A 72,089-nucleotide genomic window follows, 5' to 3' on the forward strand; every position below is an offset into this window, starting at 1 on the left:
GTCTTCTAGAATGTTTACTGTTTCAGGTCTTAAATTTAAGTCATTGATCAACCTTGTGTTGATTTTTATATAAAGTGAGAGATTTGGGCATCCAGTTTTATTCTTCTACATGTGGTTTGCCAGTTTTCCCAGTACTATTTGTTGAATAGATTATCCTTTTCCTTATTTATGTTTTTGTATGCTTTGTCAAGAATCAGTTGACTATAAATATCTGGCTTCATTTCTGTGTTGTCTATTCTGTTTCATTGGTGTAGATGCCTATCTTTATACAAGTTTCATTCTACATTCGCTACAATACCGTTGTATAAAGCCAGGTAATGTGATGCTGCTAGATTTGTTTTTTGTATTTGTTGTTGTTGCTGTTTTGTTATTAATTTGCTTAGTATTGTTTTGGCTATTGGGCTCTCTTTTGGTTACGTATGAATTTTACGATTGTTTCTACCAGTTCTGTGAAGTATGATGTACCTTGAAGTATGATGGTATTTTGATGATCCTTGACAGTCGACTAAAGCAAGCAATAAATGGTGCTGGAATAACTGGCTGGCCATGCACAGAAGATTGAAACTGAACTCTTTCTTTATATAACATATGAAAATAAACACAAGATGGATTAAAGACTTAAGTATAATACCTAAAACTATAAAATTCCTGGAAGATAATCTAGGAAATACCATTCTGGACATAGGCTGCCCTGACAAAGATTTCATGAAAAAATGCCAGAAGCAATTGCAACAAAATAGTACCTAATTAAACTGAAGAGCTTGAACACAGCAAAAGGAACTATTGGCAGAATGAACAGACAATGTAGAGAATGAAAGAAAATATTTGTGAATTATCGATCTGACAACATTTAATATCTGTCATCTATAAGAAACTTAAATTTACAAGAAAAAACAAACAGCCCCATTAAAAAATGGGCAAAAAAATGAGATACTTTTCAAAAGAAGACATACACAAGTCCAGTTAGCATATAAAAAGGCCCAACATCACTAACCCTATTTCTAATGATGTACATTAGAAAAATGTACATCAAAACCAGTTGAGATACCATCTCACACCAGTCAGAATGACTTCCATGAAAAAGTAAAAAAATAGATGTCTGGTTATGTTGTGGATAAAGGGAACACTTGTAGACTGCTGGGAATAATGTAAATTAGTTCAGGCATTGTGGAAAGAGTGTAGCAATTTTTCAAAGAACTCAAAATATAACCACCATTCAACCCAGCAATCTTACTGTATATATATTCAAGGGAATATAAATCATTCTGCTATAAAGACATATATATACCCTTATATTCACTGCAGCACTGTTCACAATGGCAAAGAGATGCAGTCAATCTAAATGCCCATCAATGGTAGACTAGATGAAAAAACTGTAGTACGTATACATCATGAAATAGCACACTGCCATAAGAAGGGATGATGTCATGTCCTTTGCAGCATCCCTTTGCAGGGATAGAGCTGGAGGCCATTATCCTAAGCAAACTAACATAGTAACAGAAACCAAATACCACTTTTCTTATTTATAAGAAGAAACTAAACATTGAGTACATATAGACACAAAGAAGAGAACAACAGACACTGAAGCCTCCTGGAGGGTGAAAAGTGAGAGGAGAGAGAAGATTTAAAAAACAGCATATTGGTAGATGATAAAATATTCTGTACACTAAACTCCCATGACAATTTACCTATATCTATATAACAAACATGCACATGTACCCTTGAACCTAAAATAAAGTTTTAAAAAATATAATTTTCTTAGAATGAATTATACTGAGATTTCACATTGTAATTGCCCAGGGTCATTGGGATTTTTACTGTATTTCAGCTAATATTTTTGTAGTATTTCTTAGCATACAAATAATTTTACAAACTATTGGTCTAATAAAAAGTAGCTAAGGTAATTTCATAATATATGGAAATATAAATATATGAAGTTTTCAATTATTAGCAAAACAGTATTTTTTTCTTTGACCAGATTTTTTAACCTAATGATATTATTCTTACTATAGTGTACAAAATAAAACATTTGTGTTGACCAAATTTTAAAAGTTGATATATAACATGAAGGTACTTAGGTACTTTTTAATGTTGTGTGGATATTTTCAGACTCAAAATTATTTAACCATTTTCAGTAATAAATCCATTTTCTCTACATTGCAAGTAACAAATAGAAGGGATCTAAGGAACTAAAATATTTTCATTAGCTTCTACTTGGTATTTCTCATTTAGGCCTTTGATACTAATAACTTTGTTTACCCAAATTCTAATTTGTCTACACTATTTCCATCACCTAAATCATATCCAGCATGATCTTTCTGTGACATATTACAATGTCATAATTGCCCAATTTGAAATTATGTACATAAACTCCATGCATTCATGCATCAGTTATGTAAGCATGTGCTCTGTGAAATGAATTCCAAAGCACATTAATAGGAACCAATGAAAATCAGTTCTCTGGTTGAAGTCATGTGTAGTAATGGCTTCCCAATTCTTCTGTCTTGGTCTGATAGACATTCCCCACCCCACCACCATTAATATGCACACATTGTTGAACACATAATTCAGATTAACCATTTATATCTCTCCTTAAGATTTCATGATTTGAAACTTGAAACATGTACCTGCTAGGAAAAAGTGATAAAGTGTTATTGGGGATAGCTACAAGCCAAAGGCCAATGTAAAGAGAAGATCTATCCATCTATTCCATATATCCATAGGAGAACAGGGAGAGAGGAGAGATGAAGAGCAATTTTCATAGTGCTAATCCCAGTTATTTCTAGGGACAGACATTCTGATTTCTACAACTCTTTAATTTTGTGGCTATGTTTTTTTTCTTTCAAAATATATGAAGCAAAAAAAATTAACTTTAGTTTGACCCATAATTTGTTAACTTACAACCTCCCCACAATTCATACAAATTCTATAATCAAATATGTTTGGAAAATAAAATTAAAGGACTTTATAATCATCAGTATTCACAAAAAGAATCTGGAGTGGTTCACAACTGTATTTAATCACAAATTATTCTGTATGCCTATTACCAGCAAAAACCACTTTGATAACAAATTTAACCATAGAGGTATTTTAGAATCACAAAAAATCTTTTTTGTATCTGATTTCATGCTAATTTTTGTGTTATATTTTCATTGCATGAGCTTCTCTTCAGATGTGAGCATTTTAGGCAACAATTAACAAATCTGCCTTCACAAACCTATTTGATTTCATATGCTTTCCCTCTATTTAATAAATAATTCATTCAATTTATATATTTTAATAGTCTTTGATAGGCAAATTTCCACTTACATTTTGATACGTAATTCAGCTTTTACAAAGTTTATGCAGATTAAATGATGCCTACCATTTTTACTTTACATTTCTACAATCTGTGTCAGACATTGATTTATAATTATGTCTTGGCTTATCTTTTTCTTGTGCTAAGACATGAGCTCAATTTCAGGGGCAGCATTTTATTCTGTGTTCTTGCTACTATATATAATTATATGACAGTAATAACATGTTGACTTGAATTAGAATTAATATCTTTCAATAATAATAGATTGGTAGAAGTATGTTATAGTCTAAATCTCTCAGTGGAGCTCTCAGCCACTTCCTAAGTGTTTTTCTTTCTCTATTTCTGAGATGTTGATCACTACTTGCAGAGGTCTGTCCTGCAGACCTTGACTCAGTGATGGATGAATGAAATATATTCTCACACACTAGAGCACACTGAATTCAAGTGGGCTACGGAGATTGATTAGCTGCAGCTGATGACCTCTCTAGCCCACTTGAATTCACTGTACTCTAGCATGTAAGAGTGTATTTCGTTCATCTGTAGCTGAGTCAAGGTCTGCAGGACAGTTCTGTGCAAGTTGTGATCAGCATCTCAGGTGGTGACCCTGAGATAATCCTCACCACAGCTGTTGCCCAGACAGAGAAAATGACATGATCAAAGTCTCAGGTGGTGACCCTGATGCCAGCTGTGGCAAGTATCACCTCGGGGTTACTACTTGAGACTTGAAATGTTGATCACCACCTGCTGAGGTCTGTCCTGCCAACCTTGACTCAGTGACGGATGAATGAATACACCTGACACTTAGTACAATGATTTGAGTAGGCTAGGGATGGTCATCAACTGCTTTCAGAGGGAGAGTGCAGCTAACTGCCTACCACTTGGTGTTCTTCCTTACATTTATTCAGTATAGATTTAATAACAGGTTCTAAGTCAACACACTTGTAGATAATTAACATGGTCAAAAGGGTGGTTTTATGAATAGAAGCTTTTGGTTCTAGGGCCTAGAATTAACACTATTAATGGGTAATTCTTTTTACTTCATCCTTGAGAGGGCTATCAAGCACAATCTTTACCTGAGTAAACTGTTGGAGAAGAGACAAAGGAATGTGGGGTAAACAAATTTAACTGGGGAGGCTTTTATTATTTCTCAACTTTACCTTATGACTTAAAGCTGTAATGTAAGAACTGGCTGCCTTAAGCCTGTCTCATTAAAACCCTTCAGCCTTTCAAAAATTTGAGACTGTTACAACTTTCCCTAATGTTTCCATAATATTTTGCCAGCCACCCTGAGTGAATCCCAACATACTTCCTTTGTGAACGTAACTTTACACAGACTAGAAAGGCAGAAATTGAAATAACAATTAGAACAGCAGAATGTGAACGGTGATGAGTAATTCTCATTTCCACTGCGCCAAAGTCTTAGGCCCCCACCTGCACTTCATTGGCTCTTTCAGATCTGTAGTCTGCCATTATTCAGGATTTTCCCATTTGATTCTTATGCCATCCATTGTATCACCTTTTATTATAGTCCTATAAGACCCAAGTCACTCCAGATAGTAATAATAATTTTAACAATTGACTGTATTTTCTTTAATATCTGTACTACTCTTATGATAATTCTGGGTGATTTCAATGTCCACATAGATGATTCTTTTTATAATCTAGCCTCTCAGCTTTAATTTTTATTTTTCCACTTACCTACTTCTCTACCACTTCCTTGGCTATTACACTTGTGGATATATATTTATTTGTCTATAATTCCAACAATCCAATCTCAGACAAACCTAACATGTTCATTGTGCTACCCTAATGTCAAAACTATCCTTTTTATCAAAATAAATTTTCATGTTCATTACAGTTGGTCTCCAAATTATGATAACTCCATTTACGATTATTTTTACTTTATGATAGTATAAAAATGATACAAATTCAGTAGAAATGGCACTTCAAATTTTGATTTTTTTTCCGGGGGCAAAGATAAGTGGTACAATACTCACTTCTGATGCTGGGCAGTGGCACTGAGCCACAGCTCCCACTCAGCCACATGGTTCTTGATGGTAAATGACTGATAGTCTATGGTGTATCATACATGTTTTTATTTTATCACTTACCACTAAAATTTAGCAGTTAATCTGTTACCCCTCTTTCTCATTATTTTTTTCTAATTAATTAAAGTCAGGTAAAAATTGGCATTCATGTGACTTTCAAGAATGAGTAATTCTGAATATTTGATTTTTCAGATACTACACTAAACATTTTCTCTGATTCACAAATGCCTCCATCTTATTCTATTCATTTACATCTTATATCGCTGTTGTGCAAACTTAGAAGTTCACATTTCACTTTTTGTTTTCTATTTACACACCCTTCCTTTGTGATTTCTTTTATTCTATGGCATAGATACACTCATGATGTTCAAAATAGTATCTCTATACTAGAACTCTCCACTGAACTATAGATTTACAAATTCAACTTGCTATACAAGTTTTGCTCAAGTTTAACAAGCTCAAGTGTAATACAGTCAAAACTAAATTCTTAACCTTCCGCCTCACACTAAAAATCTTGACATCATCTTTTCTATTTCCTTGCAACTCATACCCAGTCTGTCAGCAAATCTATTGGCTCCAATTCTGTAATATATGCAAACTCCAGGCATCTCTTTTTACCTCAACCACTGCTAACTTTGTACAAACCATTATCATCAATTTTTCTTTGTTAATTTCATGGCCTCTAGTTCTTCCCCTTCCTTTGTTCTGACCTGTTAAAAATTCTGAAGTCATATGAACCATACAAATGCACTTATTAAAACCTTCCAATGGCTGTACATCTCTCAGAGTGAAAAATCAGAGTCCCGGTAGGATGTAGACTCCTATTACATTAGGATTTCCCTTCATATTCTTGCAATCACTCATGTATCACTTACTCAGACCCAGGCGGCATGGCCTTTTAATGTTTCCTACAAGGAAGGCAGCTTTATTCCTTCATCAAAGCCTTTAAAGTTTCATACACTTAGCCCAGAATGCCTTTTATTTGAAATATACAAGCTTGCTCTATAATTTCATTTTAGTCTTTGTTTAAATATCTTCTCACTGAAGACTCCTCTAACTAAACTTACTCAGTAACTTACTTACATATTGTAATATATGTTAGGCACCTCTGGCTTTTTTTTTTTTTTCTCCCAAGCACTTATAGCCATTTAATATATGTTTAAGTTTAATGAAAAGGGGTTGTGGTGAGCCTAGCCTGTGAGCATCACAACCCTGCATGCTCCCTCCTATTTTTATAAAATAATAAATATTATAGAGTAATAATATGTGATGAATTTTTCTTATTATGAAATAGAAAAAAATGCCTGTCAATAAATGTACAAAGAAAAATATGAATGCAAGAGAACACTCTAATGCAAAGTGTCCTCTTCATGGCTGTCTCATTTGATTCTCGAAAGAAAAGCTAGTGATTATTTACTAGTACCATTTTAAAATGGGAAAACACAGTAAATGAGAATGCTCCTAAATAATTACATCTAATAAGTTGAAATCAGAATGAAAACCAAGGTTTTCAGATTCCACATGTCCTTTCCATCATATCATATTATTTCTGAGAAATAGACAGAGATCAAATGTGTGAGAGCAACAGGTTAGGGAGAAATTGTAATGTACATAGCTGAAAAGTATTTAGCTGCAAAAACAATGCTTTTAATAGGACTCCTTATTTTTCTGAAATACTTTCATCATAGCAAATGGTGATCTGATAATGTTTATGAAATAATTCAAATTACTGATACATATTTTTACTATTAAAACTATCATCACTCTGAAATATGAAATCAAAAATGTAAAATACTTCTTATACAATCTCTGAGTTTATAATCTCTATAGCATCTATCATGAAACTACATTAATTACCACACATTTGTTCAATACATTGGGAAAAAATAGATTTTAAAATTACTAAAAATAAGGCACTATGAAAATAAACATCTAACTGGATCATTATAAACTAGAATCTTTATGAAAATGTTTTTATCTCCACTAATTTACTGATGCACAGGATACTGAATTTAAGAATTCAATTTAAGTATATCAAAACCATAATATTGGCTTACAAAGAAAAATAATCTCCGCATTTGGGAATTTTGCAATGTTAGTGATTTAGACATTAAAGTAAAAAAAAATGTACTCATGTTGTTGAAATACTTTGATATATCAACACTAAAGTGTGGATGTGTATGTGAAAGAACATAGTTTTATATTTTATGTAACATTACATATATTGTGTATATATATTTTTTATATATGCACTTTTATATAGAAATGTAAGAATGCTTTATACTTCATAAATTATGTTTAAAATATAATTATAATTCATCAGAACTCAATTACAATAAGGTTTTCAAATTATTCTTTTGATTGCACAACAGTGTATATTTTTTTGCTTAAATCTTTATATTTACTTGCATATCCAAGATTTTATGTTTTTATATATTAATGTTATAAAATATTCTAAACGTGATATTACCTGAAATCAAATAATTTTGTCCCAAATTAAGTAACTATATACTGTTGATGTTCACCAGTCAAACCACTAAGAACATATCTGTAGTAAAATTAATTTATTAAACTGCATGAAGCAAGGAAGACAATAAAACAGGAGCCCTGGGAGTATGACTAAGAAAATCGTACTAGGGGATTCTTTTAAGATTCAGACTTATTTTAGTTGATTTAGGGAAGGTTCAACAAAGTCAGGGTTTGCTTTGAAGTGTGTGCTTTTGTGAAATGGAAGTGAATCCATGATCTAAATTGGAGCTGAGAATAGTGGAGTGACTAATGCTGTCCTTGGCAGACTAGTGTCAATGGCAGGTGGGATATTTATTTATTTTTATGGTCTGGTAAATTTCTTGTTTTTATCTGTGCTCATGTGACTAGAGAAGTGTGATATTTTGGTATCATTCTATCACAGTCACAGTAACTTTATCGGATATTAGAGTTCTATGAAATTGTTAGGTACGGCACAATAACAGCAGGCCTGTCTGGTAGCAACAAGCCAGCTACCAGCTGGTAGAAATTTTTTTTAAATCAATACCTATAAAAACTTTTAACTACATATCATTTTCAAATATTAACTTTTCTGTAATGAACACATGTATAAGCTTCTGTAATGTTTTTCTAAGCCCTTTATAATTATGACAATTCTATTAAAAATTACCATTTATCTAGTCTTTTTATTTTAATTTTAAAAATCCATGTAATTAAACTTTCAGTGTTTGGGGCAAGTTTATAATTTTATACCATTTTTGCCCTATCCTTTAATCATTTCCTGTGCATTTTATCTTTCAATCGTCTCTTAATTTCCATACCTTCAAACACACACAGGGTAATTTTTCCAAAGACTAATTAGAATACAAAATCCACTTGAAACTACACCTTTGTTCAAAGAATTTCATTTACAATACTAGTTGTCTTGAACTCGTAGGCACATTAGCTGGAACAGATAATAAATAATAAGTTTAATTGGGAGATCTGGCAGAATTTTATCATCTACCAAAAGGTTCTGGTATGATTTGGCTCACGTTCCCACCCAAATCTCACCTCAAATTTTAATCCCCATAATTCCCATGTGTCCCCCACTTGGACAGAATGAAATGGAGGTGATTAGAGCATGGGGGAAGTTTTCCCCAGGCTGCTCTCATGATAATGAGTGAGTCTCACAAGATCTAATGGTTTTATAAGTGTTCACCATTTCCACTGCTTGCACTAACGCCATCCTGCAACCTGTAAAGAAGCTGCCTGCTGCTTCTTTGCCTTCTGCCGTCGTTGTAAGTTTCCTGAGGGCTCCCAAGCCATGTGGCGCTGTGAGTCAGTAAACTTCTCTGTTGCTGCTGCTGTTTTTTTTTTTAAATAAATTACCCACTCTTGAGTATTTCTTCATAGCAGCATGAGAATTGACTAATAGAGCAAGTTGGTACCAGGAGTGGGAGTCTGCTGTAAAGATAATTGCAAATGTGAAAGCAACTTTGAAACTGCAAAACAGGCAGAGGTTAAAACAGTTTGGATGGCTCAGAAGCCGATAGAAAGATGTGGGAAAGTTTGGAACTTCCTAGATACTTGCTGAATGGTTCTGAGGAAAATGCTTAGAGAGATACCAACAATGAGGTCCTGGATAAGGTAGTCTCAGGTAGATACGAGGAACTTGTTGGGAACTGTAGTAAAGGTGACTCTTGCTATACTTCAACAAAGAGACTGGCAGCATTTTGCCCCTGTCTTGGAGATCTGTGGAACTTTGAACCTGAGAGAGATGATTTAGGATTATATGAAAGAAGAAATTTCTAAGGAGCAAAGCATTGAAGAGGAAGTAGAGAATTAAGGTTTGGAAAATTTGCAGGCTGTTAATGTGACAGAAAAGAAAAACCCATTTTGGGGTGAGAAATTTGAGCCCACTGCAGAAATTTGTGTAAGTAATGAGGAGCTGAATGTTAATCTCCAAGATAATAAGGAAAATGTCTCCAGAGCATCTCAGAGACCTTTACCACAGCCCCTCCCATCAGAAGCCCAGTGGCCTAAGAGAGAAAAATGGTTTTGTGCACTGTGCCAATTTAGGAATTGGTCCAAACTGTGTTTCATTTCCTTTTTCCTTTGAAGAGCTAAAGGATCTGGTTATAAATATTAGCTTTAGTTTCTATTAACAATATAAACTTAAACAAGTGGATCAATTCTATGTGGATATTTGTCAAAGTAGAATGCTTTTGGTTCAACTTAGTGTTTATTTTCTTCCATCGCCTTATTTCTGATCCTTAGCTTGCTTTAATATTCACTGTCAGTCCGCTTCCACTATGACTTCCCATTTCTTGGGCTTTGTTCTTGATTGAATCATCTGACAAAAAACTTTAGAAGGAAAAAGTGCTGTGTTGTTTCATTTTCTAAAACTTTGTAAATCTGAGGATGTCATTATAATGCAATTAAATCATTGAGACATAATTCTCTCCCTTTTCAAATCTTTGAGGTCATTTTTCATTGCATTATAAAATCTTTATTGTTATGAAAAATATGAGACTGATATTTTATTTCTTTGAAAGTAACCTTTTATTGTCTTTCTGGAAGCTAGAATTCTTTAATTCTGGCCAGGCATGGTTGCTCACACCTGTAATCCGAGCAATTTTGGAGCCCGAGGCGGTAGGATCACTTGAGCTCAGGAGTCTTAGACCAGTCTGGACAACATGACAAAACTCTGCCTTTACCAAAATACAAAACAAATTTAGCCAGGCATGGCACAGCATGCCTGTAATCCCAGCTGTCTTAGAGGCTAAAGTGGGAGGATCACCTGAGTCAGGGAAGTGGAGGTTACAGTGAGCCGTGGTTGTGCCACTTCTCTCCAGCCTGGGTGACACAGTGAAACCCCATCTAAAAAAAATTCTTTAATCTTGAAAGTTGAAATTTAGCAATTTTCTGGGAAATCTGTGTGTGTGTGTGTGTGTGTGTGTGTGTGTGTGTGTGTGTGTGTGTATGTGTTCTTAATATACTGGTTTTGCTTGAACATTTTTCCAGTCTGTAGGACTCCTGAATCAGTTCTTTTTGGGATCAAGAATTGTCTTTTTACCAGTACAGTGGATTGTTGTTTCTAAGATATTTGTTGTTTCTAATCTGACAAATTTATTGATGAGAAACTGATTGTTCAAAAGGGCAGCAGTGGATAATTCATAAGAGATTTCTTGAGTAAGTAAGATAGTATTTAATATGTAAGCAGGCTTCACCTTAAGAACACATAGAACTTCTCTCTATATATACTGCAAATAAAGTTAACTATACAAACTCATATAGGTAGTTAATACATGTAATGGTGGATCCTTATAAGAACATTCACCTGATTATCAATTGAAAGAGAAGCCAAGTCAATGATAAACTGAGATTGAATTTGGAAGAGGAGATATTGAGGATTTGAGGTGAAGGAGTGAATCATAAAATATGGTATAAATTTTAAAAGCATTAGAGGCACTTTTGAGATTTGTGGTTTTGGATTTAAAGTTTAGGCCATATTTCTCCATATTTAGTCATTATGGGTACAGGAAAAGAGTTGGTAGATGATTAGATTCAGACAGAAAAGTACGCAATGGCATAATAATAATGATTCATTGGTAAATTAAGTTGTGTTTGGAGTGCCATGAGGATTTAATGATGGCTCTCAGTGATCCTTGCCTAGTGGTATTCATACACTTGTATAATCTCCTGTCCTAGACTGTGAAATATGAACCTAGTGTCTTATTCCAATGAGTAGAATATAAGCAAAGTGATGAGAAGACCCTTCTGTAATTAGTTAATAAAAGTTGTGACTTCAATTTGCTGGCATTCTCTATATACAGTCTTCTTGGATAGCATGTTTTCTTGAAGCAAACTGCCATGTTGAAGTGCTCTGTGTCGCAAAGAGCTGATGGAAATCACTAGTAAACATTTAGTGAGAAATTGAAGGCCTCATTCCAGCAGTATGCATGAAACTTAAATCTGTCAATACTTCTTTGAGTGAGTTTGAAGGTGAATCCTTTTTCAGTCAAGCCTTTGGATTATATCACAGCCTTGACTGTCATCTTGATTGCAGGCTTGTGAGAAACCTTAAGCAGAGGACCTACGTAGATTATGCCTGGTTTCATGCTGTAATTAAAAGTGTAGGTAATAAATGTGGGATGCTTTAAGTCTCTAATTTGGGGAGTAGTTTGTTACGCAGCAATAGATAGCTGATGCAAAGACAAATGAGCAGAATATGACACCATTAAGAGTAGGTTCACTGGATCAATGGTCCCAAAATGATTGAAAGATTTTTTGAATTGGAGTAACAAATGAATACCACAGGAAAAATCAAGAAGCAGTAGAATTAGGGTACCACTTGAAACTGGCTTTATGGAGGAAATGCAGTTATTGAAAATGACAATGCCTAAGTGTGATCCTGGCAGGTAAAATTGAAGACTCTTTTTCAAATTATTACCATCCTCTTAAGACTTGTCATTCAGGGAATTCCTTCACAATTGCAGAGCTGATAAGTTATTTTCCAAAAACTAAAATAATTTCTATGGCATAGATGTTTGTAATGCTTTTAGTAGGACAAAAAATTGTTATGTGTAGGTTTCCAGCATCTACTCCTGAATGGATGTAAGGTTTTTTGAAGAATTATTATACCTTTATTCTTGTCAGCTATCTTTAAACCTCAACAGAAGATATTTATATAATTTCCATAAATTATTTTAAACTGTTATTTTGAAATTTATTTGTAAATTGATTATTTTGACATCTGTTTGAAGCAATGAAATATCAGTCTGTTTTTGATTTTAAGAATAATTTAATACAAAGTATCTTGCCCCGTGTCCTGAAGTGTATACTGATGTGATTGATATAAGTGGAGCTAACTCTGTTTTTGGCACTTACAAAAAAAATTATGGCTAAATATAGAGAAAACTTCATAAAAATAAGGAAAATGATAAAACAATATAGAATTAGAAATAATACATTTATTTAATAAAACAAATTTTGTTAGATTTTCTTTGCGATTTGATCAGATCAAATGCCTTTTGTTCTTCTATTGGCAATTTTCCATATTACTCTGCTGCTGGGTTAAAAAAAAAAAAAGGCTAAAAATATTGTTGTAGCATTGTGCCCCTCAAAATAATGTTATTTTTAACTAAGAATAAACTTAAATATTTATAATAAAATACTGGATAATAAATCTCAAACAATGAATAATCTCAGTATTATCCGTAACTGTAGTTCTTTTCTTATTCAAGTGGACTTCCCCCATTTCCTTCCACTTACTGACTTTCCTTCTATCCTCCTTTTCTATTTTATTCATGAGATACACACAGATGTAAATAATTTTCTGTGATTTGCTAAGAATACTTTTCCTGCCTAGTGTAATGGATATTGATTTTTAAGCCCAGAAGTCATTTGCAATTCCTCTAGCACAATGCCATTATCTTGGTTTTGTCAAATTGTCCCTTACTAGGGTGGCCCTGTAATTTATTCTTTAAATTGAATCACTTTAGAGAATGAAAGGGTTACTATGATTATGCTAAGACATCAGGTGAATACTATAATTGCCCTGGGAAATTGGGCATAATTCTTCACTTTATACTTAATCAACCTTATGCTTCAGATTCTATGGACCAACTGTTTTAAACCAACCAGTTAGTGCATTACATGCTGTTGTTCATATGGTTAAGCACATAAACCCATGCAGACCAGTAAGGGCCAACTTTGGAGATTTGTTTGATTTTGTAGGTAAACAGAATCTTTCTTTTCAATCAGTGAAGAAGACAGGTGGTTTGAATCTGAGGCTACAGGATCACAATGTATTTCCAGAAAATATCTGGTCACAGAGCCCTCACAAGTGAGGGTGAGTTAATATATTTATCACTTAGTCGTTATTAGAATTTTCTTTCATGTTGTTCTTTGAATAAGCATTAATTTATAATTTATATTTAAATGTAATTAGATTTAAGAATTCTGCAAATTTCAACTGCTGGATTGCACCTGATTCATATCCTATGGAAGTTATTCAGCATTTTGAGTAAATTTAATGGCTTGTCAAAAGTAATAATTATCTAATGTAGTATAAAATCTGTGATTTTTATATATATATATGCTAAATTACCTCTTGTAGTATGACATATATAGACTATCTTTGTATTGCAGCAAGTGAAGTGTATATAAATTATTATGCACCTTAACCTATACTTTTGAATGAATAGATATGCCTACTGAAATGACTTTGAAAAGAATAAAAAGTCAAACTACAGAAACTGGCAGCATATAGTATTTAGATTTATTTTTTACTTTACACAAAATATCTTTTTACGTTAACAAGTTGTGTGATCATGTATTATGCATTATGTGAACACCTCTTTATCAAACTTATATAGTCATTGACCTATATTTGATAAAAGTGAGGAGTTTGAATAATAGTGCAATTTTCAGATGTAATAGACTTAGATTTATATATGCACTTAATTCTATGTACCTTTAAACTATTTATTTGTCTTTGTTCTGTATTTAATGGGCTAAAAGTTTTGGTGTAGCATGTCTATTATGTCATACAGTTCTTAGCATTATCTAAAAACAAAGCTGAGGTGGCAGGATCCCTTGACCTGGTGTGGGGGTGTAACGTGGGTGGGGCTGCATACTCGGCTCCCTCCCTGTTCTGATTCCAAGGTCCTTGGCCTCTCTTACCCCAAGAATGGGGAAAGGGGCCCCAGAGGTGTGGTGAGCCTATCGTTGGAATAAATATTGTGGACCCAAAGAGTTGAGCTTTTTGCTTTTGGCAGACTTTTTGAACAAAGAAGCTCACCAGATTTTCCACCTAGGCCATTCACAGGAAAGTTAGACAAAGAACTTTACATTTCCGGATGGGGGTGTGGTTGGAGGTGTGGTGCTAGGAAGCTCCTGCCTTTGCAACCATGCCCCTTGTGGATCTGGGAAGAGAAGTTTTTTCCTTAACATAGTCGTTCAGTCCCCTGTCTGAACAGGAAAGTCCAACTGCTGTTGGGACACAGGCATCGATTGCTCTTTAACTACTTCCTGCTGTATTGGGGTGTAGAAGCGGCCCTGCAGTTGAGGTTTACTCCGGGGGGAGTCTTTCAGGGATGTAGGTTGATCCAGAGATTCACAATAGAGCTTATAAGCCAAAGACAACCGGGGTTCCATTTACAGGATCATTTGTGGCTCCATGGCTTTGATTCTAGATGAAATGAGTTTGACAAGAAGGTTAAAGATGAGAGGCTCAAAGGCCAGTAATAATAGAATGGCTATAAACGGGCCTAGAAGAGGGTAGAGCCAGGACAGCCAGTTGCTACACAAGCTCCATGATTCTGTTCTGGCCTTAGGGCCAGCTTCTTCTTTAAAGGTCATAGGTCAAATTGGTCCCAGTTATCCAGGGTACACTTTAAGGGTGATTTTGCCTTGAAAGAGTAGCACCTATCTGAAACCAAACACAGATGCCCACATCCCCAGTTATTACTTGCAACTGCTACCCCTGTGCTATCCCCCAGTTATATCACCTTGTAGTTTCTGTGTGTCCTAGATGCGTGATCATCTTTCAGGCTCCCCACATGCTGGGTTTAATCGTGCTTACTGGCATCATGGGCATACCCTCACTGTCTAAATGTCCTTGTCGGCCACCATAAGGACATGGGGACTGCTGAGATTAGTGGCCCTGTACTAGCACACTCTTGAACAAGGCCAGTGAGGCTTGGGTGCCAATATTCCCTAGCAAGAGTTTAATTAACACAGGCCTGACCGTAAAACTGCTCTAGGAGAATAAACTCATTGAGAAGGACCTCTCAGCACAACAGTCTTAAAGAAGGTAATGGATGGCCACATGGCTGAGGCTGGAACAATGCTCTCAGGGCCCAGGCTTCTTCTCCCACTCCACCTTCCATCATAGGAATATGCTGTATGGTTGTGGGGCCTGTAATTAACTGAGCCTCAGATCAGGTCTGACTATGGTATTCTAGTGGAGATGTCCTGCCATCCAGAGAGCCAATCCTAGGCAAGAAAAATTGTACGTCATTAAATTCTGGCACCATTCAGTTGGATTGGGAAATTGCGGGTGACAAAAAACACAATGTCCTATAGCGTCCAGTACCCACTGAGAGATTCTGGCTCCCTTAGGACATAACTTAGCACAACAGACTAAAGAAACTGGCCCTGTGCATGTATACTGTAGGAGGTCCTCATAGGCATAAGCCTGAGGGCACCACGGGCAAAGGTCTCTGGACTGCCACCCCAAGAGCCTCATGTGTAGGAAATATCTTAGAGGAAAGAGCCGAGAAGAAGTTTCCTTACAGAAATCTGGACCCAGGAGGTTGGGGGCTGGAAGGCTGGGTGTGGCTCACACAACCCGCAGCCCTTCCCATTGCCCAGCCACTCCAGTGGCCCCAGTGCAGCTGCTGCCACCACTGTGGGTCTGAAAGGCTGGGCGTGGCTTGCCCAGGTGGCAGCCATTCCTGCTGCCTGGCCCAGCCACCACTGCCTCACACAGCCCCACGTAAGCCCAGCTGCCCACTTTCTGTAAGCAGCATCTGCACGGCCTTGCCTCCACCACTGTGCTGGGTCTTTACCTCCTTAACTAATTTTAAAGAAGCAAAAGGACAGATTAGCAAGCCAAAGGGGTCCAATACCACTTACTGCTCTGAAATCCAACATTCCTCCTGGCTGGCTTGCCAAAGATGTAACTGGGATGGGGCTGCATGCTCAGCTCTCTCCACTTTCTCATTCTGATATCCCTGGCCTCTCTTACCCTAAGAACCCAGTACCCACTGATAGACTCTGGGTACTATCAGAGGGTACTGGGTGAGTGTACCATTGGAATAAATATCGAAGACCCAAAGAGTTGAGCAGAGAGTGATTTATTTGAGAGAGAGAGAGAGAGCTCCCACGCTGCTGTGGGAGGAGAATCCAAGGAAGGAATCTATAGGTAAGAGGCATTGGGGTTTTAACTCTTGAGTTATTCCCTCCTCATTCATGTTCTTGTCCAATGAGAGGAGTTCTTTCAAACTACCTCTGGAGTGATTGATCTTTGACTCTGTTGCTGCTTGGTCTGCAACAGAGCCCCTTCCACCCAGAGCTTTTGGTGGACTTTTTGAACAAAGAAGCTCACCTGGATTTTCCACCTAGCTCAGGCATGGGAAAGTTAGACAAAGAAATATACATTCCGGATGGGGGTATGTATGGAGGTGTGGTGCTGGGAAACTCCTGCCTTTGAAACCACACCCCTCGTGACCTGGGAAGAAGTTTTTTTCCCTAACACAGTCCCTCGGGGTGGGGTAGTAGGGAGGACAGAGGTTGCAGTGTGCTGAGATCATGCCACTGCACTCCAACCTGGGTGATAACAGCCGAATCCTATCTAAAAATGAAGATCATAAGTTTATAAAATAATAAACATTTCTGTAAATATACAATTTGAAACAATACTCTGCTGTCTATTAAACAAGGCACTCATATAGGTTCTAAGTTGTTCCAACATAAAAATTTTGTTTTATTCTTGATATATATTCTGCTGCTACTACAACTTACTAATCATAATTAAAAATACTTTTTAAAACATTTATGTTAAAGATTTTAGGAATATCATGCTACACTAATAGAAAACTGTACATTAATGAACAGTCATTTGGAGTACTTTTTTTTTTTAGGATGAAAATTTGTGAGACAACTTCTGCACTATCTTACATGTTTTGTGAATCAGAGTATATGTCTAAGATGGGGTTATTTGGGAGTCACGGTATACTGTGTGACTTTATAATAAGAAGGCAGACTTACTAGCTATGTGAAATTTAATAAGAAGGCAGACTTACTAGCTATGTGAACCCAAGTTTGGCCACAAAAATTCTAGTGAATAATTTGCAAACTATAATACACCCTCACTGTAGAAATGACTGCACAGGTTGAAACCACGCAAGTCAATTGTAATGATCAATGGGAACAATTACAGTTACTTCATGGCCTTTAAAAACTTTTCTCACAATATTAAAGATATTTATTTCTGTTGGCAATAAATGTATAAGGTAAAATGGTAAAAGGTAAAATAGTAAAAATAACATGTTTGATACATTGTAAATTAAGATATAAATTTTGAGTTTTCTATTAATAAAAATATCAAATGTGGTTTAAACAGTGAATATTCTTCAGTATATAAGAATATTCTAGTCCACAAAACAGTAAGCCAGTATAAATTTAAAAGGTTGAAATGTTACTAAATATGTGGTGTTGTTACAATAATTACATCAAAATTTGTTAATAAAAAACATATCTAGGTAACCTGACATTAATTGAGAATTAGCCAATATACTTCTAAACCCAGTGGCCAATGGAAATAAGATAATATTTCCTTCACCTACACACCAATGAAAACACAACGTATCAAATTTGATGAGATGAAGCTAAAACAGTGCTATGAAAATTCATAACTATATTAAAAATGATATCTAATGTAAATGTTCAAAGATATCTTTATATTCTGGAAAAGAAAAACCCACATCAATAGAGAAATGGAAAAAAAGAGCATATCCTGTGTCATTCTATTTATATGAAGTTCTGTAACTTGCAAACTGATCTACTGAAATCAGAAAAGTGGTTGCCCCTGTGTAAGGGGAAGAGAGACTTGAAAGGGGCGTGAGAGAAGCATTAAGGTTGATGACGATGCTCTAAAATCTGACTGAGGTATTGATTATATGGGTGAATATATTGGTGAAAACTCAATGACCCACACAATTCAGATTCATACATTTTCTGTAAGTAGCTGTATCTTAGTTTAAAAAAGGAGACCAATTAAAAGAAAGGTACTGTTTATAAATATGTATTAATATATCCAAAGGTTAATATCAGGGACAATTCTCATTCTTATCATTTGAAATCCAGTCTGATCATTTGTATTTTATTGTCAACTGTCTATTGTGCTATGTTACATTAAGTAAAGTCACATACAAATTTTGTAATGATTTCATTAAGATCACGGCTAGCTAAAATAATGCCTTAGAATCCATAATGTAATTTTCATCACTCTTTAATATTATAGTAAGACTCAGTATGACCATTGGGTGCACAGAAAGATTTGAAACATTAAATTTTTTTATATTGAAATGAAAGTGAAATGCAAAAAATGCTTTCATTACTGATTGATTCAGTATTTTATGACCTTCTCTCTTGGAAGAAAACTAAAGAAATCTAAAATTCTTTACTCAGCAGCTGTAATATGATTGGGACCAAGGCTGTTTATCTGAAATACAATCCTCACAGTTGGCTAGGATGAGAATGCTATCTCTTGGAACTGCTAAAAAATTTGTAGTGACTTTGTATTTATTGTAGTGACTTTATATTTATATATACAATAAAGAAGACAGAATGACACTAGATTATCATAAGCTTAACCAAATGGTAACCCCAATTGCAGCTTCTGTACCAGATGTGGTTTCACTGCTTGAACACATTAACATGTCTCCTAACACCTAGTATGCAGCCATTAATTTGGCAAATGCCTTTTTATCCATTCCTGTTCCAGAGGTCCACCAGAAGCAGCTTGCTTTCAACTGGAAAGGCCGGCAATATACTTTCAATGTCCTATCTCAGGGATATATCATCTGACTTTGTGTCACAATGTTGTTTATGGAGATCTTGATTTCTTTTTACTTACACAAGATATCACATTGATCTATTACATTGAGAACATTATGCTGATGCAATTCAGTGAGCAAGAAGTAGCAAACAAATTGGATAAAAGCTGACCTGGCTAAGGCCACTGCTGAGTGTCGAATTTGGCAGCAGCAGAGACAAACACTGAGCCCTTGATGTGGCATCATTTTTGGGGGTGATCAGCCAGTACTTGGTGGCAGATTGATTATATTGAACCTCTTCAATCATGAAAAGGGGAGCAGTTTGTCCTAACTAAAATAGGCACTTCATCTTGATATGGGTTTACCTATCCTGGATACTATTCTTCTGCCAAGACTATCATCCGTGGACTCATGAAATGCCTTATCCACCATCATGGTATTCCACATAGCATTACCTTTGACCAAGGCACTCACTTTATGGTTAAATATGTGCAACAGTGGGCTCATGCTAACAGAATTTACTGGTCTTAGCATACCATTTCTCTCATCATCCTGAAGCAGCTGGATTGGTAGAACAGTGGAATGGCCTTTTGAAGTCACAATTACAGTGCCAACTAGTATTGTACCAACTAGGTGACAATTATTTTTAGGGCTGAGGCAAAGTTCTCCAGAAGACTCTCCAAAGTTCTCCTGAATGCTCTGAATCAGCATTCAGTATATGGTACTGTTTCTTCCATAGCTAGTTTTTAGGGATTTAGGAATCAAGGAGTGGAAGTGGCAACACTCACCATCACCACTAGTGACCTAACAAAATTTTTGCTTCCTGTTTCCGTTACATTATTTTCTGCTGGCCTAGAGATCTTAGTTCTAGAAGGAGGAATGCTGCCACCAGGAGACACAACATAGTTTCCATTAAACTGAAGAGTAAGTCAACAGGCAAAAAGGGAGCAAGCAGTGTTGGCTGTGGAAATTGACCCAGACTATCAAGATGACATCCTTACTACCATGGATGTAAGGAAGAGTATGTGTGAAATACAGAAGATCCCTTAGAGCATCTCTTAGTATTACCATGCCCTGTGATTAAGGTCAATGAGAAACTGCAATGACCCAATCCAGGGATTGTAGTCACAGATGGCCCAAACCCTTCAGGAATGAAGGTTTAGGTCACTCCACCAGGTGAAAAAACCAAGATCAGAAGAGGTTCTTGCGGAAGGCAAAGGAAATACAGAATGGGTAGCAGAAGAAGTTAGCCACCAATATCAGCTATGACCATGTGACCAGTTGCAGAAACAAGCACTGTAATCGTCATGTATACACTTGTATGTTTGTGCATGTATACAGTTGTACTAGGAAAATATCTTTCCTTTTTTTTATCATATGACAAGATTTATTGACTTTATCAATTTGCGTGTTAATTTTATGAATAGCATTTGGGTTAAGGAAAGTGCGCTTCCAGTTGTACAAATCATAGCATGTTACATTAAGCTTAATAATTAACCTATTGTCTTTATTTGAAGATCATGTGTGACTTCAGGAGACATGTATGGGTGGGTTCAAGTTTACAAGGGATGGACTTTTGAGGGTTACTGTGGTGTGTCAACTTGATTGGATCGAAGGATGCAAAGTATTGTTCCTGGCTTTCTCTGTGAGGGTGTTGCCAAAAGATAAACGTATGAGTCAGTAGACTGGGAGAGGCAGACTTACCCTCAAACTAGGTGTGTACTATCTAATAGGCAGCCAGTGCAGCTAGAAACATGCCAGGAGAATAAATTAGAAAGAGCAGACTTGTTGAGTCTTCAAGCTTTCATTATTCTCCCATGCCTGATGCTTCCTGCTCTTGAACTTCAGAATCAAAGTTTTCAGCTTTTGGACTCTTAGACTCACACCAGTGGTTTACCAGGGGCTCTCAGGTCTTTGGACACAGACTTAAGACTACATTGTTGGCCTCCCTACTTTTGACCTTTTGGGACTTGACACGCTTTGGTTGTGTCTCCACCCAAATCTCATATTGAATTGTATTTTTTATGATTCCCACATGTCACAGGTGGGACCCAGTGGGAGGTAACTGAATTATGACATTCTCATGATAGTATGTTTTCACAAGATCTAATGGTTTTATAAGGGGTTTCCCCCTTAGTTTTTTTATTTCGTGCTTCCACAAGGTGAAGAAAAACATGTTTGCCTTCCCTTGTATCATAATTGTAAATTTCCTGAGGTGTCCCCAGCCCTCTGGCACTATGACTCAATAAATTATCTTTCCTTTATAAATTACCCAGTCTCAGGCATTTCTTCATAGGAGCATGAGAACTAACTAATGCAGTAAATTGGTACCAGGTAGTGGGGCATTGGTATAAAGATACCTAAAAATGTGGAAGAAACTTTGGAACTGGGTAACAGGCAGAAGTTGGAGCAGTTTAAAGGGCTCAGAAGATGATGAGAAGATGTGAGAAAGTTTGGAACCTTCTAGAGACTGTTGAATGTCTTTCACCAAATACTGATAGTGATGTGGACAATGAAGTTCAGGCTGATGTGGCCCCAGAAAGAGATGAGAAACTTGTTGGGAATTGGGACAAAGGCAACTCTTGCTATGCTCTGGCAAAGAACTGGTGGCCTTTTGCCCCTGCCCTAGAGATACATTGAACTTTGAATTTGAGATAGATGGTTTAGGGTATCTGGTGAAAGAAATTTCTAAGCATCAAAGCATTCAAGAAGTGACTTGGATGCTGTTAAAAGCATTCAGTTCTACATATTCACAGAGATATGGTTTGGAACTGGAACTTATGTTTAAAATGGAAGTGAAGCACAAAAGTTTAGACAATTTGCAACCTGATGATGTGATAGGAGAAATCCATTTTCTGAGGAGAAATGTATAACAGCTGCATAAATGTGTATAAGTAATGAGAAGCCAAATGTTAATGACCCAGAAAATGGGGGAAATATCTCCAGGACATGTTTAGAAACCTTGATGTCAGCCCCTCCCATCACAGACCTGGAGGCCTAGGAGGCAAAAGTATTTGTCTGGGTCACATTCAGGGACTCCCTTTTGTGTGCAGCCTCAGAATTTGGTACCCTGCATCCCAGCCACTCCTTCCATGGCTAAGAGGAGCCAAGGTACATTTCAGACCATTACTTCAGAGGGTGCAGGCCCCAATCCTTGGTGGCTTCCATGTGGTGTTGGTTCTGTGGGTGTGCACAAGACAAATAAGGGTTGGAAACCTCTGCCTGTATTTCAGAGGATGTCTGGATATCGAGGCAAAAGTCTGCTGCAGAGGGCTGAGCTCACATGGAGAGCCTCTTCTAGGGCAGGTCAGAAGGAAAAGGTGGGGTTGGAGTACCCACAGAGTCCCCAGTGGGGCACTTCCTAGTGCCTGCAGCTTTTCCAGGTGCACAGTGCAAGCTGTCAGTGGATGTTCCATTCTGTGGTTTGGAGGATAGTGGACCCCTTATCAGAGCTCCACTATGTAGTACTCCAGTGGGGAATCTGTGTGGTGGCTCCAACCCCACATTTCTCATCTGCACTGCTCTAGCAGAGGTTCATTGACCTTGAGGGCTCTGCCTTGCAGCAAATTTCTCCCTGGATATCCAGGTATTATACATTTTCTGAAATCTAGGCAGAGGCTCCCAAACCTCAATTGGAGACTTCTGTGCACCCACAGGCACCATATCACATGGAAGCTGCCAAGTCTTGGAGCTTGTACCCTCTGTATTTATGGCTCAAGCTGTATCATGTCCCCTTCTAGCCAAGGATGGAGCTGAAGCCTCTAGGACACAGGGTACCATGTCCCGAGGCTGCACAGAGCAGGGGGGCCTGCGACTAGGCCCAGGAAACCAAGTTTTGCTCCCAGGCCTTTGGACATGTGATAGGAGGAGCTTCCATGAAGGTCTCCGACATGCCTTGGAGATAATTTTCCTATTGTCTTGATGACTAACATTTGGCTCCCCATTACTGATGCAAATTTCTGCAGTGGACTTAAATTTCTCTCCCCAAAATATGTGTTTTTTTAAATAGTATCACCAGGCTGAAAATTTTCCAAACTTTTATGCTGTGTTTCCTCTTGAACACTTCGTCACTTAGAAATGCCTTCTGCCAGATACCCTAAATAATCTCTCTTAAGTTCAAAGTTCCACAGATCTCTAAGACAGAGGCAAAATGCTGCCAGTCTCTTTGCTAAAGCATAGCAAAAGTCACCTTTGCTTCAGTTCCCAACAAGTTCCTTATCTCTGTCTGAGACCACCTCAGCCCAGACTTTATTGTCCATATCACTATCAGCATTTCGGTCAAAGCCATTCAACAGGTTTCTAGAAAGTTTCAAACTTTCCTACATCTTCCTGTCTTCTGAGCCCTCCAAGTCTCTTGGAAGTTCCAAACTTTCCCACATTTTCCTGTCTCCTTCTGAGCCCTCCAGGCTGTTTAAACCTCTGTTACTGAGTTCCAAAATCACTTCCAAATTTTCAGGTATCCTTATGAAAGTGCCCCACTGCCTCGGTACCAATTTAGTGTATTAGTTCATTCTCATGTTGCTGTGAAGAAATATCTGAGACTGGATAATTTATAGAGAAAAGAGGTTTAATTGACTTAATAGTTTCACATGGCTGGGGAGGCCTCAAGCAGCTTATAATGGTGTAATGCACCTGTTCACAGTGTAACAGGAGACAGAATGAGTGCCCAGCAAAGGGGAAGCCCCTTATGAAGCCATTGGATATCATGAGAATTCACTATCATGAGAACAGCATGGGGAAAACACTTCCCATGGTTTATCTCCATGTGGTCCTGCCCTTGACATGTGGGAATTACAACAATTCAAGGTGGGATTTGGGTGAAGACAAAAAGCGAAACCATATCATGTTGTTACTGGACCAAAAGGTTTATATCAGTGTAAAGATTGAAGGAGATAATTGAATGGAACTCAAACTCATTTGTCTATTTTACATTAAGAAATTTAGAGCATTGTATCTGGTAGAAGGAAAGACTATACACAGAAAGTAGAATTGAAAGTGCCAGTTAAAAGTGAGATATTTGGGCTGAATTCAGGTAAGCTTCCAGGGAAGATTTGAGCAAAGGATTTGGGGATATGTGCAATATTTATGCTTCAGGCTTTGGAGAGATAATTGGGTGGCAAGTACGTACAGAAATTTCTCCAAGGTGTTATGAACTGCAGCACCTCTAGCACTTTTTGAAAGACTGTTGTAAAGAATTAAATTGCTTTGTCATTGCTTTTGGATGTTTATCTCTATTTAGCAACAAGTTGAAACCACCATAAAGAGACCCACTTTTATTGTTATATTAATAAGCTCAGAGGGTATATTTTTGAAAGCATATACCTCAATTGTTTTCAAACTTAGAGTAGCTGTTTGTTAAAGGTGTAAATGTCACATTTTTCCCTTTTTGATTTTAATGTTGCTTATACTCCACCGTAAAATTGTGATGATTTGCCTTTCTGACTGAATGATTTGTTTTAATGTCTTAACATTTTTTAATACATCTTATTTTCTGAGTTTCTTCAACTTACTACTATATTCACTGCTTTTGCCATGTATGCATGTATAATAAATTAAGTATTCCTTTTCTCTAAATAACTGAATATCTATCATTGGTTAAATCTGGTCCTGTAACTGTTATGTCTTCAGTGTTTCTAGACTTTTGGGGTATTATTAGGTAACCCTATTTTGTTTTATTTTTTTCTTTTCTTTATCTCTGTGGCAGTATCTTTGCAAAGTACCAGCTGTTGGTCCAGTTTAGTTTGTCTTATCAATCAGTTCTACCAGGAACTGTGTATATATCAACAGACTCTTTTAGCCTTACATAGAGAAGTACAGACGGCTAAGGTTACTCATAATAGATCAGGAAACCAGAAGCCAGTCCTTGGCATATGCTTTGCTTTTAATGAGAACAATGATTTGATTAATCAGATGGATGAACAAAAACTTATGCCCAGTTGTAGTACTTCATACTTTGCCCTTCCCAAGACTGAATCCATTTATAGCATTGGATTTCTGCCTTGGCATGTTCTTCTAATTTTCAAAATTGAACTGCTGCCTAGGATGACTTGATTTTATCTTCTACTTATTAGTCTGGAACTCAGGAGGGCAATAATTACCTGAATAGTATCCAAACTACTAATTATTAAGACCATATTCATTTGACTAGTTTTCTGTCTATAATGAGACCAGCCTTTGCCATCATTATTCCTTTATTTCTGTTAGATTGCTGTTAACTCTGGCTTTCTGAAGCTATAGTAGCATATAAGCTGAAGAGTGTCTTGTATATTAACTTATCAATAAAAGCTTCTTCACATAGTGTACAGTTATTCTCTGAGATTGTATAAACATCTTTATATATTTGATACTGATTAGATTATATAAAATTCCAGAATACTGATCTCTGAGTAATCAAGACTTCACCTGTTACAACATATTATTTTAAAAATGAAACTAAATAAAAAGTTTGCATTGAATCTAAATATAGTCATTAATTACTATGAAACTATAAAAATACTAAACCTAGATGTTTATTGCTAAATAATTGACTTAACATTTTATTTTCAACTTAACTATGTAGAAATGAAATAGTGGCATTTCGACTTGAAATGCTATAGTTTTCTATTCTAAATTGAACTTCTATTTAAAGCACACTTAAAAATACTCTGTACAAAGTTGGCTATTGAATATTAAGAACATAAACTTTTTTTTTTGCATTTGAAATACAACAATTTCAAAGTGAAATCTAACACTTATTAAAACTGTTACCTAAATAGGATGAAGACAAATTTTGATGTCCCAGGAAGCTTTTCAGACTACCCTGTCTGTTCAGCACACTGGCACTGTTACAGCCCTCAAAATTTCACTCCTAAGTTACTGCAACAAACTTATAATTACTTCATTTTCCATTAATTCTATCTTATTTCTTATTTATTTTTCACATTAATGTTAAGTGATTTTACTTTTAAAAAAGTAAACATTTAATTGATAGATAAACATGTATGTATTTACCAGGTACACAATGTCTTGAGCACAATAGACTATTGAACATGAGGGTTAGAAGCAGTAAACCCTACACAAAGACTCATGTATAAATTTGTATCCCCCAAAACTTAATAGCTGTTAACTGGAAGCCTTTCTCATAACAAACAGTTGATTAACACATATTTTGTACATTTGTTATTTAAAGTACTCTTACAATGAAATAATCTAGAGAAAAGAAAATGTTACTAAGAAAATCAAAAGGAAGAGAAATTTTATTTATTGTTAAGTACAAATGGATTATTATAAGGGCCTTTATTCTCATTATCTTCACATTGAATAGGCTGAGGAGAACCAGAGGCATTGGTCTTGCTTTCTCAGGGATAAGAGAATTGGAAGAAAATCTGAATATAATTGGACCCACACAGTTTAAATACATGCTGTTCAAAAGTACACACAAACACACACATACTATAAAATGACTATAGTTAATTAACATTAACTCACACTGTTATATTTTCATAGTGAGAACACTTAACATCCATTCTCTTAGCATTTTTCAAGAATATATTATTAACTATATAGTTGCCATGCTGTACAATAGAACCCTTAATCTTATTTTACAAATAAGGTAGAAATTTCTGACCCACCTTTTTCCAGCCTCATACTCCAACCATCCTATCTACTCCTAATCATCAGCCTATGGTTTACTTCTATGAGATCAATACCTATAGATTCCACTTATGAGTGAGATTGTGCAGTATTTGTCTTTCTGTTCCTGGCTTAGTTACTTAATGTGCTACGTGTCCTTCTATGTTGTTGCAAACCACAGAATTTCCTTCTCTCTTGTGGCTGAATAGTATTATGTTACATACATATACATAACATTTTATTTATTCTTTCATCCACTGATGGAAACTTAGGTTGATTTCATTTCTTGGCTATAGTGAATAACACCAGAATAAACGAGAGTGTGAACATATCGTTGGCATATCCTTTGCAATGTGAGGTTGTTTGCAATCTCCTTGTTTGATGTAGGTTTTTATGCTGTAAGCTTCTCTCATAGAACTGCTTTTGCTCTATGGATAGGTTTTGGTATATTGTGTTTTCCTTTTTTTTTTTCCCAGGAGATATTTTAAGTTTTCTTTTAATTTTGTCTTTGAGCCATTGGTTATTTGGGAGCATGCTGTTTTCTTTCCATGTATTTGTGCATTTTTGAAGTTTCACCTATTACTAATTTCTAGTTCTATAACTTCGTGGTAAGGAAAGTTACTTGATGTGACTTCAGTTTTCTTAAATTTGTTGAGACTTATTTTGCGGTCTAACATATGATATATCCTGGATGTTTCATGTGTACTTAAGAAGGATGTATATTTTGCAGCTATTGGATGGAATGTTCTGTATCTGTCTATTAGGTCCCTTTAATTTAGAGTGTAGATTAAAGCTGATGTTTGCCTATTGATTTCTTGTCAGGATAGTCTATTGCTGTAAAAAGGGTGTTAAAGATTCTATTATTATATTGCAGTCTATCTCTCCCTTTAGATCTATTAATATTTGCTTCATATATTTAGGGCCTCCAATATTGAGTACATATATGTTTAAAATTATTGAACTCTCATGGTGAGGTGACCTCTTTTATTATTATATTATGGCCTTGTATGTCTCTTTTTTGTAGTTTGAAATAAAGCCTATTTTACCTGAGGTAAGTATAGGTACTGCCACTATCTTTTTTTCAGCTATTGATGCCTTCTTTTGCTTTATTACTTTCATAAGATGCGTTTTTTTAATACCTTCAAGTGTATGTATGTACTTACAGGCGAAGTTGGCCTCTTGTAGTAAGCAGATAGTTGGTTTGTGCTTTTTGTTTTCCTTCAATCCATGTAGCCATTCTTTACATTTTGATTAGATAATCTATTGGTTTGCATTTAAGCCAATAATTAATTACTATTAATTACTACTATAATTTGGTTGTGTTCTAGTCATTTTATAAGTTCCTTTTTTTCTTTCTAGATGTCCTCCTTGGTGGCTAAGTTATCTCTAGTGACGTGATTTCATTTTGTGCTTTTTATGCTTAGTGTATTTGCTGTAGGTATTTGCTTGATGGTTACCACGAGGCTTACAAAAACATAACAGGTTTTTCTAAGCTGATAACAACTTAACTTTGAGTGTACACATCCACACACCCCCACACACACCCCCACACACTCTTTATAATTTTACTTAATTCCCCCAACACACATTTTAAATGTTTGACTACAATTTACATATTTTAACAAATTACTATAGCCATTATTTTTGATAGTTTTGTCTTTTGACCTGCATACTCAAGATATAGGTTTTCATCCACAACCATTATGGTATTAGAGTATTCTAAGTTTGAGTGCCTACTTTTATCAGTAAGTTTTATACTTTTATACTTTCAGATGTTTTTGAATTAATCATATTTATATTTAGTTTAGTTTGAAAAATTCTCGAGTATTTCTGGTAAGACAGGTAAGATAGGTCTGGTGGTAATGAACTCTTCAGCTTTTTATCTGGGAAAGGCTTTTTCTCACTCTTTCTGAAGGATACCTTTGCTAGGTATAGTATTCTTCATTGGCAATTCCTTGTCCTTCAGCACTTTAAACATATCATCCTAATCTCTCTTTCCCTGTAAGGTATCTGCTGAGAAATCTACAGCTGGCTCTATTAGAAATTCCTTATATGTTATTTGCTTCTTTTCTCTTACTGCTTACAAACTCCCCTCTTTATCTTTTGATTATAATATTGTATTAGTCCATTTTCTTTTTTTTTTTTTTTTTTTTAAAAGGAAAAAAAAAAATTAAAAAAAAAAAAAAAAGAAAAAGAATACAGGAAAGGAAGAAAGAGGAAGAGGAAGAGGGAGAGAGAACAGGGGTGTTGCTTTATTGCCCGGGCTAGAATGCAGTCTAAAAATGGGTATGCCTGTAATTGTGTTTAATAATAGAGACATAAAAAAAAATGAGGGAATAAAATAATTAACAAGCAGCCAACCAATATTTCATTTAAACCTGTAAATACATGTGATGTAGTACTGATAAGAGTGTATATTTTGTGTATTTAAAGTGGAGAGTTCTATGAATGTTAATTAAGTCTACTTGTTCCAGATCTGAGTTCAAGTCCTGGATATCGATGTTAACATTCTGTCTCATTGATCTATCTAATATTGATGTTGAAGTCTCCCGCTATTATTGTGTGGGGGTCCAAGTCTCTTTGTAAGTCTTATATATCTGGGTATTTCTGTATTGGGTGCATATATGTTTAGGATCTTTAGCTCTTCTTGTTACATTGATCCTTTTATCTTTATGTAATATCCTTCTTTGCTTCTTTTGATCTTTATTGCTTTGAAATCTATTTTATCAGCAAAAATTGCAACTCCTGCTTTCTATTTATTTATTTTAGCTCTCCATTTGGTTGGTAAATTTTTCACCATCCCTTCGTTTTGAGTCTTTATGTATCCTTGCATGTGAGATGGATCTGGATGTAGCATACCAATGGGTCTTGGCTTTTTTTGCCTGTCTGTGTCTTTGGATTGGGGGATTTAGTCGATTTAAATTTAAAATTAATAACAATATATGTGTGTTTGATACTGTCATTTAATGTTAGCTGGCTGTTTTGCCCGTTAGTTGATGCAATTTCTTAAATATGTTGATGTTCTTTATTTTTTGGTATTTTTTAGAAAGGCTGATACTAGTTGTTCCTTTCTATTTGTAGTGGTTCTTTCAAAAGCTCTTGTAAAGCAGGCCTGGTGGTGATGAAATCTCTGAGTGCTTGCTTGTTCACAAAAGATTTTATTTTTCCTTCGCTTATGAAGCTTAGTTTGGCTGGATGTAAAATTCTGGGTTGAAAGTTTTTTTCTTTAAGGATGTTGAATATTGGCCCCCACTCTCTTCTGGCTTGTAGGGTTTCTACTGAGAGATCTGCTGTGAGTCTGATGGGCTTCCCTTTATGGGTAACCTGACCTTTCTCTCTGGCTGCCCTCAGTATTTTCTCTTTCATTTCAACCCTGGTGAATCTGGCAATTATGTGCCTTGAGGTTGGCCTTCTTGAGGAATATTTTTGTGGTGTTCTCTGTATTTCCTGGAGTTGAATATTGTCCTGCCTTGCTAGGTTGGGAAAGTTTTCCTGAATAATATCCTGAAGCGTATTTTCCAGCTTGGATTGATTCTCTTCGTCACATTCAGGTACACCTATCAAACGTAGATTAGGTCTTTTCACATAGTCCCATATTTCTTGGAGACTTTGCTCGTTCTTTTTTATCCTTTTTTCTCTAATCTTTTTGTTTTATTTCATGAAGTTGGTCTTCGACCTCTGATATCTTTTCTTCTACTTGATCAATTCGGCTGTTAAAACTTGTGCATAGTTCGCAAAATTCTCGTGTTGTATTTTTCAGCTCCATTAATTCACTTATATTCCTCTCTAAATTGTGTATTCTTGTTAACATTTCGTCAAACCTTTTTTCAAAGTTCTTAGTTTCTTTGCATTGGGTTAGAACAAGTTCTTTTAATTCCCAGAAGTTTCTTATCATCCACTTTTTAAAGCCAGCTTCTGCTGATGGAACACAGTCTTTCTCCATCAGGCCTTGTTCTGTTTCTGATGAGGAACTGTGATCCCCTGTAGAGGGAGAAGCGTTCTGATTTTGGGTATTCTCAGCCTTTTTAGGCTGTTTTCTTCCCTTCGTTATAGATTTATCCATCTGTGGTCTTTATAATTACCGTCTTTATAGTTGGGTTTCTGAATGGACGTCCAACTTGTTGATTCCCGGCGCTAGAATCTGAGCAACCCACTGCTCCGGCCAAAACAGCGGCTTTAAGATTGATGGTGCTTTTCTGTCTCTGCACCAAGAACCGCCACACCAAGGCAGCGGCAAAACCGCCTCACCGGCCTCAAGAGTCACGCTGGCGACAGGTGGGGCTCCTCCGCTGGGAATCTCCTGGTGTGTGAGCAACAAAAATTGATCTGAAAGTGTGGCGTCCTCTCGTTCTCTGCTCTTTCAGTGGGAGCTGCAATCCCGAGCTGCTAGTGATCAGCCATCTTGGATCTCTCTCGTATTAGTCCATTTTCATGCTGCTGATAAAGACATACTCAAGACTGGGAAGACAAAGAGATTTTATTGGACTTAACAGTTCCTCATGACTGGGGAGGCCTCAGAATCATGGCAGGAAGTGAAAGGTACTTCTTACATGGTGGCAGCAAGAGAAAAAGAGAAAGAAGCCAAAGCAGAAACCCCTGATAAACCCAACAAATCTTGTGAGACTTATTCACTATCACAAAAATAACATGAGAAAAACTAGTCCCCATGGCTCAATTACCTCACCCTCTGTCCCTCCCACAATATGGGAATTCTGGGAGATACGATTTAAGTTGAAATTTCAGTGGGGACACAGACCATATCATTCTGCCCTGACCTCTCCAAATCTCATGTCATCACATCTCAATATCAATCATGTCTTCCTGACAGTCTCTTAAAGTCTTAAATTATTTCAGCATTAACTCAAAAGTCCATAGCCCAAAAACTTATTTGAGTCAAGGCAAGTCCCTTTTGCCTATAAGCCTGTAGAATCAAAAGCAAGCTAGTTGCTTCCTAGATACAACAGGGTACAGGTATTGGGTAAATACAGTCATTTCAGGTAGGAGAAATTGGCCAAAACAAAGAGGTTACAGGGGCCCATGCAAGTTCCACATCCAGTGAGGAAGTCAAATTTTAAAGCTCCAAAATGACCTCCTTTGAATCCAGGTCTCACATCCAGGTCAGACTGATGTAAGAGGTGGATTCCCATGGTCTTGGACAGCTTGGTCCCTGTGGCTTTGCAGGGTACAGCCTCCCTCCCAGCTGCTTTCATGGGTTGGTGTTGAGTGTGTGTGGCTTTTCCAGGCACACAGTGCAAGCTGTCAGTGGATCCGATGAAAGACATACCTGGGACTGGAAAGAAAAAGAGGTTTAAATGGACTTACAGTTCCACATGGCTGAGAGGCCTCAGAATCATGGCAGGGTGGTGAAAGGCACTTCTTACATGGTGGCGGCAAGAGAAAATGAGGAAGAAGCAAAAGTGGAAACCCCTGATAAACCCATCACATCTGGCGAGACTCATTAAGTATCACAAGAACAGCATGGAAAAGACTGACCCCCATGATTCAATTACCTTTCCCTGTGTCCCTCCCACAACATGTGGGAATTCTGGGAGGCATAATTCAAGTTGAGATTTCACCACCTGTGATGATTTCATCAAAATGACTTTCATTCTTCTGAGTTTGCTGAAGCCACATTTAGGTACTGAGAAGGAGTCTTGTAAATTTTCTCTTTTAAAAAAAAAATATATATATATATGTAATATATATATATATTAATATATATATCTCATATATATGTAATATATATTAATATATATCATATATATATTATATGATATATATATATAATATGATTATATGATATATATATCATATATATAATATATGATATAATATATGATATATAATATATCATATATATTATATATATATGAGATTTCAGTGGGGTCATAGCCAAACCATGTCAAATATGTTTGATTCTAATATATCATGGAGTGGTCTCATTTGGAAGGACTCTAATTTTAGATTTTGATGTTCCCATACTTGGATATTTGTATCTTTTTGCAGGTTTGGAAAGTTTTCTGTTACTATTTTTTATTCTTTAAAAATAAGTATTCTACTTTTTCATCTTTTTTTCTTTGTCTAACTTGTATAACTCAATCATTTGATCTTTTTACCTGTCTCACAAATTCTGTAAGCTTTCTCAATTCCTTTTCATTGCCTTGTTTGGGGGGAGTTTATAGAAATGCAAAATGCACTGGGACGTCTCAGCAATAGAATCAATCAAGCAGAAGAAAAATCGTCAGAGCTCAAAGATAAGGTTTTCAAAATAACCCAATCCAACAAGACAAAAAAGAATTAAAAAAAAAATGAACAAAGACTTTGAGAAGTTTGGGATTATGTTAAATGACCAAGCCTAAAAATAGTTGGCATTCCTGAAAGAGAAATCTAAAGGTCTGGAAAACGTATTTGGGGTCCTGGCGTTGCTAGAAATGTACACATCCAAATACTAGAAGCTCAAAGATTACCTGGGAAATTCATCACAAATACATTATCAACTAGGCACATGGTCATGAGGTTATCTAAAGTCAAGACAAGGGGAAGAAGAAGAATGTTAATAGCTGTGAGACAAAACCAAGTGGTAATCTATAAAGAAAACCTATCAAATTAACAGCAGATTTCTTAGCAGAAACCCTACAATCTAGAAGGGATTGGGGCCCCATTTTCGGCCTACTTAACAATTATTGGCCAAGAATTTTGTATCTAGTGAAACTAAGCTTCACAAAGGAAGGTAAAATACTGAGTGAATATGCCACTACCAAGCCAACACTGCAAGAATCACTAAAAGCAGCTCTAAATCTTGAAACAAATCCTCAAAATACATCAAAACAGAGCCTCCTTAAAGCATAAATTCCACAGGACCTTTTTTCTTTTTTTCACTTCTCTGACTATATATTTTCAAATAACTTCAAGTTCACACATTTTTCTTCTGCTTGATCAAATCTGCTGTTGATAATCTTATTTTTCATTTCATTCAGTTTTTTCTAGCTCCAGGACACTGATATTTTCAAAGTTTCAATTTGTCTATTAAACTTCTAATTTTAGTCACTTACTGTTTTTCTTGTTTTCTTGAATTGTTTTTTTCTTGAAGTTTGCTAAACTTCCTTGAGAAAGTTATTTTAAATTCTTTCTCAAGCAGATTATGCAGCCTTCTTTCTCCAGGGCCAGTTATTATTACCTCATTTTTGTCCATTTATTGATAACATGTTTTCCTCATTGTTCTTCATCCTTGAGGGCACATGTCTATGTTTGCCCATTTGGAAAGGTAGGTACTTACTCCATACTTCACAGACTAGATTGTGGGAAAGTCCTGTGCCAGGCATAGTGCTAGGGCATGACAGAAGCTTGGGGCAGCTGCAGTTAGTACAGAACTGAAAGCAGCCTAGGGCTTGCCATGGCAGGCACAGTGCCACAGCGTTCCTTAAGACAAATATTGGTGAGGCCTATATGTTGTTGAGTGTTATCTGAAGCCTGGAGCCACAGAAGTTGAACCTGCAGTGGTGGAAGCCAGATATTAAATTTGCCATGCATGCCTGAACCCTGCAGCTGTGTGGTTCTTCCTGGCACTGAAGTGAGTCTAGAGGCTCAGTGTTTGGCTACCAACATGGAATGTAACTCTTTGGAAGTTTTGCTAGTGCTGGTTTTTACTTTGGAGGGTCCAGTATTGGGGAACATGCAAAGTCCTATGCTCACATTTTTCTCTTTGCCCCAAATGATTTTTTTCTGTGTTTGTACTGTGCTACCTAGGGCGAGGGTAATGCAGATAATGTAAAACTCTTCTTCCGACCCTCTTTAACACTTTATTTCTTATTATTGTGCTGCAGGAAGGTACTAGGATATCTTACTTGGGTTTTTTTTTTTAGCTTTTGTGAAGGTATTTTTGCATGTGGATAGTTGTCCAGTGATGTTTCTATGTGGGGGTGATTGCTGGAGGGTTCTGTTCCAACATCTTTCACTCTCTCTGAAGTCAAACAGACTATTATTACCAGGTCTGAGCTGTCAGAGGATGGTGAAGCATGTAGACTTGGAAAGTTCTCCATCATGGGACAAATCTCCTGGACTTTGAATACATGTGTGGAGCCATACTTTCAACATTTCTCACTCTGTACTTTTTATTTCCTTAAGATTCAAGGTGGGTGTTCTGGAGACCTATCTGCAGAGTGAAGAGTAGACATACCTAGCCTTCAAGTAGAGAATTATTTCTAAAATATTATTTGGTTTGTTTATTCCCTGCCTATTAAGAATTTCACACTCTTTCAATTGCCTCGGTATAAAATTCCAAACTCTCCTTACAAGATGCAAATGCTCCAAGTCGTGGTTACTTGCCTATTATATCCTAACGCCATAGCTTGCTTTTTTACTCAGATTTGTGTTTCTAGGCTTTTATCCTATAAATTATATTTCCCAGTTTCTTTGACTAGGTAGCTTTCTAATAGGTTCTATTAACAGGAGATTCTAGAGTAAGATCAGAAAATGTGAAGAAAGAAAAAGACTATTTGTTTTTCTGAATTCAAGCCTTTGTCATTCAATACTCTTTGAATGTTAGTGATCAGTTACCATGAATGCCTCGTGGTATTCCCAGCACCAGCATGTCTGGGCTTACTCAGAGGTACCAAAAGCAAAGAAACCATGCCTATTGTCAAGCAGAGCACCAGCCACACTGATCTCACATATCCACTGGGAAACAAACTCCCCCTTTTCTGTTGCCATAGCAGGGTGCTTTCCTTATAGCAGCTTGTGGGGACCAGGCCACTTTTTCTGTGGTTTAAACAACCTCTTTTTCTGTTATTTAAACAACCACTTTGTTTATACAAGCACTAGCAGTGCAGAGTTCCCTCTGAACACACAGCTCATTGCACTATTCCTTTGCACCATTAGGTTCTCATAATGACACCTCTTTCCTTTAGTTCCTGACACCTCAGTTTGAAAATTATTCTTGCAATTACTGGTTTCTGAATATTTACAGGTATACTTTTTTGCTTTTAGCTAACCAATATATAATCAACTCTATTAAACACTGTCTACTTAAAACATATAAGTGTTGTGAGGTGATGGTGAATGATTAGCAACTGGCTGTCTGATATGGATAGAGTAAAGGAGAAACATTGATTTATAGAACTTGCTATTTTTAAGATGTAAATACTCTCATTGTGTCTGATTCAAACTACAAATGTGTACTTGTCTTCCTAATCTGTATTTTGACATCACAATACACTTAACATTATAAGCCCATTTCAGCACACACTTTGTTTTCGGTGTTCTGACAGGACCATTAATGAAGTAGTGATGGATACAATAAGGTCAGAAAATAGACCCTTGAGGATGGGAATCTGAGACTGCTATGTTTTAGAAAGTGGCCTTTGCATCATATTGAATTTCTTTACAAGAGAAAAAGGTCCACGGGGAATGTGACATGTGCTGGTATGTTGATGAATTGAACCATCACTGCTTACATAGAATGAAATGCCTGAGGAAGAGCATGCTTTGTCTAAACAAGTGGTTGCTGTACATGACCATTAGAGTGATGACAGCTAGTAGTGGACTAGGATGGCTATGTTATGATTGAGCTGCAGAGTTTATAGAAAGAAAATTGCAGGTTCAGGAAGAAAAGCTTCAGCTCAAATTACACTAATAGAACCGGAGTTATTTTTGGTAGACTTCTTAAAGTTACAAAGTAAATGTGACTAAAAATAACTGATGTTCATGTGATTGAACATGTTTAAGAATTATAGTGTAATCCAAAGACTGGTCAAGCATCTATTACTAACAACCAGAGCCTCTTTGGGGAAGTGGATTCATGACTTGGATGTTCAAATATAATTGAGACTTATGATTCCCCAAGATATCCTGGGCCTCCAGTTTCAATGAAAATGATAAGGATTGAATATTTTACTTCTCCAAATCTCAGATTGAAATATGACTACCACTGTTGGAAGTGGGGCCTCATAGGAGGTGTTTGGATCATGGGGGTGGGGTGGATATCTCATGAATGGCTTGGTCCTCTCCCCGCGATAATGAGTTCACAAGAAATCTGGATGTGTAAAAGGGTCTGAAACCTTTCCCTTCTCTCTGTTGCCCTCAGTCTCGCCATGGCTCCCCTTTTGCCTTCCGCCATGATTGTAAGCTTCCTCAGGCCTTGCCAGAAACAGATGCTGGCACTATGTCTTGGGTATAGCCTATAGAACTGTGAGCCGAATAAACCTCTCCTGTTTATAAATTACCCAGTCTTGGGTATTCCTTTATGCAAAACAGATGGGTACAGGAAAGAACTTACTTTTCATCTTTACATAATAACATTGTAACCTGTCATTAGGAAATTCTTCAAAAGAGAATGTTCATTCTTCTGAAGATACAGTTCTTCTACTCCTTACTACTTCTATAACTAGAATCATATATTAATATGCTGTAAGGGTTAAGTAAAAAAGGTGACACAAGAAGAGAGTTTATTCTCAGTAATAGTTGAAAAGCTGTACTTTGTTTATGAAGGCTTATGGAAAAATGTGTAGAATCGGATTATAAAGATGTTGGAATAAGAAGAAAAATATAAAATTTCGAGTAAATTGTCTTTCTAGGTAACTTATCAGATTCTAGATGTTACATGTTAGTTCAAACATTGGAGAGTGGCTGAAAAAATTTGTATGGTGAATAGATTGAAATCTGTGCACAATAGTGAATGTTATTCTATGCAGTTAAGTATCAAAACTTCTCTGATACAACAGAAAAAACTCAAATGCTTAGGATGATAAAAAAGTTGTAACTCATTCTTTATGAAAAACCTGGATAGATATACTCAGTAGGAATCAGAAGAAAATTGCTTTACTACAGAATTGAGAAATGCATTCATGGAGAAATAACAGCCAGCTTCTTTATAAAGTTCTGTGATTGCTGCGACCTTTAGTTTGGGATGATGTTAGGAAATGAAGGATGATGTTAGGAAATTTTCGCCCCCCCCCATATGTCAGTGACCCCCGGGGAAGGAAATGCTCTCTAGTTTTTGGAATAGAGACTGTCTAAAGAGACTAACCTAGGGCTTTCTACATGGTCTGCAGAACTTTGTGTTGGATTATGAAGATCCAGTCTCTGTGCTTTTGATACTGTTGTGAATTTACATAAAATGTGTATCCAGCAGGGAGCTGTCTTTCTTCTTATACATTTTGAAAAGCAGCTATTTAGAAGACCTCTCTAATTTCAATGTTCATTTGAAAGTAACAGAAGCGTTATTGTTATATTCAACTTCCTTCAATAAAGTGGATGGCATTACCACATTTAGAAGCAGGGATGAATAAAAGAGTAACAAAATGTCTTCAACCACAGAGATTTTGGTGGTGACAGAATAAACACATTTGTCAATAAAATATTCAGAAAACATATTAAAGTGATACTTTATTAAATAAAAAATTACATAATTTCTAGATCTGAAGGCATAAATCTGATGAAATTGATATAATGAAATATTTTAGCCTTCAATCAAAGTCCAACAACTAGACTAGTTTACTGTCACTAGAACTCCCCAAGTGACAATAAGTCAGTGTTCCCTTGTGATAAGATCATTAGAAGTTAATGAAAGATATATTGTAAATAATTTTCTATGTTGTATTAGGAGCTATGGCCACTTACTAAGATAACTTTATCATGGCAAAATAGAAATACCATGTTCCAGTAGAAACAAGTTTTGAGTTGATATTTTCTGAGACACCTACTCTATGACTGTGGTCCACTCATCAAATTGGACTTCTGCAAATATCAGGTAATAAATTAAACCTGGGTATATGTCTTGTGCATGAGTAGGTCACTGGGTCTACAGAATCTATCTGTCATTAATTCTCTTGTTCCTGAATTGGAGTTAACTTATTGGATACAAGCAGATTATTCATATTGGCTATCTAAACCATTGACTCGGGGCTATGATTTTAAAAAGTACTAAATGGAAGCCCCATTAGTCTTTTTTTTTTCTTAACCAGGATAATTTTTTTTAAAAAAGCACCACATAGCTGGGATAATTCAATAAATTAATGTCATTAGAATACACAAACATACACTTTGAAGAAGGAGGGTGATAGTATCTATCACATTATCAATTCAATTACATGTTTGGTCTGTGCAGAGGTTTATTAGCTTCTAAGAATGGCCACGGGTTGTAGTAAAATTTTACTTGGGAATGATTTCAATTGTGGCTGCAGTTTCAGGTGTGGTATTTTTACATGCAAGGTCTCTATGACTAAATATAAAACCATTGATCTGTTAATTGCTCTTTTCACATCATTAAGAAAATCTCCCAGAAACAGTTTTTTTTAACTTAGAAAACAAAACAATACATTGTCATGGACTGCTGCAGATCTATATCAACCCTCAATCTGTCTGCGTTACAAAGATCTTAGTTTAATTGACATAACACAAACTGTAATACAGATTACCTTTTACATTGATAGTAGCATGTTGACTAGACCTGAGAAGGAGGGACTAGAAAATAAGTTAGCAAATAAGATGTGACACATGCATGATAAAGGGTGAGACATAAATGCCATAGAAATTTAGGATCCTTCCACTCCAGTGAAATTTCTCAGCGTGTAATATTCTAAAAAACTGTTATGATACTCTTCACAAATTGGGAGATAAGTTGTTGCTATTTACACAACCTATAACAAAACCATAGAATCCCTTGGTTGGGCCCCTTACATTTTAGAGCAGCATAGACTACATTCAGGTAGTTATAAGACTGTAGGTTCTGAGTAGAACTCTGAGCAAGAAAAAGTTCTGCACAAATTCCAGAGCTGAATGCTTGCTTCTTTCTGACTGGTCCTAAAACCTAGCAGATCTAATTGTACTTTAACAGTTTTAAGTAGGTATGTCATATTAAACCTCTGAAAAGCCTCAATAGAAGATTCATAGAGAAGATTCAGGGGGATTTTGGATCATCTTATGATCTGTGAGATACTCTTCATAGTCTGCTATTAGGCCTTAAAAACATAATGCCTGTCTTTTGGTTATAAGATGCCAACGTAACCTGAGGTGCCTATTATAAACTGTAACTAATCTATCACATTACAAGCTTTGGATTAATGAAAATGCAGCTTTTAATTGAAAAGTGTATATGTACTCTTGGCTAAGCAAAAGCAGTACCCCAGGCTCAAGTAGATTTTATAAGTATGTTTCTCATTCTCCCATGGTATCACCTCCTAGCTTCCCACTTTTCTGCTTCAAACCACATCTACCTTCTCATGGGGGAGTTCTTGGAATGTCTGTTAGAACATTTTAGAAAGTCTGGGTTCTGCACAGTATTTTGGTTCTAACTGGGAATGGGCTGAGACAGCATCAGAAGCATCTCTAAAAGACACCAGCAAAGTTAATGCATTTGTTAGTCTTCATTGTCTGAACAGAATTGGCAAAATGTAACTATTGTACTTATGATTGAGAAGCAATGTTTTGCTTGGATAGTCAGGAATTGGAGAATCACAGGTTGGTGATATCTCTGAAAATGATACTGGGAATTTCAGATTGACATTTTGGAATTGGAATGGAATACATATATATTAATATTATGCATACATATCACACACATACATGTATATATGGACAAACAAGTATATAGAAATATTTTTATCACAAACATATACGTATGCCAATATATATTTTCAACTTCATCTAAAATTATTCATTTATATATATGAATACATATTCATATACACAGCACACACACACATATATATTATGGATATGGAAAGCTCACCATATATATATACATATCTATATGTATGTTTATGGAAGGCTCATATTTAGAGGGAGACTTCCATATCCACAGAATTCATAGCTATAGATTTAACCAACCATGAATTGAAAACATTTAGGTAAAACAAAAAAACAAACACAGCAATAAAAATAGCACAAATAAAAGAATATAGTATAACAACTATTTACATAGCATCTACTTTGTATAAGGGATTAAAAGTAATCTAGAGATGGTTTAAGTATATGAGAAATTGGCCTACATGTCATTTACCAAATATGAGTTTTATGGCTACAATTTGTGCTTCTGTTCATAGCACCTAGAAGAGTACCTGGTTCAAAAATGATTTCTTAAATAAAGGAGAGGATAATTATTATAGTTGATGATACACTGAATTCTTAAAACGTGCTAATATAAAAATGCTATGCAATTTTATTAAATTTATATTGATAAATAATAGTTGTATGTATTTATGGAGTCCATGCAATTTTTGATACAAGTATACAGTGTGTAATAATGAAAGTAGGGTAATTAGAATATCCATCATGTAAATATTTGTCATTTCTTTGTAGTGGGAACATTCCAAATCTTCTAGCTATTTTAAAATATACAATAAATTATTTTACTATAGTTAACTTATTTTTGCATTGAATGCTAGAATTTATTTCTTCTATCTAACTGTATTTTTTTACCCGTTTGTCAATGCTCATTACCCTTCCTAGCCTCTGGTAACCACCACTCAAATATTTTAGCTCTTGCATATAAATGAGAACATGCAGTATTTGTCTTTCTGTGTCTGGCTTATTTCATTTAACTTTATATCCTCTAATTCCATCCATGTTGCCACAAATGATAGGATTTCATTCTTTTTAGGCGGATTAGTATTTCATTTTGTATATATACCACTTTTTCCTTACCCATTCATTCACTGAGGGACACTGAGGTTAATTCTGTATCTTGGCTATTGTGGATAGTGCTGCAATAAACATAAAAGCATAGCTATCTCTCTATATGCTGATTTTCTTTCTTTAGGATATGTAACAGGTAATGGGATCGCTGGTTGTGTAATAGTTCTATTTTCAGTTTTTTTGAGAAACCTCCATACTGTTCTCCACAAGGGCTGCACTAATTTATATTCCCACCAACATACGAGCATTCCCTTTTCTTCACATTCACTCTGGGATTTTGTATAAGGGACTTGAGCATCCACAGATTTTGTTGTCTGCATATTATATTTGAATGAATCCCCTCAGTCTCTTGTGGATACTAAAGGGAAATCATGTACATATAGACATATATAATATCTAGATATAGTGAATATAAATATATATAAATACATATGTAGGGAAAAGTATATGATACAAACACTGGAATGATATCTTTGTTGTCTACCTCTCCATGTCATTCAAGTTTGACTTTCATAAAGAAATCTTTTATGAGACTTTACGTCATTTCTTCCTTGATAACTTCATGAGAATTACCAAGCCCCTACTCTATTTCTCCTCTATCTGTATTTATTAATATAAATGATGTTACATATTTATGCTTTCATTGTTTATATATTCATTAACCGAATATCAGTTTTAAGGCTTCAGTTTTTGCCTTTCTTCTTAGCACCTAAAAGAGTACTTGACTCAAAAATTATTATTTTTTTTTAAATTATACTTTAAGTTCTGAGGTACATGTGCAGATTTTGTAGGTTTGTTACATAGGTATACATGTGCCATGGTGGTTTGCTGCGTCCATTCCCCGGTCATCTACATTAGGTGTTTCTCCTAATGTTATCCCTTCCCTAGCCACCTGCACCCCTTGACAGGCTCTGGTGTGTGATGTTCACCTCCCTGTGTCCATGTGTTCTCACTGTTTAACTCCCACTTATGAGTGAGAACATGTGGTGTTTGGTTTTCTGTTCTTGTGTCAGTTTACTTCTTAGGTAAAGGAGATGATGCTTACAGTTGACAACACATTCTTTAAAAATGCTAAGAGTGGATATAAAGTGCTCTCACCACAAAAATATCTGTAAAAGGTAATGCATATAACAATTAGCTGTATTTAATCATTCAGCAATGTATACTTCATAACATATTGTACACAATAAATATATACAATTTTATCTGTAAATTTAAAAAATAAGAACAAGATGAGTAGTAATTAATGTTGTTCTGACTCTGCCACCAATTAGGTTTGAGCTGTTTGGCGTGCTTTATCATTTTACCAATGTTAGTTTTGTCACCTGAAAAATGGTGATAAGTATCTCCACAGAAAAATAATTTATTTGCATAGTGACTTACTGTATTTAAAAAGAACTTATATGAATTCTTAGTATTTGCCTATAGATTCTGACAATATCTTTTTATTCCCAGTCACTTTAGTCATTGTATGCCAGTGCGTGCTAATTTGCATGTTTGCTTCAAGATTATGAACATTTACTTAAGGATAAATCTTCAAGTTATCAGTAATGTATTATACACATTATATGTTTAGAGATATTTGAAGACTTTAAAATAACTATAATCCAGAATTTTCCTTATTCTACCAATTTATCTCAATTCAAACATTACTTTAGCAGAGTTTATTTATTTATTATTTTTCTCTGCTTTGAATTTCTGTATTTAAACTGCATGGGACATCAAGCTGTGCTTTCAATTAACTCAGAAAAATCTTCCACTTGCAGCAGCAAGGAGTCCCATCACAGAGGGTAATATCCACAATCTGTTTTTCATCTTATAATTATACAAGAAATCTTCTAACAATAGAATGCTCACAAGAGACACAATCTAGTATAATCACACATAGATGCAGATCAGTTGAAATGTCTCACTTTTTGTTGTCTTCATTTTTTAGACGAGCTAACTTCTTTTGGAAGATTTGACTCAGAGGCAAATAAACATTTAAGAAACATATATATTGGTTCTATATCTTGTTGAATTGTATCTTTGATTTTGTTTGCCTTAAATGATGATAATTTTCTATTCTATTAAATGTTGTTCTGCGTATAATGTAGTTAAATGCACTTGCTCTTGGAGCATGGCTTTGCATTCGATGTTCATTTACTGTCATCTACTGTATTCCATTGGGTAATTTACTAGACATTTATGGGCCATAATTTCACCATCTGTAAAATGAAATAATAGTAACAACTAATTAAATTATAATTTTTAAAGATAAGCAATATACCAGGTAAAACATTCCTGAAGAAATATATATTTGCTTTTAATATTTTCTTGCATAGTCTCCCTATTCAAGTATATGAAGTTTCAACCACTTTCTCACTTTGGAAACACAAATGTAGATTTGACTTCATATAAAGTTTATTATTTAAGTCACTCTGTTATCATAGTGATGGAAATCTAATCAATTCAGTCAAGAATTCTTTGTAAATTAAAGCAAACTTCGTAGTTTGGCAAGAGGCTCTTTCATCTTTGGTGTATTACCTTCATCCACCCCACTTGCATAGCCTTCCTTCTATGGTAACTTTAGCTGCAGCAAAGCCAAATGGGCTTAGTTTCCCCAAAGTACCATTTTCAGTCTTTCATGATGTATTCATTTAATATGAAATGCCAAACTTAAGTTTAGAAAACTCCTTCTTCAAACTCCTATAGCACTGTGATCTTCTATGAGTAAGATATTATATAAAACAAGCTTTCTACAACTGTTTTTACTCTTTCTCATAAACCTATGTTATAATAGCTACATCTACTTCATTTTTAATCTCTTTCACTAAACTATGAAAAGGATAAGGATGTTTTTCACTTACGTATCTCCAGTTTTTACGATATTAATGAATATATTATATTCAATACCTATTTTAAAATAAATATCTGGTACTTTGGACAGTGGAGATATTTTGACAGACTCTTTGGCTTTGGATTGGTGCTATATGTGCAAAATAAGCTTTGTCTATGCAATTTTTTGACATTCTATTTATGAATTTTAACATACAAATGGAAATACACAATAGATGTATACAACTTGATGTGTTTGGCAAAAAATACACATTCATTCCATTAAATTTCTTGACTCATGATTTTAAAGTCTATTTTATCCCTTGTAGTGTTATGAATAATTTGAAGGCACATATGTAAGAAGTGAATAAGCTGAATTTCTTAACATACACCCAAAGAAAAAGTCAACAAGAAAGAGGGAAAGAAAACAGACGCCTCTGTTGGGGTTTCAAGTATTTGAAGAAAAGGGTCAGCACTGAGATGTTGGAGTAACTAAATGCAATAGGATATATGCATTTGTCTAATATTAAGAAAAAGAAAAGACAGATATGTTGTTGGCTCTGAACTGCTACAGAGAAATCTTTTTAAATCTGAAAGTATGGCCAGTGCAACTGGATTTAAAACATAAATATCTCCCACTTAAAGTTGGCTACATCTCTTTGTGTATGTAACAGTTCATGTTACATTTATTGCTGTTTTCTCTTTAATCACCTGGAGGTTTTGCAGATTTGTTTTTCTTAGGTTTATATTTTACATAGGAAGCAGTAGGTATCCATATGAAAAATATAAAATTTTTGAAGAAAACTCTAGTTACTCTTAACAGCTTTGTTTATGAGTCAGAGTTAAACTTGTAAGAAGGGATAAGAATGAAATAAATTGAAAGTATAAATTAAGATCTATAAAATTCTTACAATTTCAAATAAAACTGCCATAGGTATGTTTGTCCTATAGAGTCCTGCTACTTACTTGCTTTCACCTTCTTTTCTTCCTGCCTTTATTGAATTATTTAAAGTATCTATTGCATACAACCAAGGATCTGTCAAGCATTAGGTATACAAAGTGTACAAGAGAGAGAGTCTTTTAACATTTGGACCTGGGATTTAAAAGAGAAATGAGTTAATAACGGATACTCAGGGTGGTGCATAAAGGTCAAATATAATAAGGTATAAAGACATACAGTTCAGAGAGAACACGGAATGTTAACAAATGTGAAACAAGTTTGATATGGCTGAAAAACAGATAATGACTGGGACAGACGTTAGTCTAGAGAGAAAAGCTGAAATCAAGATATGGCATCACTTGTATGGTTGTTTTTTTTTTGTTGTTGTTGTTTCAAGTTTAGCCATCATCTGAAGGGAAATGAGTAACTACCAAAAAATTTCAATTAGGTAAATGGCATTTTCAAATATGGATCACAGAAAAAATTACTCTTCCTACAAAAATGGTTAAATACTTGGAAAGTAGTTATGTTGTAATTGCAAAAGTATTGAGTAGAGACATGATGATTATTCATAACCAGGATAGGACAGTAGAAACAGAGAACTGGACTTATTCAAAATTTAATTACAAAGTTCTGGTAATTAAAAATGAGAGAACCAGGAAACAAAAGTTTAATAAGAATGTCCCAGATGTTAATAAATACATATTTTTAAATAACAAACATTTGTGAAGTAAATATTAACCAGAACACAGCTGAAATGGGGATACAAAAGCTAAATAAAACTTCTTAAATAAGTGCTTAAAAGAACAATGCATTATGATTAATTCATCAGGTGGTTCAATTCCATAATAACCACCATAATATGACAACTTTTATGTAACTCTTAAATATTGAGGAACATATTAAATAATATTAGTAAGCATGTGCTAGATTTGATCAACAAAACTTACAATGTTAACTGGTTATAGAAAGATCTCAAGGAGAATATACATATTCTGATAAATATTAATCATCTAATAGGCTATGAAACACTCAACTGAAAAACTGATTTTGGATTTAGAATATCTTTAAGTTAGTCATTAATAAGAAAACAAAGCAAAATATATACTCATGCAAAGATAATAGTAAAAAGACAAAATTGCTGTGAGGTAATATATTTGCTTCATATATAACTGAGAGGCAATTAGTGTTTAGAATTTATATAAAATTCTTATCAATTTGAAAAAATGATCAAAACAAATAATTTGGAAAATAATTTTGTCATTCTCTTTTCAAATGTGTATAGTTTCAATATTTTGCTGATAGGGTTTGGATCTCTGTCTTCGCCCAAATCTCATGTCATATTGTAACTCCCAATGTTGGAGGTGGGGGCATATGAGAGGTGATTGGATCATTGTGGTGGTTTCTTGTGATTTAACACCATCTCCCTTCATATTGTGCTTCTTGTGATAGTGAGCTATCACGAAATCTGGTCATTTGAAAGTGTGTGACACATCCTCCCACTTGCTTCTGTTGTGGGCATGTAAACTGCCTCACTCCCTCTTTGCCTTCTGCCATGACTAGAACCTTCCTGAGGCCTCCCCAGAAGCAGATGCCACCATGCTTCCTGTATAGCCTGCAGAACCATGAGCCAATTAAACTTATTTATCAGAGTCTCAGGTATTTCTTTATAGCAATGTGAGAATGGACTAATACAGACAATTGGTACCAAGGAGTGGGGCACTGACAGAAAGTTACCAGAAAATGTGGAAGCAGGTTTGGAATTGGGGAAATGGGCAGAGGTTAGAAGAGTTTGGAGGGCTCAGCAGAAGACAGCAAGTTGAGGAAACATTGGGAACTTTTTAGATATTTGTTAAATTGTGAATGAAATGCAGTTAGTGATATGCACAAGAAAGTCAAGGCTGAGGAGGTCTCTGATGAAACTGAGGAACTTATTGGGAACTGAAACACAGGTCACTTTTGTCATGCTTTAGCAAAGAGCCTGGCTGTACTGTGGCTATGCTCCAGGGATCTGTGGAACTTTGAATTTGAGAGATAATTTAAGGTATCTAGTGTAAAAAAAATTTACAAGTGGCAAAGTGTCAATAATTAACCTGGCTCCTCTAACAACCTATGCTCATAGTCATGAGCAAAGAAATGACCTGAAATTGGAACTTATATTTAAAAGAAAAACAGAGCATAACATTTGGAAAATTTGCAGTTTGGTCTTGTGGTAGAAAATAAAAATCTATTATCACAGCAGAAAGTCAAACAGGCTGTCAAAATTTACATTACTAAAAGGAAGGCAAGCTCTGATAGCCAAGACAGTGGGAAAGGCCTTGAACACATTTCAGAGATCTTCCTGGTGTCCCCTCTCATCACAGAACTGGAGGCCTAGGAGGAAAGAATGGTTTCTTGGGCCAAGTCCAGGGCCCTGCTGCCCTGTGCAGCCTCAGGACATACATGGCTCCCTGCACCCTGGCTGCTCCACTGTGGTTCAAAGGGGCCCAGGTATAGCTGAGGCCACTGCTTCAGAGTGTGCAAGCTGTAAGCTTTTGTACTTCCACGTGGTGTTAAGCCTTTTGGTACATATACTACAAGAGTTGAGGCTTAGGATCCTCTAGCTAGATTTCAGAGGCTCTATGAAAAAACCTGGATGTACAGGCAGAAGTTTGCTGCAGGGGTGGAGCCCAGATGGAGAACCCTTAAGAGGATAGTGTGGAAGGAAAATGTGGGGTTGGAGTCCATTCACAGAGTCTCCACTGGAGCACTGCCTAGTGACCATCCTTAAGACCCTGGAATGGTAGATACAGAAGCTCTTGAGAACAGCTGTGGGGCCTGAACCCTGCAAAGCCACAGGGGTGTGGCTGCCCAAGGGCTTACAAGCTGACCCCTGGCATCATTGTGCCCTGGATATGAGACATGGAGTCAAAGGAGATTCTTTTGGCGTTTTACATTTTAATGACTTTCCTGCTGTGTTTTGGGACTTGCATGGGGCCTATAACCCTTTTCTTTTGGTTGATCTTGCCTTTTTGCAATTGGAGTATTTACCCAATGCCTATATCCCCATTGTCCTTGGGAGTAACTAACTTGTTTATTTTTAATTTTTTTTTTTATTTTACACGCTTATAGGCAGAAGAGTCTTGCCTTGTCTAAGAAGAGACTTGGGATTTTGGACTTTTGAGTTAATGCTGAAACGAGTTACGACTCTGTGGAACTGTTGGGAAGGCATGATTGTATTTTGAAACATGAGAATGACATGACATTTTGAAAGGGCTGTGGCAGAACAATGTGGTTTGGATCTGTGTCCCTGCAAGAGTATCATGTTCAATGGCCACACTCAGTGTTGGAGGTGGGGCCTAGTGGGAAGCTGATTGGATCATGAGGTTGTTTGCTCATGATTTAACACCATCCCACTTGGTGATATTCTCATGATAGTTGAGTTCTCATAAGATTTGGTCATTTAAAAGTGTGTGTTACTTCCCTGCCCTCTCTGTCTTCCTCCTGCTCCTGCCATGTAAGTGCCTTGCTCCTCTTTTGCATTTGGGCTTTCTTGGTAGCTTCCTGAGACCTCCCCAAAGGCAGAAGCCATGATAATTCCTGAAGAGTCTGCAGAATCATAAGTCAATTGAACCTTTTTATAAATTATCCAGTCTCAGATACTTTTTTATAGCAGTGTGAGAATGACTAATACACTTGCATTTGAATATGAACATAACCATAAAAATATACATAGCAGTGTTTTTTTCATTAGACTTTAAATTTTGGGATACATGTGCAGAACATGCAGGTTTCTCATATAGGCATAAAAGTGCTGTGATGGTTTGCTGCATTCATCACCCCATCATCTACATTAGGTATTTCTCCCAATGCTATCCCTCCTCTAAACCCCATCCCCTGCCATCCCTCCCATAGTCCTCCACCTCACAAAAGGCCCCTGTGTGTGATGTTTCCCTCCCTGTGTCCATGTGTTCTCATGGTTCAACACCCACTTGTGAGTGAGAACATGCGGTGTTCGGTTTTCTCTTCTTGTGTAAGTTTGCTGAGAATGATAGTTTCCAGCTTTATTAATGTCCCTGCAAAAGACACAAGCGTTTTCTTTTTTATGGCTGAATAGTATTTCACGGTGTGTATGTGCCATATTTTCTTGATCCAGTCTATCATTGATGGGCATTTGGGTTTGTTCCAAGCTTTTGCTATTGTGAACACTGGTACAATAAACATATGTGTGCCTGTGTCTTTATAGTAGAATGATTTATAATCCTTTGGGTATATACCCAGTAATGGGATTGCTGGGTCAAATGGTATTTCTAGTTGTAGATCCTTGAGGAATTGCCACAGTGTCTTCCACATGGTTGAATTAATTTATACTCCAACAGTGTAAAAATGTTCTTATTTATCCACATCCTCTCTAGCATCTATTGTCTCCTGATTTTTTTCATGATCGCCATTCTAACTGGTGTGAAATGGTATCTCAATGTGGTTTTGATTTGCATTTCTCTAATGATCAGTGATGATGAGCATTTTTTCATATGTTTGTTGGCTGCATAAATGTCTTTTTTGGGAAGTGTCCATTTATATCCTTCATCCACTTTTTGATGGGTTTGTTTTTTCTTGGTAAATTTGTTTAAGGTCTCCATAGATTAGGGATATTAGCCCTTTGTCAGATGGGTAGATTACAAAAAATTTTTCCCATCATGTTCATGTCTGGTTCACTCTAATGATAGTTTCTTTTGCTGTGCAGAAGTTCTTTAGTTTAATTAGATCCTATTTGTCAAAATGTTTTTTGTTGCCATTTCTTTTTGTGTTTAGTCAAGAAGTCCTTGCCCATGCCAATGTCCTAAATGGTATTGCATATTCTTTTTAGGGTTTTTATGGTATTAGGATGAACTAAAGATTTAAAAATAAAACCTGGGTTAATTTTTGTATAAGGTATAAAGAAGGGATCCGGTTTCGGCTGTCTGCATATGGCTAGCCAGTTTTCCCAACACCAGTTATTAAATAGGGAATCCTCTCCCCATTGGTTGTTTTTGTCAGGATTGTCAAAAGATCAGATGGTTGTAAATGTGTGGCATTCCTTCTGAGGCCTCTGTTTTGTTTAATTGGTCTACAACTCTGTTTTGGTTCCAGTATGATGCCATTTTGTTCACTGTAGCATTGTAGTATAGTTTGAAGTCATGTAGCACGATGCCTCCAGATTTTTTTTCCTTAAAATTATCTTGGCTATATGGGCTCTTTTTTTGGTTCCATATGAAGTTTAAGGTGTTTTTTTCTAGCTCTGTGAAGAAAATCAATGGTAGCTTGATGGGGATAACATTGAATCTATACATTACTTTGGGATGTATGGCCATTTTCATGATATTGATTTTTCCTAACCATGAGCCTGGAAGGTTTTTCCACCTGTTTGTGTCCTCTCTTATTTCATTGAGAAGTAGCTTGTAGTTCTTCTTGAGAAGGTCCTTCACATCCCTTGTTAGTTGTATTCCTAGATATTTTATTCTCTTTGTAGCAATTGTGAACAGTTTACTCATGATTTGACTCTCTGTTTGTCTGATATTGGTGTATAGGAATGTTTGTGATCTTTGCACAATGATTTTGTATCCGGAGATTTTGCTGAAGTTGCTTATCAGCTTAAGGAGATTTGGGGCTGAAACTATGGGGCCTTCTAATATACAATTTGACTTCTTCTTTTCCTAATTGAATACCCTTTATTTATTTTTCTTGCCTGATTGCCCTGGTCAGTATTCTAATACTATGTTGAATAGGAGTGGTGAGAGAGAGAGCATTCTTGTCTTGTGCCACTTTTCAAAGGGAATGCTTCCAGTTTTTGCCCATTCAGTATGATATTGGCTGTGAAACTGTCATAAATTGCTGTTTTTATTTTGAGATATGTTCCACTGATACCTAGTTTATTGAGAGTTTTTAGCATAAAGGAATTTAAATTTTGTTGAAGGCCTTCTCTGCATCCATTGAGATAACCATGTGGTATTTGTCTTTAATTCTGTTTATGTGATGGCTACCACAAAAGAAATGAGGAAAGATTTAAAATTGACACCCTAATGTCATGATTAAAAGAACTAGAGGAGCAAGATAAAACAAATTCAAGAGTTAAAGAAGAAAATAAATAAGAGTAGAACTGAAGGAGATAAAGACACAAAAAATACTTCAATAAATCAATGAATTCAGCAGCTGTTTTTCTTTGAAAAGATCAACACAGTAGACCGTTAACCAGACTAATGAAGAAAAGAGAGAAGAATCAAATAGATGCAATAAGAATGATAAAAGTGTTATCACCACTGATCCCACAGAAATACAAACTACCATCAGAGATGACTATAGACACCTCCATGCAGATAAACCAGTAAATCTAGAAGAAATGGATAAATTTCTGGACACTTACACTGTCCCAAGACTAAACCAGGAAGACGTTGAATCACTGAATAGGCCAATAACAGGGTCTGAAATTGAGGCAGAAATTAATAGTCTACCTACCAAAAAAACTCCAAGACCAGAGTGGTTCAGAGCCAAATTCTACCAGAAGTACAAGGAGGAGTTGCTACCATTCCTTCCAAAACTATGCCAAACAATACAAAAAGAGGGGATTCTTCCCAACTCATTTTATGAGACCAACATCATCCTAATACCAAAACCTGGCAGAGACACAACTAAAAAAGAAATTTTCAGGCCAATATCCATGATGAACACTGATGCAAAAGTCCTCAATAAAATACTGGCAAACTGAATCCAACAGCATATCAAAAAGCTTATTCATCATGATCAAGTTGGCTTCATCCCTGGGCTGCAAGTCTTGTTCAACATATGCAGTGTTCTTTATAGTAATAATATCTGAAAATATTACCAATTACATTAGTGAGAGAATCCAAAATAAAGTACATTAAAATCACAAAATTAAACCTGCAAATAAAGTATATAAATTTGTACTAATGTAATGTTTATTTTAAATACAGATCAATGAGACAGAAAATTAACAAGGATATCTAGGACTTGAACTCAGATCGGGACCAAGAGGACCTAATAGACATCTACAGAACTCTCCACCCCAAAGCCAAAGAATATACATTCTTCGCAGCACCACATCACACTTATTCTAAAATTGACCACATAATTGGAAGTAAAACACTCCTTAGCAAATGCAGAAGAATGCAAATCATAATAAGCAGTCTCTCAGCCCACGGTGCAATCAAATTAGAACTCAGGATTAAGAAACTCACCCAAAACCATACAACTACATGGAAACCTGCTCCTGAATGGTGACTGGATAAATAATGAAAGCAGAAATAAAAATGTTTTTAGAAACCAATGAGAACGAAGACAAAATGTCCCATAATCTCTGGGACACATTTAAAGCAGTGTCTAGAGAGAAATTTATAGCACTAAATGCCCACATGAAAAGCGAGAAAAGATGTAAAATCAACACCCTGATGTCACAATTTAAAAAACTAGAGGAGCAAAATCAAACAAATTTGAAAGCTAGCAGAAAGCAAGAAATAACTATGATAAAACCAGAACTGACAGAGACACAAAAAAGCCTTCAAAAATTCAATAAATCCAGAATCTGTTTTTTTGAAAAGAACAGCAAAATAGATAGATTGCTAGCCAGACTAATAAAAAAGAGAGAAGATTCAAATATATGCAATAAAAAATGATAAGAGGGATATCACCACTGATACCACAGAAATACAAACTACCATCAGGGATGACTATAGACCCCTCTGCAAATAAACCAGTAAATCTAGAAGAAATGGATAAATTCCTGGATACTTACACTGTCCCAAAACTAAACCAGGAAGAAGTTGAATTCCTGAATAGACCAATAACAAGGTCTGCAGTTGAGCCAGCAATAGCATACAAACTGAAAAATGTCCAGGACTAAACAAGTTCATAGCCAAATTCTACCAGTTTCAAAAAGGAGCTGGTACCATTCCTTCTGAAACTATTCCAAACAATACAAAGAGAGGGAATCCTCCCTAACTTATTTTATGAGACCAGTATCATCCTGATACCAAACCTGGAAGAGACACAACTAAAAAAAAAATATTTCAGGCCAGTATCCATGATAAGCATTGATGCAAAAATATTCAATAAAATAAAGGCAAACCGAATGCAACAGCATCTCAAAAAGCTTATCCGTCACAATCAAGTTGGCTTCATCTCAGGGATGCATGGCTAGTTCAACATCCATAAATCTATAAATGTAATCTATCACATAAACAGAACCAAAGATAAAAACCACATGATTATCTCAATAGATGCAGAGAAGACCTTTGACAAAATTCAGCAGCCCTTTGTGCTAAAAACTCTCAATAAACTAGGTATTGATGGAACATATCTCAAATAATAAGAGCTATTTATGACAAATCCACAGCCAATATCATACTGAATGGGCAAAAACTGGAAGCATTCCCTTTCAAAACTGGCACAAGACAGGGATGTCCTCTCTCACCACTGCTATTCAACAAAGTGTTAGAATTTCTGTCTAGGGCCATTAGGCAAGAGAAATAAAGGTCATTTGAATAGGAAGAGAAGATGTCAAATTGTCCCTGTTTGCAGATGACATGATTGTATATTTAGAAAACTTCATTGCCTCAGCCCAAAATCTCCTTAAGCTGATAAGCAACTTCAAGCAAAGTCTTGGGATACAAAATCAATGTGCAAAAATCACAAGCATTCCTATACACCAGTAACAGTCAAATCATAAGTGAACTCCCATTCACAATTGCTACAAGGAGAATAAAATACCTAGGAATACAACTAACAAGGGATGTGAAGGACCTCCTTAAGGAGGACTACAAACCACTTCTCAATGAAATGAGAGGACACAAACAGATGGAAAAATAATCCATGATCATACTTCCCAAAGTAATGTATAGATTCAATGCTATCCCCATCAAGCTACCATTAACTTTCTTCACAGAATTGAAAAAAAAACACCTTAAACTTCATATGGAACTGAAAAAGAGACTCCATAGCCAAAAAAAACCAAAACAAAACAAACAAACAAACAAAGCTGGAGGCATCAGGCTACCTGACTTCAAACTATATTACAAGGCTACAGTAATCAAAATAGCAGGTACTGGAACCAAAAGAGAGATATAGGCCAATGAAACAGAACAGACACCTCAGAAAGAATGCCACACAACTACAACCATCTTATCTGTGATAAACCTGACAAAAACAAGCAACAGGGAAAGGATTCCCTCTTTAATAAATGGTGTAGGGAAAACTGGATAGCCATATGCAGAAAACTGAAACTCTATCTTTTCCTTACACGTTATATAAAAATTAACTCTAGATGGATTAAAGATTTAAACACGAGGCCTAACACCATAAAAACTCTAGAAGAAAACCTAGGCAGTACCATTTAGAACATAGGCATAGGCAAGAACTTCTTGACTAAAACACCAAAGCAATGGCAACAAAAGCCAAAATAGACAAGTTGGATCTAATTAAACTTAAGAGCTCCTGCACAGCTAAAGAAACTATCAATAGAGTGAACTGGCAACCAACAGAATGGGAATAAATTTTTGCAACCTATCTCTCTGACCAAGGGCTAATATCCAGAATTTCTGGAGAACTTGAACAAATTTACAAGAAAAAAAAACAACTCCATCAAAAAGTGGGCAAAGGATAAGAACAGACGCTTTTCAAAAGAAGACATTTATGCAGCCAACAGACATGGTAAAATGCTCATCATCACTGGTCATTAGAGAAATGCAAATTGAAACCACATTGGTATACCACTTTGTGCCAGTTAGAATGGCGATCATTAAAAAATCGGGAGACAACAGAATCCGCCAGAGGATGTGAAGAATAGGAACACTTTTACACTGTTGGTGGGAGTGTAAATTAATTCAACCATTGTGGAAGACAGTGTGGCAATTCCTCAAGGATCTAGAACAAGAAATACCATTTGACCCAGCAATCCCATTACTGGGTTTATACCCAAAGGATTATAAATCATTCTGTTATTAAAGACACATGCACACGTATGTTTGTTCTGCCACTGTTCACAATAGCAAAGACTTGGAACCAATCCATATGCCCATCAATGATAGACTGGATAAAGAAAATGTGGCACATATACACTGTGCAATACTATGCAGCCATAAAAAAGGATGAGTTCATGTCCTTTGCAGGGACATGGATAGAGCTAGAAACAATCATTCTCAGCAAACTGACACAAGAACAGAAAATCAAACACAGCATGTTCTCGCTCATAAGTGGGTGTTGAACAATGAGAACACAGGGAGGGGAACATCACACACCGGGGTCTGGGGGTGGGGGGGCTAGGGGAGGAATAGTAGGAGTTGGGGGATTGGGAAGGGATAACATTAGGAGAAATATCTAATGTAGATGATGGGGCCATGGAAGCAGCAAACCAGTACCATGGCATGTGTATAACTATGTAACAAACCTGTACTATCTGCACATGTACCCAATAAATTAAAGAATAATAAATAAAAGCATTATTACCTGTGAAATATTGTTCAATATTCTAAATACATAGATTCAGGAAATTGAGACTGAAGTTTGATATTATGTTAGACACATACACATTAAATACCAAAGCAGCACACAGACATAAAATGAACACATTTCATTCCTGAATACTTGTTAATGATAGTCTCCTCCACCCTGATACTTTTAACATTAACGAGAGAGAAAGAAAGGAGACACACACACACACACAAAAAAAAAAAAAAAAACATGGAAATTACTATAAATCTCAAAACCAAGCAAAACTAATTAACTTATTGGTTAAGCATATATGTAGATAAATGAGGAAAAATTGTTTTAAGGAATAAAAAATGAATAACATAAAATTTAGGGGGAGGGGTAATTGCAAGGTATGCAAGCGGATGTTGTGTCAAACTTGAGAAGATTACTTATGAGTGAATATGAGACCAGCTGGAATTCAAGAGAATGTCAATGAAAGTGATATGTGAAATTTAAAATCTATATTGAAGATAGTATGGAAGATTTCACATTTTTCTTCATTCTACTCTGCAATCTTGAATTACTACAAATACAAATTTCAACCATGGAAATAAAAATCATAGTTGTGAGTAGGAGAAGGACATTATAGAAGAATCAGAATCCACAAAGACCAATATTTCTCCAATTTACAAGGCTCACCTTGAACAATTACCAGATATTTAAAAAATCATCTTTTTTCAATCACTAAAATATTTTTTATGGCAGTCTAATCTTGCCATAGCTAATATAGATGCAATAGCAAACAGTGAGTTGTAACAGATTTGGTAATTTCTAATGCTAATTTGACTTGGTTTGTAAATAAGAATTATGTTTGTACCTTTAAGTTATTAATTTATTAATTTCATATATTCCTTTGCATGTGACACACATTGTATCAAATTCATGCTGACTTGAATTTCCAAAATATCAAACTTTGAAAGCAAGCTATTTAATTCATCAGTATAAACAACTGTAATATAAGCAGAGTAATTGTATTTCATTTTCATTTATTTCATACATATAAGAAGGCACTGTAAGAGATTTACCCTACATTGCTACCCCAGTGGACAAAGATTCTACCACCTTACACAACTCTCCTGGTTGCCTCAATAAGTAAGGAAAGGGTAAAATAAGCCTCATTCCAAATGTTTTATTCTTATACCTAAAAGATGCATATGCCCCTTCTAGTTAGATTCTTTATATAATAGGTAGTCACATGACCTTGGCTACCTACAAAAGAAGATGGAAAAAATGTGGCTTTCTGTAAGGTCTAGAAGAATGGATATTGAAAAAACTTTATCAAATATGGCTGTGAATATTAAAAATCAAAGCAGAGCAGTAATAATATATATCACAGTTAACTATTCTGTTCATTGTGTTTGTTTTACACATCTTCCTGCAGGTAAAACATACACAAGCCCTTCCCAAGTGAGACAATATAGAGGCTACATGTAGTCATACATCCAGCTTAGACTACAGGATCTCTGGGGCATAATCAATGGTACTATTTTGGGGGGAAAGTTAATTGTATGTGCTTATAAAACTGTGCAGTGGGTTTCTGTTAGTTATGTAATAATTATTTGTTTTGAAATTCAACTGCTAAAATTTACCTTATTTGAGAAAACTGACTCTTAGCTACTTTAATATGCAAACCATTTTATTATATAGCATGTTTTTGACTACTTAGAATTCTTTGTTGGTTTGTTGTTTTTTTTTAATGAGACAGGCATATTCTATGCTTTCTCCAATGGAAGACTGTTGTAAAATCAGTTAACATGAAATTTAATTATGAATGCTGTATTTTGTCATAAATTGTATAGCAGATAATTAAATGATTGTGGATGTCTCTTCTTCCATTCTATTAATTGTTAATTGAAGTAGGTTGTAAATTTATCCCTGCTTTCAAGCTGTAGAATACTAATATATGGATTATATAATGGGAAATATTACCATAATACTATTTTCTTCATGATAATTTAATTGCCAAAAAGCAATTTGGGTGGAAAATTATGGTTTAAGAGATAAGACAAATTAATCCTTGATTTAAAAAATGATGTTATTGCTTTTTTAATAAAGGTTTTTAAAACATTTTCATGTAGTTTGTTATGTTACTGTATTTGTATTTTGAAGTAAGGATAAAATCAAAATGAAATACCAATAACTAGAAATATGAACTGCAAACAACCACAAGAAAATCTAGACACTTTTTTCTACTTTGACAGATGTCAACATTCCTTAAATCGCCACCATCAATTTCTTAAGTAATATAAGGTAACTGCTAACAACATAGATTTTTGGATTGAGACTCCATGTATTTAGTTTTAATCTTGAAACATGAACTTTAAAAAATGAGAAAAATAAAATTTAATAATAAATACCTTTAAATATAACAACAGTTACAGGGATGTGGTAAGGATTATTCCATCCAAGATACTTAGTACTGCTTTGGCACATAGTAAGCACCTTTATAAGTAATGCTTTTTCTCTTTTTTTTGTAAAAAAAAAAAAAAGGATGATCCAAGGAAAATGTGTTGGCAGAGAGCCCTGGTATATAATAAATCTTAATCATTTTCTTCAGGAAAAACTTTACAGAATATTTCCCATGATGACAAAACTAGTATTTTCCTTTTGATGGCAGAGGTAAAATGAAGAGAATAGCCAAGGAAAACCCTCTCATATAAATGTTATGCTCGCTGTCTTCTAATTTAAAGAGTCAACCTCATTAGCCATGAGGACTTCCTATCCTCCATTCAAATTCCATTTTCAAGAAACTTACTAAGTCACTTCTAAAATCTTGCCGCATTTCCCTACTACTTATATATCTCCATTTTAAACGTGGTGGGTTTTCAAGTGCTCATTACTGAATGAAGTTCTAATGAGATTAAGCTTTGCTTTAAAAGCTGTGCCTTTCTTTAATCTTTTAAATAGAAGAAAGCACTGAGAGATTTAGAAAAGGCCAAATGTACCCAAAGGATTATAAAACATTCAATTATAAAGACACATGCACAGGTATGTTTATTGTGGAACTGTTTACAGTAGCAAAGACTGGGAACCAACCCAAATGCCCATCAATGATAGACTGGATAAAGAAAATGTGGCACATATACAGCATGGAATACTATGCAGACATAAAAAAGAAAGAGTTCATGTCCTTTGCAGGGACATGGATAGAGCTAGAAACCATCATTTTCAGCAAACTGACACAAGAACAGGAAACCAAACACCATATGTTCTCACTCACAAGTGGGTGTTGAACAATGAGAACACACGGACACAGAGGGCAACATCACACACACGGGCCTGTCACGGGGTTGGGAGAAGCTAGGGGAGGGATAGCGAGGGGTGGGGGGGATTGGGGAAGGCTAACATTAGGAAAAATACCTAATGTAGATGACAGGGGGATGGATGCAGCAAACCACCAAGGCATGTGTATACCTATGTAACAAACCTGCACATTCTGCACAAGCACCCCAAAACTTAAAGTATAATTAAAGAAAGGCAAAAGAAAATAATCAGAGTAAAGAGACAGCCTACAGAGTGGAAGAAAATGTTCACAATCTACACATTCAACAAAGGGCTAATATCAAGAATCTGCCAAGAAATCAGTGAGAAAAAAACAATCCCATCAAAAAGTGGGCTAAGTACATGAATAAACAATTGTGAAAAGAATATATACAAATGACCAACAAGCGTATGTAAAAATGCTCAACATTCCTAATGATCAGGGAAATGCAAATCAAAACCACAATGTGATACCACCTCACTTCTCCAACAATGGCCATAATCAAAAAATAATAAATGATGCTGGAGAGGATGTGGAGAAATAGGAACACTTTTACACTGTTGGTGGGAGTGTAAATCAGTTCAACCATTGTGGAAGACAGTGTGGTGCTTCCTCAAGGACTTAGAAATAGAAATTTCATTTGACCCAGCAATCCGTTACTGGGAATAAACCCAAAGGATTATAAATCATTCTATTACAAAGACACATGCACACGTATGTTCATAGCGGCACTGTTTACAATAGCAAAGACCTAGAACCAACCCAAATGCCTATTGACAATAGACTGGACAAGGAAAATGTGGCACATATACACCATGGAATACTATGCAGCCATAAAAATGATGAGTTTCTGTCCTTTGTAGGGACATGGATGAATCTGGAAACCGTAATTCTCAGCAAACTGACACAAGAACAGAAAATCAAATGCCGCATGTTCTCACTCATAGGCGAGTGTTGAGCAATGAGAACACAGGGACACAGGGAGGGGAGCATCACACACTGGGGTCTGTTTGGGGTGCCAAGGGAGGGACAGCGCTGGGGTGGGGAGGTTGCAGAGGGATAACATGGGGAGAAATGCCAGATGTAGGTGACTGGGGGATGGAGGCAGCAAACCACATTGCCATGTGTGTACCAATGCAACAATCCTGCATGATCCGCACATGTACCCCACAACCTAAACTACAATTTAAAAAAATGAAAATAATAGATGTTGGCATGGATGCAGTGAAAAGAGAACACTTTTACACTATTGGTGGGAATATAAACTAGCACAACTATGGAACACAGTGTGGAGATCCTTAAAGAACTAAAAGTAGAATTACTGTTTCATGCAGCAATTCCACTGCTAGGTATCTACCCAGAGGGAAAAAAAATCATTATATGAAAAGATATTTGCACATGCATGTTTATAGCAGTGCAGTTTGCAATTGCAGAAATATGAAACCAGCCCAAATGCCCATCAATCAATGATTAAAGAAAATGTGACACACACACACACGTATACATACACACACTCACACACACACATTATGGAATACCTCTCAATCATAAAAAGGAACAAATTAATGGCATTTGCAGCAATGTGGATGGAATTGAAGACTATTATTTTAAGTGAAGTAAATCAGGAATGGAAAATCAAACATTGTATGTTCTCACTCGTATGTGAGAGTTAAGCTTTGAGGGCACAAAGGCATGACAACAATGATTGGACTTTTGGGACTCTGAGGAAGGGGTCGAGGGTGGCAAGAGATAAAAGAATACACATTGGGTACAGTGTACACTGCTTAGGTGATGGGTGCAGCAAAATCTCAGAACCACCACTAAAGAACTTATTCATGTATCCAAACACCACCTGTCCCCACAAACCTATTGAAATAAGAATGTTTTACAATGAAAACCAATCATGTCCAAATCTTGTTCACTAAATATGAAACATTATTATTATTGCAGAATGTAGGTGTTCCAGCTCTTGGGTAGAAACTATAATCAGGAATTTTCTCTGTTCTAATTCCTGTCAAATCCTGGTTGAGTAAAACAGTGTTGGTGATGCATTTCTTGAAACACTTGCAGGCTAATCAGGCTCATAGTTTAAGCGTATTCCCTAAAATCGAGTTAGACAATCAAATAACTGTAACCGTTTACTGATTGTGATGGGCCATTCCAGAACTGCTTGAAGTGCCTTGTATCAATGACACACCGTTCGCCTACACTGAGAATTAGTGGTTAAGGTCACAGGCCCTGGAGTGAGGCTGAGCCAGCTCGTGGTGCCTCTGGGATCTTGGGAAATTTGCTTAATCTCTCTGAGTCTCAGTTCTTTATTTGTAACATGGGAATGATAATTGTACCTACTCCGTAAGATTTTTGTGGAATCAAATGAGTTAACATGTACTAAAGCACCTAAAACAATGTCTGAAACATACTTAAATACCCAATAAAATATAGCTAGTGTTATTTAAAAAAATGTAGTCACCTTTAAGGACCTAGAACAGTGCTGGTATATAATAGGGTTCCAATGCAAGGATGGAAAATTTTACTTCTGTTTGATTTTTCCAGGCTTAATCATTTCTTTAACAAATACTTTTATCTTGTTGACTAATTAAGTCACAAATAATCATGAAATTTAATTTTTTGCTTATAGTTTTCTCTGGTGTAACATTTTTGCTGTAAATTTGGAATATTGCTAATTCTTTCAAGAGGGTCTATTCTTGGACTCTCACATATCCCACATAATTGTTGAATTTCCATTTTCAAAATAATATGGGCACATATAGTTTACAAATTATGAAGTCCAAATATCCCTTGGAGTAAAAATTCAAAATAGGATTTTTTTTCCTAATACATAACCTTATTGTTTGATTTGCATAATACATTGATCTCATTATTTTTTGTTCACAAAATGGTATTTTTTTTTTTTTTTTTTGAGACGGAGTTTCGCTCTTGTTACCCAGGCCGGAGTGCAATGGCGCGATCTCGGCTCACCGCAACCTCCGCCTCCTGGGTTCAGGCAATTCTCCTGCCTCAGCCTCCTGAGTAGCTGGGACTACAGGCACGCGCCACCATGCCCAGCTGATTTTTTGTAGTTTTTTTAGTAGAGACGGGGTTTCACCATGTTGACCAGGATGGTCTTGATCTCTTGACCTTGTGATCCACCCGCGTCGGCCTCCCAAAGTGCTGGGATTACAGGCTTGAGCCACCGCGCCCGGCCCACAAAATGGTATTCTTTGGTGAGGAACTGAAATATTTTAGTTGCTGAGAGCTAATAGGGAAAGAACAGGTGTGATGTTAATTTACAAATAAGATAATTACATCTAATGAATGCTAAGCGGGGTAATAATTTTATACATAGAAAAGAGAAACGTGTTAGAAGTCAGAGAAAAATAAGAATATAATTCTGACATGGAGCACAGTAACGAACACATGCCCAAAATACCACAGAAGCTACGTCATGGCAGGTGATGTGATATTTCTCACAAAAATACTATATAGTACTTTTTTTGTATACCAATGTTTGTTAACAGCAATTCTCTCACATTGCAATGAGGTTCATATTAAGTACATTTTTATTATTTTTCAGTGTAACATTTTGGAGCAAACTATTACACTAAATGACCAAGAAAAGTAATAGATTTGTTGTTTGAAATGATATCATTATAAAATTAGAAAAAATGATGTCAATGAATATGAAAATGACTAAAATAAATTACTCCAAATAAAGCAAGACTAATCAAGCAAATAAAGACTATCACATATCCACTAATGTAGTTCATTTTTATTTAGTTAGTTTTATAGATTGCTAATGCTAATTCTTAAATTTTGTATTTTAAGAGAATCATAATACTAATGAATTTACCTTGGGGTTTTATTTGTTGTGTTCACCTGGGCATGTTTTCCCTTTACCACCAGAATACTAGGCAGCACTGGGAACCAATGCTAGCATGAAGCTCAAGATGTCTGGAATGCTTTGAGAAATTACCTGTCCAAATCTATTTGGGCTCATTGTCACTTTACCAGCGAAATCTATGGAAGTATGACATGCCAGCCTAGCACCTGTCACTGCGCTGCTGCTTAGAACCGCTTGAGTGTTTGATAGGAGCTAGTAGCTACTTTTAATGTTACTAATAATGTATTTCAAATTTACCTTTAATGAACATTCAAATATATCTTGTATATAAATTATTACTGTTATAAAATGCCTTTTGCATTTTGATATTTCAAACTTTATGTAATATTACTGAACAAAATTTAAAATACTGATGTAGGCTTCGTTCCTGAACGGATGTTTAAAATACCAGGACTCCAGATATTCTCACTTAATGCCTGAGAACTTGTTTTTAAACAAATCTAAACTCAAATGATATCTAAAGTAACATTAGCCTAAATAAAAATGTACTTGCTTTATTAATGTTTCCTTGAGTTTATCAAGCATCTAATCATTTCAGTAATATTGATCTTTGATATAGTTTAAGCACGTTTCCTCACTAATTTACCTCTGCTCACTATGTAATACTTTTTCTCACTAATTTAGCTCTGCCTATTATGTAACACGTTCCCCCACACAGAAAATTACAGATGTCCAATGTTACAATTAAGCTTAATTTTTCTACCAATCTTTTAGGTTTGAAATAGCTTAACACAGGCATCTTTCTTATTTTAAGCCTGAATAGTTTTCTTAAGGGGATAAAATATATTACATTATCATTTACATTATACATGACATTGTTGTAGCACATGATTATAAATTACCGTTAATGACCGTATCTACCTTTTTAATCTGGAGGCCATGTTTGGTGCACTAGTTAAGCACATAGATTCTCGAGCCGGAGTTCAAATCTCAATCTGTCACTTAATTTTCATGTAAATTTTCAATTTTATTAATATCTTTCCATTTTCATTTTCTAAAAATATAAACAAGGATGATAACTAACCTAAGTAAAATGTTTTAGAGGTGATTAAAGGAGTTAACATTTGTAAAACAAGTGGAAATACTTTCTGGCATGTAGGAAAAACAAAGTATAATTACTATTTTCTGTAGTACTATGTGCTTTGGAAAATATAATATTAAATATTACTTATATTTAATATTACAATATTAACACGAATTAGTAACATTCATTTGAAACTTTTTAAATACACACTGCTCATAATGTTTTCAGTAGAATTTGTTTAAATAGTTAATATGAATTCCATTTATGCTCCCGGTCATGAGTGGTGGTACATGAAGTGCTTCTACTTGCAGGTCAAGATACACTCTGTCTAATGACATAATTAACTGTTAATATAACCAATTAGTCTCTTTCCATGGGAACTTGCGTAGAAAAAGGGCAAGGAGGAAGATTAAGTCTTACTAGGTTTTATAATACTGTACTATGTTCAGTTTTTTTTTTTTTCCAGTTTTCCTTAGACCTGTTCAGATTAACTCAAAAGATATAGCTCTTAATTAACTACTTTATCCTCTAAGTATATTCTTAAGGTCATTATACACTGGCTTATACCACAGAAGATATAGTATGTAAACATGTACAAATTTAGAAAGTCTGTAATGTGCCATAATGTGTGCCCAAATATGTAACTGTGCTTCATTATACTCACGAGGAGGGATTCCATGTGGTCTTATTACATGAAAGCAGAGATAGGAGAGGAAGTCTCTTCTCCTATTTGGCATGTTTAACCATTTATTTCTAACGAGAAAGTCAAATTATTTATTTGAAAAAAAAGTGACAGATATAGATGCTTTCCTTAGAGGTTGTGCCATAATATGTTTGGACTGCTATTGACTCCATCTTGATTAAAGCCTAATATAGAGGAAGAGCCAAGATGGCTGAATAGATGCAACCAGGAAGAGCTTCTCTTCAAAGCTATACTATAAAACAAGACTATACTAACAACTATACAACAAGGCTACACTAACCAAAACAGCATGGTCCTGTTACAAAAACAGACACACAGACCAATGGAACAGAATAGAGAATGCAGAAACAGGACCATGTATCTACAGCTAACTGATTTTCATCAAAGTCAACAATAACAAGCAATGATGAAAGGACATCCTAGTCAATAAATGGTGCTGTGATGACTGGCTATCCATATGCAGAAGATTGAAAGTAGACCTCTTCTTTTCACCCTATTTAAAAGCCAATCCAAAATTGATTAAAGACTTAAATAAAGATCTAAAAATAAAAATATCTCTAGACAAAAACATAGAAAATACCATTCTGGACATAGGCCTTAGCAAAAATTTTATGATGAAGTTTCCAAAAGCAATTGCAAGAAAAAGACAAATAGACAAGTGGAATATAAACTAAAGAGCTTCTTTCCAGCAACGGAAACCATCAACAGAGTAAACATACAACCCACAGAATTGGAGAAGATATTTGTAAACTATTGCATCTAACAGAGGTCTAAAATCCATAGTTTATAAGGAGTTTAAACAAATCTACAAGCAAAAAAAATAAAAAATAACCCTACTAAACAATGGGCAAAGGACATGAACAGACACTTCAAACACACACACACACACACACACACACACACACACACACACACACACACACCCCTGTCCAATAAGCATATGAGAAAAAGCTCAACATCACTAATCATCAGAAAAATGCAAATTACACCATGAGATACTATCCCATACCAGTCAGAAAGGCTATTATTAAACAGTCAAAAAAAATAACATATCGGCAATATTGTAAGGAAAAAGGAACACTTATATACTGCTGCTTATATAATTAGTTCCGCCACTGTGGAAAATTATGTGGCAATTACTCAGAGGCCTAAAGACAGAAATATCGTTTGACCCAGCAATCCCAATACTAGATATATACCCAAAAGAATACAAATCATTCTATCAAAAAGTCACATTAACCCTTACGTTCATTATTTGCTATTGCAAATAATACTAGGACTAGATAGGGAAAATATGGGACATACACACCATGGAATACTACGTAGCCATAAATGAATAAAACCATGTAATTTGCAAGAACCTGGATGAAGTTGGAGGTCATTATCCTAAGCAAATTCACTCAGGAACAGAAAAACAAATATTGCATTTTTTGTTTAGAAGTGCAAGCTAAATATTGAGTGCACATGGACACAAAAACAGAAAGAGTAGATATCAGGGCCTATTTGAGTAGGGAGTGTGGAATGAGGATGAGGATCATAAAACTACCTGTTGGATAGTACACTCACTACCTGAGTGATGAAACCATCTGAACACCAAACATGAGCAACACACAATTTACTATGTAACAAACCTGCACATGTACCCCAGAACCTAAAAGTTGAAAAAATGAATCAATCAAGTTAATGTGTAGAAATTATATCTTTCAATTCTCATATCTGAGAAACAACACTGTGGCATCTGTCTAAATTTATCTATTATAAATCCATCTATCCATCCATGCATCCCTTCATCCATCCATCCATCCATCTGCCTTTCTATCTACTTACCTACAGAGAAAGAGGAGCGATATTTTCCAAGAAATCCATAAGCAATTTTTGTTGCCCTAATTTTCCTTTGTTTATAACATGGAGTTGGCTAAAAATATTAAAGTGTCCTCAGATAATTCTGTATTTATCTTCAATATATTTTCTAGTTTTATGACTATATGCTTATGGAGATTTTGTTTATATATTTGTGATTGTAAAAGCAAAACTAAGTTTCATTCAAAGAAAATCATAAGCTTTTGAAAAAAAATTTCAACATTATTTTCCATGGCTTGTTAAAAATTTCATCTGTTTTAGAAACTCAAATATTTTAACATTTCATTGTTTTACTATATATGTCCTAAATTTATAAATATCCTTCGCTCCTAGTTTATCTAAAGTTTATAACCTAAAATGTTATTTTCCTTCAGTAGCAATTTACCTCAGAGTTAGTGACTAAATTGCAATTAATATGAAAAATGTCAATCTGTTTTTAGGAAGTAGCAAAACCAATACCCTTTCATATTTTCTACAATTAAGATATGTCACTTTAGTGAGAGGAAATAAGATTTCCCTATTTCTTAATGTACTCAAACATAACAGTCATCAGAACTGTGTTCTTTATCTGACAGGATGCTTCCGATCTAGTACTTCCAGACAAACTGATTTAGTTAGACGCAGCAGCCTGTATGCCTGGATGGTTAACTAAAATCTTGATAGAATTGGTGTATTTTATACTGCAGAAAGCACTCAGGTGATTTTGTCTGAATATTATATGTACTAAAATAAAATGTTAATCCTAAGGAATAATTGGTAATGTTCCTTTATGAAATATTCCTAATTTTCAAGATCAATCATTCAAAAATTCAGATACATAGAATGAAATTCATAAAAAAAATTTAAGGGACAATGATTTCTAAAATATGTTTTTTTTTCCTTTTACTATTGGGGATTTTATATAGTTTTGAAATAATAAGTTTGTCTTAAAAATGGATGTACAAAGTGGCTTTCAAAGACCATTAAGTCTTCTATTTTGTACGTAAAGTACATTTTGTTGAGCAAACAAACTGAAGAGCATACAAGGAATTCTCTCACTATTCCAATATCTAGGAAGATAACAGAAATTATTACAAGGAGTTTATGATTACAGATTTGGGGATGTATTGCTACTCTTGTCTAGAACATACTTTAATACTTCCTTATGCAGTAAAATGGAAATTTCAAAACACTAAATAGAAAAGGGATTGTTGCAAAGGTTGTATGAAATGTTTACCTTTTAGACTATATAATACATGAGCAATATATAGATAAATCTACATTTCTTTTAGATCTCCGATTGAGGGTGAATGCTTTAATTGCTTAAACTGTCCCATGTCCAATATCTGAGCAAGCTCATTGAGACCAGGGCAAATTAAGGGAATGGATAACAGTGACTTTATCCATGTTCTTTAGCAAAGATACTCTGTTGAAGTAATATACTTTACTATTTATTAATTTCCTGACTAAAACTGTCACACCATGATAAAGTATAATTGTCATCTGGAACCATTGTGAAATTCTAATTTATTTTTTCTTTTATACATGAGAACATATTTCTTATTTCATGTAGAGACTCACATGTCAATAATGTATAAAAAGGGCTCAAACTAGATGGTTGTTTGTACAATCATTAAAACTGACTTGAAGACAGTCAGCTGAAACACTAATTTCAAAAATGTTGCAAGTAACATTTTCTAAATGTATTAAGTTTCCATTTAAAACTCTATCCCCTATTTAAAAAATGATTTCTTAATCGACAACACTCCTAGGCCAAAGTTCACAAAAGCGACCATGTCCTAAAGTAGATGCTTATTTCATTAAATAACTAATGCACCATTTATGTTTAAAATGTTTGGCAAAACATGAACATATTGTTTTGACAATTACACTGTGATTGTTACCAAATAAAGGATTTGTTAAGAGGAACATTTGATTTGGGAAAAGGAAGTCAACTTACAAATAGGATATTATGTTATCACACTGATTACTTGAAATTAAACTGTATGTTGTTATGTATATTTTAACATCTATATGTTACTGATAGCTGATAATGATTTTTATTTTAGGGATCAAAGCTATATTTTTTAGAAAATGCTAGGTAGTATGTATAAAGTATCTTATTTTTAACTAGAGTTATTAACTAAAGTATGTTATTATTGACTAGAGTTTCCATCTTCTATATTAGTTCTCCATGACTTACTCACCCTGTATCACTAAACCTTTATACCCTTTGATCAAGATTATCTCATTTCCCTTTCCCTACCCCCGGCAACCACTTTTCTACTCTTGTGAGTTAAATGTTTTCAGATTTTACATATCCATGAGATTATAAATAATTATTTTAGTTGTCAAGTATCCTTCAATAAAGCTGAGAAAAATAAAATCAGTGCACAGTAAAATAAAAAGTAAATTACTATGTTACCTTTAATATAGAGAGTAAATGATTCTCTGAATCTCTTTCCTAAATTATTTTATATTGTGAATTTAAAATGGTTGGTTACAGTATTTTATATATTATTGCATAGTACCGACAAAATCATCATATGCAGTATCTATTACCATATGGCTGTCTCATTTAATCAAGTACTAATATGTAATATTCATACCCTCTTTAGAATTTCCTTAAAAAGATACTTCACACTTTTACCCAACTTTTAGATTAAAATATTATTTTCTGACAAACCTATGTGATTTGAGATTTTTAGCTCATATAATTGCCAACTAGTGTTACAAAGCTTACTTTATGTGAATGAATAATGCTATTTCCAAGAATAACCCCAAATATATTTAGTTACCCTCTATAAATGGTAACGTTTAATTTGTTCATTAGATACGCATTCTTCTTTATATTTAATATTTGAAATCTGACAATATATATTTTAAGACTGGTGTTCAAAGGGATAGTTGGTAATTAAAACAAGATGGCTGACCTAGATAAGTGATAATATCCCATGTATCTAATTACCACAAACTTAGCAGTTCAAACAAACAAAAAACTTCTTTATCACCTCACAGTTTCTGTGGGTCAGAAGTCTGGCCACAATGTAGCACAGCTGGTTCCTCTGCTACAGGTTTCACAGGAATGAAATTCTCGTGTCAGTAGGGTTGAGTTTTCAGTAGGCTCTGAGGAAGGATCTACTTTCAAAATGATCTACTTTCAGGTCATTGGTAGAATTGTGTTTGTATGGCAGAGGTTCTTGTTTCCCAGCTGGAGGTCAGCCAGGGATTGCCAACCTTGCCTCCTAGAGGCCCCACTGTGGCCCCCTTATATCTGCAAGGGTGTGTCAATATTTTCTAGCTTTTGGAATCTTTCCAAATTCCTCTTCTGCTGCATTTCTTCTGCTCGCTCTACTGCGTCTCTTTAACTTCAGTTGGTATTTATCAACCTTGAGTTTTTAGACAAATTTAGCAAAATTATTCTGTTGGGAATTCCAAATTTAAAAAGAATTATAAATATTCTAAATTACAAAGTTGTTCATTAGAAGGTCCTGGAGTTTGTGATTGAGATCAGTAGCTATTTTATGTCATTCTAGAGTATAGATTTTGTGATTTCCAGCAAAATAATCTTGATATACTAATACATGATTTCAAAGCTGAAAATTTAAGAACAACAAAATATACAAGTGCTTAGAAATAAATACCTGGTTGGCATATACACCAAAACTATTTCAAACAATATTACATGTAAAGTAAGGATAAAACCACAACCCACCTAAAATCTGATTTAAAAAAAAAAGCCTTAAAGTGTTTGTTATGGCTTGAAAAATATTAACTATTGATGTATCTGGCTTCAAATTTGTACATGATCGCTACCGTTATTTTATTATGTTTAATCAAATAGTAACATGTTTCATGAACTACAACACATATTTAAATTAGATTCCCTAATATATATTCACTACATGTATGATACGGCCCAGGTGTCACTTCAGTGTAATTGACCTTGTACACATCAATACTGTACCAGCTATTCTAATAAATAAGCACAAACACTCCTGTACTCTATTTGGGGCAAAAGTAAAGAAAAATAATTATTGTAGTTCCTGTCTTTTTTTTTCCCATTTATTTATTTTATTGCATTTTAGGTTTTGGGGTACATGTGAAGAACATGCAAAATTGTTGCATAGGACTGCCTTCCTCCCCATCACCTACATCTGGCATTTCTCCCCTTGCTATCTCTCCCCAGCTTCCCACCCCCCCACTGTCCCTCCCCTATTTCCCCCCAACTGACCCCAGTGTGTACTGCTCCCCTCCCTGTGTCCATGTGTTCTCATTGTTCAACACCCGCCTATGAGTGAGAACATGCGGTGTTTGATCTTCTGCTCTTCTGTCAGTTTGCTGAGAATGATGGTTTCCTGGTTCATCCATGTCCCTACAAAGGACCCAAACTCATCGTTTTTGATGGCTGCATAATATTCCATGGTGTATATGTGCCACATTTTCCCTATCCAGTCTATCGTCGATGGGCATTTGGGTTGGTTCCAGGTCTTTGCTATTGTAAACAGTGCTGCAATGAACATTCGTGTGCACGTGTCCTAATAGTAGAACTATTTGTAATCCTGTCTTTTAATAGTCATTCAGACAAATATTTGTTTAATTGCTTTAGAAACATGGCCCCCATAATAAGAAATATATAAGATTAAAAAACAGTGTCAAAGCCCACTTCGGGATTCATTATGTTTGTGTTTTTGCATATGTTTGAATAGTTGGAAAAAGACTTTGCACATAAAGTTGGGAACAGGATAAATTCTGTGTGTGTGTATATACACACACATATGTATAAACACACACATATATACATATACAAATACACACACACACACACATACACATATATATGGAATAATGAAAGCTTCTTTGTTGTTATTGGCAAATGACTGGCTGGTGATTTCATAATGTCAGTTTAATGTATATTTCACATGGATGAAAAAAGTGAAATGCCAATGGAAGATTATACTCCTCTCCTATATATCTTATTTAGTATTCTCTGTATTTATGTGCTTGTCAAGTAAAACTACTGATGCTAAAATAGCTTCAACATTAATACATACATGTATTTTCAGTGGATTTCATTTTTGTGTTGATTTACTGAATTCTTTTCATTATATTCTCCATAAAAGTGCTAGTGTTGTCTTTTGCCACAGCTTTGACCATAAATTCTGTTTGCTGAACAAGAAAATGCATCAACTTTCGCATGGAAAATGTTAATCAGCAATGCAATCTTTTTTTTTTTCTGATTTATACTTTGCAATCTATCAAATGCAACTTCTTAGATATATTTGAGAATGGAAAAAAAAAGATATGCTATTACTTCTATTTTTAAAATTTTATATTTTGAACTTACTAAAAGAATAACTTCTCTCAATAAAATTTTACTCACTCACATATACATACACATATATTTAAAAAAATAACATTTTAGGGAAAATACAGTAAATTAAAAAGAAAATTTTTAAAATGTGTCCATGTATGATCATAC

General features: G+C 35.3%; 1 long non-coding RNA gene and 1 other non-coding gene across 2 annotated transcripts; both read left to right on the forward strand.

Moving 5' to 3' along the window:
• Positions 1 to 32,568: 32,568 nt before the first annotated feature.
• LOC116551430 lies at positions 32,569 to 32,643 on the forward strand. Its single transcript, XR_004268927.1, has one exon. It is a non-coding gene; the product is annotated as a small nucleolar RNA SNORD59 (small nucleolar RNA).
• A 4,518-nt stretch (positions 32,644 to 37,161) lies between these two features.
• On the forward strand, positions 37,162 to 47,119 carry LOC116551224. Its single transcript, XR_004268780.1, has 2 exons — positions 37,162 to 37,223; positions 47,041 to 47,119. It is a non-coding gene; the product is annotated as an uncharacterized LOC116551224 (long non-coding RNA).
• Positions 47,120 to 72,089: the final 24,970 nt, after the last annotated feature.

The sequence above is a fragment of the Sapajus apella genome, unplaced genomic scaffold, assembly GCF_009761245.1.
Source record: "Sapajus apella isolate SASKATOON/1434 unplaced genomic scaffold, GSC_monkey_1.0 scaffold9, whole genome shotgun sequence".
Classification (NCBI taxonomy): domain Eukaryota; kingdom Metazoa; phylum Chordata; class Mammalia; order Primates; family Cebidae; genus Sapajus; species Sapajus apella.